The sequence below is a fragment of the Emys orbicularis genome, chromosome 6 (genome assembly GCF_028017835.1).
Source record: "Emys orbicularis isolate rEmyOrb1 chromosome 6, rEmyOrb1.hap1, whole genome shotgun sequence".
Classification (NCBI taxonomy): Eukaryota; Metazoa; Chordata; order Testudines; family Emydidae; genus Emys; species Emys orbicularis.
Window position 1 is genome coordinate 22,094,196 of NC_088688.1, and position 72,089 is coordinate 22,166,284.

General features: G+C 40.8%; 1 protein-coding gene and 1 non-coding gene across 2 annotated transcripts; one reads left to right on the forward strand and one right to left on the reverse strand.

The window, feature by feature from the left end:
* Positions 1–448: 448 nt before the first annotated feature.
* Positions 449–520, forward strand: TRNAE-UUC (transfer RNA glutamic acid (anticodon UUC)). Its single transcript has one exon. It is a non-coding gene; the product is annotated as a tRNA-Glu (tRNA).
* Positions 521–13,777: 13,257 nt separating this feature from the next.
* LMAN1 (lectin, mannose binding 1) lies at positions 13,778–48,888 on the reverse strand. Its single transcript, XM_065406273.1, has 13 exons — positions 48,663–48,888; positions 37,861–38,015; positions 37,666–37,773; positions 31,926–31,987; positions 30,860–30,959; positions 29,187–29,310; positions 27,740–27,798; positions 26,872–27,004; positions 25,090–25,283; positions 24,891–24,961; positions 16,103–16,256; positions 14,424–14,545; positions 13,778–13,814 (listed from the first exon to the last, which is right to left on the reverse strand). The coding sequence occupies exons 1-13, from the start codon at positions 48,886–48,888 to the stop codon at positions 13,778–13,780; spliced, it is 1,545 nt and encodes a 514-aa protein (XP_065262345.1).
* Between the last annotated feature and the right edge of the window lie 23,201 nt (positions 48,889–72,089).

Below are 72,089 nucleotides of genomic sequence, written 5' to 3' on the forward strand. Positions count from 1 at the left end.
CATACACAGTCCTCATCACACTGCATAGTTACCATCCACACTTTATAGGTGGGGAAACAGATAAGGGATGGGCAGGATAGAAAGTAACTCTCAATGTCATAGACATAGTTTTAAGTGGCTTTCCCCAGGCCATTCAGTGAGTTAGTGTCAGAGGCAGGATTAGAATTTAGAGTTCCTGCATCCCAGCTAAATCCAACAGGCCAGCAGTTGGATTGATGGACCACCACTTGTCCATAGACACTTCCTACTAGTCAGTACAATAAAGCATTTTGAGACTGTCAGCTCTTCAGGGCAGGGACAGTCTTCTAGTTCTATGTTCAGAACATAAGAATGACCATACTGGGTCAGACCAATGGTCCAGCCAGCCCAGTAGCCCGTCTTCAGACAGTGGCCAATGCCAGAAGCTTCAGAAGGAATGATCAGAGCAGAGTAATTATCAAGTGTTCTATCCCTGGTGGTCTAGTGGTTAGGATTTGGCACTTTCACTGCCACGGCCTGGGTTCGTTTTCCAGTCAGGGAAAAGTGATTTTGGGGGGAGGGATAGCTCAGTGGTTTGAGCATTGGTCTGCTAAACCCAAGGTTGTGAGTTCAATCCTTGAGGAGACGATTTAGGGCAAAAATCTGTCTGGGGATTAGTCCTGCTTTGAGCAGGAGGTTGGACTAGATGACCTCCTGAGGTCTCTTCCAACAGTGGTATTCTATGATTCTATCCCCTGTTGTCCAGTCCCAGCCTCTGGCAGTCAGAGGTTTAGGGACATCCGGAGCATGGGATTGCATCCCTGACCATCTTGGCCAATAGCTATTGATGCACCTACCTTCCATGAACGTATCTAATTCTTTTCTGAACCCAGTTATACTTTTGGCCTTCACAATATCTCCTGGCAATGAGTTCCACAGGTTGACTGTGCACTGTGTGAAGAAATATTTCCTTTTGTTTATTTTAAACCTGCTGTCTATTGATTTCATTGGGTGACCCCTGGTTCTTGTGTTATGTGTAGGGTTAAATAATACTTCCTTATTCACTTTCTCCACACCATTCATGGTTTTACAGACCTCTGTCATATTCCCCCCTCAATCATTTCTTTTCAAAGCTGACCAGTTCCAGTCTTTTTAATCTCCCCTCATATAGAAGCTATTCCATACCCTTAAAACATTTTTGTTTCCCTTTCCCATTTCTAACGTATCTTTTTTGAGATAGGGTGACCAGAATTGCATGCAGCATTCAAGATGTGGGCATAGCATGGATTTATATAGTGGCATTATATCTACTGTCTTATTATCTATCCCTTTTCTAATGATTCCTAAACTTTCTGGCCTGCTGCCGCACATGGAGCAGATATTTTCAGAGCTAGCTACAATGACGCCAAGATCTCTTTCTTGAGTGGTAACAGCTAATTTAGACCTCATCATTTTTTATGTATAGTTGGGATGTTTTTCAATGTGCATTACTTTGGATTTATCAACATTAAATTTCATCTGCCATTTTCTTGCTCAGTCACCCAGTTTCATGAGAAACTTTGTAACTCTTCGCAGTCAGTTTTGGACTTAACTATCTTGAGTAATTTTCTATCTTCTCCAAATTTTGCCAGGTCACCATTTACCCCTTTTTCCAGACTATTTATGAATATATTGAACAACACTGGCACCTGTACTAGATTCTTGGGGGACACCACTATTTACCTCTCTCCATTCTGAAAACTGACCATTTATTCCTACTATGTTTCCTTTTAACCAGTTACTGATCCGTGAAAGGACCTTCCCTCTTATCCCACGACTTCAGAGCCTTTGATTGAGGGACCTTGCCAAAGGCTTTCTGAAAGTCCAAGTACACTATGTTCATTGGATCATACTTGTCCGCACATTTGTCGACTGCTTCAAGGAATTCTAATAAATGGGTGAGGCATGATTTTCCTTTACAAAAGCTGTGTTGACTCTTCCTCAACAAATTGTGTTCATCTGTGTGTCTGATAATTCTGTTATTTACTATAGTTTCAACCAATTTGCCTGGTACTGGAGTTACACTTACTGGCCTGTAATTGCCAGGATCGCCTCTGGTGCCTTTTAAAAAAATTGGCATCACATTAGCTATCCCTCAGTCATCTGGACAGGAGCGGATGTACCACTCATACTTGATTTATCAATTTGCTCCAATACCTTCTCTTTTGACACCTCAATCTGGGACAGTTCCGCAGATTTGTCCCCTAAAAAGAATGGCTCAGGTGTGGGAATCTCCACACATCCTCTGCAGTGAATTCCGATGCAAAGAATTCATTCAGCTTCTCCACAATGGCCATGTCTTCCTTGAGTGCTCCTTTAGCACCTCAATCATCCAGGGGTTCCAATAATTGTTTGGCAGGCTTCCTGCTCCTAATATACTTAATTTTTTTCCTGTTAGTTTTGTCTCTTTTGCTAGTTGCTCTTCAAATTCTTTTTTTGGCCTGCCTAATTATACTTTTACACTTGACTTGCCAGAGTTTATGCTCCTTTCTATTTTCCTCAGTAAGATTTGACTTCCAATTTTTAAAGGATGTCTTTTGGTCTCTGCCTTTTTTACTCTGTTTAGCCATGGCTTAGCTGGTGACCACACTTGCAGCCATGTAGGAGATTCATAGATTTTTAAGGCCAGAAGTGACCATTATGATCATTTAGTCTGACCTCCTGCATAACACAGGCCACAGAATTTCACCCAGTATTCCCTGCATCAAGCCCATAATGTTTAATTGAGCTAGAGCATATCTTTTAGAAAGATATCCAGTTTTGATTTCAATCCACTACATCCCTAAGTTGTTCTAATGATCAATTACCCTGTTAGAATTTTGCACTTTATTTCAAGTCTGAATTTGTTTCGCTTCAGCTTCCAGTTCTTGATTTGAGCCTTCATTAGACAAGAAAAAGGCTGGGAGGTCTACAAGAATAATGTTCCTAGCCTAGCCAGGGAGGAGGGTTTCTGTTGTATAGCTTTTGATTACCACCATAGCAGAACAGAGGTGCTTCAAAACTTAGTGTCTTTTTGCCCTGTTAATGTCATGCTGTTTTGTAGTAGTGATGCAGCTGAAGCTCAGACATTAAGGGGTAACAATATATTAAACTGGGGAAGGGATGCCTGGAGTGAAAGACTACCTTGGATTTAAAAGAGAACAAGAAAGAGCCATACTGATCCATAAAGCAATTGTGACAGTGTACCCCATAAGGCTTTATGGGGGTGTGTGTGCTTATAAATGTATGTATGACATAACTGGAATATGTTTTGTGCTGCCTGTGCCATGTAACATATCTCCATAAAGGTTGTGGTCTACTATATCTATTCATCCTATTTGTACACATATATCATTTTCTACTTGAGGTTAAGAATATGGGCTGTATACTTGCTTGGTTTCTAAGTAAGCTTTGTGAGGCATTTGGTCAGTTTCTTTAGGAAGGAATTCGCAAGGTTAAGTACCTGATCAGGAAGCACTTGGGAACCAAGGCATCTTGGAATGCTCCAATCCACATAAGAAGTCTTCCTGGAGACATACAAGATACCATGTGGACAATGGCTTGGGCCTGTAAAGACTGAGTCATGCAGGGACATGTGACTTGCCCAGGTGACTCCAGAACTCCATCTTGGAGCCGGACTTTGCATAGGAGTGAGGAGGGTGGTCTCCACCCACAAGAGAAAGTCTATTTAAACCCGTGGGAGACCCCTCCATTTTGTCTTCAGCTGGCTAAAGAAGGAGCCTCTCCACCCCCCAGAACACTGGAAGGAAACTGGAACAAAGGACAGTAACTACAGGGGGTGTGAGTGATTGCTGAACCCAGGCTAAAAGGAGATTAGCCTCTAAAAGGAAGCATTCTGAAACTGGTGAGGATCTTATCTGTATTTAGTTTGATTAGACATAGATTTGCGCATTTTATTTTATTTTGCTTGGTGACTTACTTTGTTCTGTCTGTTGCTACTTGGGACCACTTAAATCCTACTTTCTGTATTTAATAAAATCACTTTCTACTTATTAATACATACTCTGAGTTTATTACTAACTGGGGGAGCAAACAACTGTGCATATCTCTCTATCAGTGTTATAGAGGGCGAACAATTTATGAGTTTACTCTGCATAAGCTTTATACAGGGTAAAACGGACTTATTTGGGTTTAGACCCCATTGAGAGTTGGGCATCTGAGTGCTATAGACAAGCACACTCCTGTGAGCTGTTTTCAAGTAAACCTGCAGCTTTGGGGCAAGTAATTCAGACCCTGGGTCTGTGTTGGAGCAGATGGGAGTGTCTGGCTCAGCAAGACAGGGTGCTGGAGTCCTGAGCTGGCAGGGAAAACAGGAACAGGGGTAGTCTTGGTACATTAGGTGGCAGCTCCCAAGGGGGGTTCTGTGATCCAACCCCTCACAGCAATAAAAGTAAATGTCAAAATATAGGAGAGACATGTAACACTAGCCAGCTCAGTGTAGAGGAGGAGCTTCCTGTGGGATACAAGAAGCCATTTAGTTTTATGCAGGCTGCCTGTCTAAGTCCTTGGAGTCTGTGCTGTAATAAACCAGTCAAAATGCATGAATGGGCACAATGCCATTTAGCAGATGGGCATGAGGAGGAGGGAAGTAAGAGACCATCTCTGATTGTGTTCATTCCTGACATTTTTCTACAGCTGAAAATTTCTGCCCAGCTATTCCTCTCCAGATTATACACATGCTGACCATCACCGCTGAAGCACCTGACAAGACTGGCTTTCAGAAACATAAAACATTGCTTCCGCAGCTGGGCTGTGGAGAACAGAAGTGCGTGCTGCATGGGGAGGAGTGAGGAATGGGAAATATAAGATTCTCTAGTCTCCTTCTTCAACACCCACCTGTGTGGTCTACAGTGTTGCTCCCCAACTGCCTTTTTGCTAAATACTGTGAAGTGCCATTTCCCCTTAGTTTCCACGTATAAAGGCAGCAAGCCACTTCTGAAGCCTGTTAGTAAGTTACCCCCTGATTCATTGGTATCTGATACCGGGAGGAAACACCAAACCAGAAGAGGTCTTTGGTTCAACAAAGTCCTACTCTAGCTCCCTCCAAACTCTGCTTCCTAGTTGCCTCTAACACCCATATCCCTCACACATCACCTTGTCAGGGATTTCTGCTAACAATGCCCCCAAGCCCTGCATAGAGCAAGCAGCAAAACAGAGGCAAAGGACAGCTATGCAAACAGAGGTTAAGACAGGGCATTTTGGCAATTTAATCACCATAGTCAGATGAGACCAAAGACTGGGAAGCAGGGGCTGGCACACAGAGTGATATCCTCATCCCCATTCCAGGCCCATAAAGGGGTCTCAGCACAAGAAATGAGGAAGATTGCTAGAAGGGTGACTTCCTGAGGACCCCTCCATAAGCCCTGGGATCTGGAGAGGCATGGCCTTTGCACGACTGGACAGACCATAAAAATGTTTTGGAGTAATTAATGCTCATAACTCAAAAACTGAAGAGCCCTTTAAAACTAGCAGTTATGCTCAAGCGATTCTAAAAATAAAGGGTGATCACCATGCCTGTTCATGGGTTAAGTCAGTGAGAAGTTAATGCTGTTTGCCCAAGTTTAGGTTCCACAGAAGCGGAGCAAACATATAGTGAAAATGATTCAAGGGACATATTCTTAACTTTAAATCTGGCAGTATATAAAACAGTTGGCAGGATAAGGAAACTTAAGGAACATAAATATGGAAGTTTACTTTACCCCCTAGTCTTCTCATACTAGTGTCACAATCCCTACTCCCTAATTTTAGTCTAAGCACTTGACAGACCTAGATTCAGGCATGAACAAACAGCCTATCTTGTCTTAAAGAAACCTTCATACTTAACTAGAACTGGAAAACACCATAGCTCTAATATACATCAGATGTGAAGAAATCCCCCTGTAGCTCTCTGTTGCCAAGAGGTGAGGAACAGGTGAAGAGTTAAATACTTAATTATACTTGAATTTTAGAAGAGTTAGATTCCTCATCACTCTCACAAGTGGAAACAGAACTCAGAGTAAACAGCAAATATATTCTAAAACAAAGTATAATACCAAGGAGTGAAACTTCTGAAATCTTCTCTTATAATTTTAAAGACTTACTTGTGTGTTAAAATGGGAGGTGTATTTGATCCAGATGTAGACTTCACCCACAGCAAGCTAACATAGCACTACATCCAGACACAGATGCTCCATTTAATGAGTGGAGATGAGTGTGAAACAGGAACAAAAAAACTAAGTGGTGCAGCAAGTAAACAAACTTAGATTCATAGAGTCCAAGGCCATAAGGGACCATTGTGATGCTCTAGTCTGACCTTCTGTATAACGCCTGCCAAAGAAGTTTCCCCCAAATAATTCTTACACCATAGCTTTAAGAAAAACATCCAATCTTGATTTAAAAATAGTCAGTGATGAAGAATCCACCATGACCATTAGTAAATTGTACTCATGGTCAATTATTTTCACCATTAAAAAGTTACCTTATTTCCAGTTTGTCTGTCTCAACTTCCAGCCATTGGATCGTGTTATACTTTCCTCTGCTACATTCAAGATCCTGTTATCAAATTTGTTCCCCATAGAGACGCTTACAGACTGTAATCAAGTCACCCCTTAAGTTCTTACATTCAACTGCCCACAGAACATCAATTCTATTGCAACATTTTAAATCTCTATAATCTTCATTCACAGACTTTAAAGGAATTAATATTTTTAGGGTAAGGGAAGAGAAATATTTTGGGACCTACTTGACATAAGTTAGCATTCACCCTTCTCAGAAACCCTGCCCTCCATTGGCCTTCCCAATTTTGTCCTCTGCTGGCTCTGCAATGTGGTCACTAGAGCACCGGAGAAGGATCTCTTGGTTTCTTCTATAGCTGTAATGCAAGATCTCCTTATGCTATAGCTTGTTCAAAGTCCTAGATGTTTTTCAACACCAGCACTTGAATATGCTCTACTGTAGTAAAAGCAACATACTCTGTCTAGGTTGTGGAAGAGCCACTTAGGTGTCAGGGCATCAACTGTGGGATGCAACCACTACCTGCTATTTGGGAAAGAGCATGGAGAATTGGCATCCTGAAGTTATGGACACTAGCCAATCAGGACAGCTGCCCTTGCTAACACTGCTAGATCTTTCAATGGTCTTCAGTATTACCAACTATGCGTGGCTGGTTGTTAAGGCCAGCAAGAGTTAGAATCGATGAAGAGAATCACTGTTTCTTATCATTCCAGTCAGATCCTAAAGAGAGGTAACAGGATACTGCCTTTCCTCTTCAAGGTCCTTGGCTGCGGAGTTGAACAGGGTGCAGTCTGTGTTTCATGTTTACACAAAGCAAGCTAACAATCATCAACTGCTGGAGGACAATCGTCTCAAGCCCTTTAAGACCCAGGTGGTGCCTTGCCTTACCTTACCAAACATCTAGCAGAGAGACAGCAAGCCTCAGGTTTGGTTTAAGAAAGCTCTGGATAAGAAGAATTATGCCAATTGTCAAAGGGAAGCATTTTCAGGAAGTGGTAATATGATTGTTTCCTCATTTGAAAGAACCTACCCACCTACTATCTAAAGTGGTTTACAATCTTGTGGTTTGCATATATATGTTTCCTCATCCATCCTTAAAAGCTTTGATGCACTGGAAGATTAAGTAGTATTAGCTCTCTAACATTTTTGCCTTCCAAAATCTGAGGGGATGACGCGTGGAGCATGCTTTCAGAAGTCTTAAAAGAGCAACACTCCAATGTGGAAACTACAGAACACGAACCACCAAAAAATAAAAAATCAACCTTCTGCGGGTGGCATCTGACTCAGACGATGAAAATAAACATGCGTCGGTCCGCACTGCTTTGGATCGTTATCGAGTAGAACCCGTCATCAGCATAGAAGCATGAAGGGACATATGAATCTTTAGTGCATCTGGCACAGAAATATCTTGCGACGCTGGCTACAAAAGTGCCATAACACCTGTTCTCACTTTCAGGTGACATTGTGAACAAGAAGCGGGCAGCATTATCGCCTGCCAATGTAAACAAACTTGTTTGTCTGAGCGAGTGGCAGAAACAAGAAATAGGACTGAGTGGACTTGTAAGCTATAAAGTTTTATATTGTTTTATTTTTGAATGCAGTTCATTTTTGTACATAATTCTACCTTTGTAAGTTCAACTTTCATGATAAGGAGATTGCACTACAGTACTTGTATTAGGTGAAAACTATTTCTCTTGTTTATGACAGTGCAAACATTTGTAATAAAAAATATCAAGTGAGCTCTGTACACTTTATATTCTGTGTTATAACTGAAATAAATATATTTGAAAATGTAGAAAACTACCATTTATTTAAATATTTTGGATTTCTATTATTGTTCAACAATTTTTTTAATCACTTGACAGCCCTGTTGCTAAACAATGTAAACTTTGGAGCAGTCTATACTTGAAGTGGTACTAATATAACTAACTATATCTGTTAGGGATTGGATTTTTTTTTTTAAACCATTAGTCATACCAGTCTAAGTACAAGATTGGACACTGCTATACCAGTGTGTGTGTGTGTGTGTGTGTGTGTGTATATATATATATATATATATATATATATATAAAAAAACCTCCTACTGGTAGTTATCTCTCTTCCCATACAGGAATAGCTATATTGGTATAAAGCACATTTATACCAATATAACTACATCCACACTAGGGAGGTTTGTACCATTTTATCCATAGCCATAACACGATACATGTATAGAGGAAGTAGTACAACGTTCTAGTGTAGAGGAGGTCTGTCTTTGACAGAATGAAACAGCAGAGAGATGTTTGTTATGAAGCTCAATGAAAACGCGTCTAGGGCCAAAATTGTCAACTTAGATGCACAACTGTGTGTGAATTAAACATAGTCGTTAATCTTATATAACAGGCAGTAATACCATGCTGCACCTAACACCACCATCATTCTTCTTACCACATATCTTAAATGAGACAGACAAGTAACGCCTATCTCACTTATATTGTCATGGCAGCGGAGTTACACTGGTTTAAATGAACGTAAAAATCAGGAACTAACTAAATGTTTAGCTGATACAGAAAGGCCATATTCAAGCCTAAATTTTTGTGTAACCCTACTACTGTAATCAATGGCACATCTGAAGTAGATTGAGAGTAGTCAAACGCTAAGATTTGTAGCTATAGCTAACAGAACATGATAAAAAGGATATTAGTTCCTTTCCACAAAATGAATTGATACTAGAGTTAGTGTAGTTAATCCTCATTGTAAGCATTTTGTATTATTAAACCAAGAGACAAATCGGTGGAATCCCAGTCCCCAGGCCAATGGGCACTAAGGGCTCGATACACTCATGATCAGCATTTCACTGTAAATTAAAGACACTGAGCCCCTAATCCCAGAAAGCATCCAATCTCTGCCAAGCAGCAACAGCAGTTAGAGAATTTTTACAGTTTGCCTGCCCAGGAAATTTTCTAAAGTTATGCAACATGACACCATGTGGAATAGATTGAAGATTTTTTTTGAAGTGACTTCACTTACTGCTAAGTAACTCCTCACTTAATGTCATCCCATTGTTACATCTCTAATTGATTAGCGAACATGCTTGTTTAAAGTTGCGCAATGCTCCCTTAAAATGTTATTTGGCAGCCGCCTGCTTTGTCCACTGCTTGCAGGAAGAGCAGCCCATTGGAGCTAGGTGGGGGGCTTGGAACCAGGGTGGGCCGGCAGCCCCCATAAGTTCCTGTGCCACAGCCACCCAGCAGGCTATCAATTGCCTGGCCATTCAGGTGTCCCACCCCCCACAGCCGTGTGCTGCTCCTGTCCTCCTGCTTGTTGTGCAGGGGGTAGGGGGAAGAGGGGTGCTGATGTCAGGGTGTCCCTGTCCCCCTGCTCCTGTACCCCATCTCCACAAAGCAGGGTGGGGATGGGACAGGACAGGGCTCAGGATGGAGGGAGCTTGCTGGCAGCACCTGCTGTCTCAACTTGTTGTTCTACTTAAGAAGGCAGTGTACTTAAGAGTGGGGTCAGCCTACTTAAAGGGGCAATGCTTGTCTCTCTCTCTCACACACAGAGGCCTGGTCTACACTGGGGCGGGGGGGGGGGGGGAGAGGCAGGAGCTAAGTCGGTCTAAGTTACACAACTTCAACTACGAAAATAGCGTAGCTGAAGTTGACGTACTTGGATCTACTTACCACGGTGTCTTCACTGCGATAGGTCAACTGCTGCCGGTCCCGTCGACTCCACCTACGCTTCTCGCTCTGGTGGAGTACCGGAGTCAACGGGAGAGGGCTCAGCAGTTGATTTATCGTGTCTTCACTAGACGTGATAATCGACCCCGCTGGATCGATTGCTCCAGAGGTAAGTGTAGGCATCCCCCCCACACACACACACACGCACCCTCCCAGCTCCGGCACTTTGGAAAGTAGAGGGAGTGGTGTGCTCCAGCGGGATAGCATGGGTTCATCTGCGTGGGTTCAGTTTCCGCAGGGAATGTTTGCAGCCACTGCCATGCCTCTATTGGGTCTCCTTCCTCCATTCCTGCTGCCTTGTAGAGTGTGAGGCTACATTAACAACGTGTTAACCCTTGAGAGCTCAGCTGAGTGCTAGTTCATCATTTAGCAGCAAGGCATTCCCTGGAAAATACCCCACCCTCTAACTCCACCACCTCAATCAAGCTGCACAATCATCATTACTGTGTACAGTATTAAATTGTTTAAAACATATAGTGTGTGTGTGTGTGTGTGTGTATATATATTAATATATATATTAATATATATATTAGTCTTTTGTCTGGTGAAAAATTTTTTTCCCTGGAACCTAACCTCTCCCCCCCAGTTTACATTAATTCTTATGGGGAAATTGGATTCACTTAACATAGTTTTGCTTAAAGTAGCATTTTTCAGGAACATAACTACAACGTTAAGTGAGGAGTTACTGTACCAAATTCAGAGGGGAAACATTTACTAAAATATGTATCTTTATTCAAATAAGGTTACGTTCTTTACTTCCAAAACAACAGATGGACAACCTTTTCAGTGTTACATTAATTGATACATCAATACAAGTCAAAGTCTCTCAAACAGGAAACAGTCAATTTAAATAACAGTGATTTTGCATTTTGCTTAAAGGGCTCAGATGACTTGTGTTGAGATTCTCTCTCCATTTCCATGTGCCATTTATCATGCTACGCTCAATTTTAAGACTCAGACCAGGCTAATTTGCCCCTCAAACTGTTAAAATTAGATTCCAAGTTTTTTCATCTCTCTAAAACTCAATTTCTGTTTGAAAAAAGCAAGTGTGTTTGCACACAACATTGCAACAATTAGTGGCACTAATGAAACAGTATTTTAGCTAACAAGATAGTCTGACGAAAAAGCCACAGTTTAAAGTCATGGTAGGAACGAGAGTAAAGTCAAGTAATTACCAAGATGTTTTATACTTTCCACCCCTCCAGCAAATAGCAAGGATAACCCATGAATTATTGTTTCATTGTAGAATTAGATGCGATCAGCTTTTGAAAGTTACACATTTTGGGCCTTCTGTTTCCACAGAAGTCAATGGCAAACTGCTACTGTTTCCCATGGGATCAGGTCCATCCGCAGCATAAATGCATTTTAATTTAACATGATAGTGTACATACAATTTTAGATAGTGAGCTAATTCAGACACTGCACAAGTTGCCCCCAGTGTTTTCCTCTTCCCAACACAAGATACAATACCACTGGTTGCTTCAACATTTTAATTTTCAAATTGAATAAGTCATAGTTGGAGAGATTCACAAAATGGAGAAACAAGAATGTATTAATTGGAAGATATCTTTAAGAACTGTACATCACTTTACCAAATGTATTCTGGAAAGTAGGACCATATGAGATCTATTCTTTCAGCAGAACATACGAACTATTTATCTATCATGAAAGTGGGGGTTTTGTTTGTTTGACCATGTTCCAGCGCCAGAGGTGAAAGAAATAATACTGTGCATTGTTAGAAAGATAATTAACTACAATACAACAATCTGATAAAACACTGGCATTTTCTTCATTAATTTAGTTTAGTCCAAGGCATCTGTAAATACTTACTGGTGTGAGAGAAGAGAGCAGATTAATTGCTGCCTTGTGTTACTCTAGGCTATAGCAAGGGTTCTGCCATTGACTTGTCTTTATCTATGTAGATCAGTTTGGGGCAGTAGTTTCTCCTATCGGTACAGTAAACAAAGCCTTCCCATAATTTAAGTAAATTTATTAAACTATACCATTTATAGTGTATCACATACTTTAGCTATACAAATAGGTGTGGAATGGATCTAATCACACTTTATTGGTATAGCATAGACATCCACATTTATATGATAGTTTAATTTTTAAAGTAACAAAAATATATTGCATAGATTTATTATTTCTCCAAATTCTCAGGCACAATACTAACAAATAGTTTTTCATGACACTGAACTTGACAGCATGTGTTGCCTCCTCCAAAGGAGTCAAAGTTACATACATTAAGTTCTAGACAATTTCTGCAGGTATTGAGACAAACACATTCTGTAATTAAAAATGAACAGTCCCAATGTCCAGTTTTCATCATGTGCCTTGCAGAAACTTAGAAATACTCTGTAGGAGAGCTACTCAAGAACAGATTACTATGGATATGTAAACAAAGTAGAGTGAATCCTTTTCTTATTACTAATTTGAACATCTGTTCCATTTTGTCCCTGAAGCAAATGTTCACATGATAAGCAATGTTAAACAATCTTCAAATCCATCAGACTGAACACTTAGTTAACTTACACAATACTGGTTCAGTAAGAATTGCTGGACTAACAGCAAAACACGTCTGAGGCAAGGCTTGTGAGGAAGTACGAAACGTGTACACAGAACTTCTAGTTTTCAACACTTACTATGTAAAATATTAACCAGAGTCTCCACTGTGATATTTCTATTAGATTCATGAAACAGCTTATAAAAATAAAAGCATTTGTCAATCTAAATATGCTCTTATTTCAACTGGAGTTTTAGAAATATCAGCAATATTATCTCTTTGTCAGAGAGGTTCCATTAATTACTTTACAAAATTACGGTCAGTCATGAAACTACTATAACCCTAACAATCCCCACACAACTGCTTAAAGGACCTCTACTCTATTAGAATGTATTGTTTTCTCCCATTGTCTCATAAGAGACAAGCCTTTGTTTGCTTGTTCTGCATAGAGAGCCTTTGTTCTGCACTCCAGCAGCTACTAGTCAGACTGTTATTAAAGGCCTTTGTCTTTCAGGGTCCACAAATTACCAAGTTATTTCTACAAACTCTTGTGAAATTTAGATCTACAAGCCACTAAATCATTGCCAAACTGAAATCCAAATGACAAATAAAATATTTATAATGATGCTTTTTTCCCCAAATTAGAGGAATGCAATTTTATTTAAAAGAAATCTCATATGTCAGGATGCTTAAATATATTTTTCTGCACAAATCATTGGACATGAAATACTCAGCAATAGTGACTGGACCTCTATGCCCCAATTCTCCTACCTTGGAAACTTATTGATAAAATAGGAATACCATGGTCAAGTCCCAGTATGTACCAGAAATGTTTAAAAGTAAAAAAGATCCACAGATTTCCTTTGTACATGCTCCATTGCTCTAAGGGCTGTTTTTAAACCACAGTATTAATGTTTTAAACAAGAACTTATTTTGTTTAGCAAAAATTCAATAATTTACAATATTGAAGCATTTTAAACACTAGAATTTCCCTCATTTACAGACTTGTGTAATATTCTGTGCATACATACTGCAGGCATATACACACAAAAGGCACAGATCATCAAAAGAACTTTTTAGCTGCTGCTTCTTGCTGACTCCTAAAAACGAAAAAAAAAAAAAAAAAAAGCAGGAGATAATGCACAAAGAACTTAGTACATTTCATTACGTGAGAAGGCTACTCATATAAGCAATATTTTTTTTCCAATAAAGCTTCAATTACATTGCAAGCATGGCACGATCAGGGACATTAATCAGAATGGCTAACAGAACATTCAACCCAAAATTTAGGTTTTATAAAAAAAATAAATAAAAACCCCCCAACTCCCCCCGCCAAAAACAAAACAAAAAAAAACATTTTAGAAAACCAAGCCCAATACATAAAAAAAAAGTGTGAATTAGCGTATTTTGAGAAAGTTTAACTGAAATAGTTAAAAAGATTCCTCTGCCATGTTTGAGTTTAACAATGTAGCACTGTGCTAAGGGATATATACATCAAAGAGGAAAGCTGACTGTGCTATTTTAATTTGTCAGCCTGGGCAAATCAAGTGTATGTGCAAATATATAATAAAAAAATATTTTAAAAATCTAACTTAATAATACAAGTTTGTTTTGAAAACAATGATTAATATGATCATGTCACTTTAACTGTACTTAAAATTAGAACTCCTAAATAAAGATATCTATCAATCTTTCAAAGAGTAACTTACCTATACATGATATAACCGATGAATAACACTGTTTGAACTGCTACAAAAATGAAGAAGTGAGTTGTAGATAGGCATGATGGAAACGGTGGTAATTCTGGACACTTTGGTTTCTCATTTGATGGCTAGAAAGCAAAAATTTGTTAAGATAATGCAGAAAGATGCCAATTGAATTTTTAAGACTGCTATTTTAAAAAACAACATTTTCAAAAGAAAGTTGCACATACATGTTTACAGAAAGAACAGGGGAAAGTGAAGGAGTGTGTGGGTAGGAGACTCAAGATGTTTTAATTTTTATTTTTGTGTACGAGAGCTGAACAGATTGAAGTTACTTGGAGGCTGGGAGTGCGAGGATACATGTTTAGTTAAGCACCCCAGACATAATAATTAAAAATAATTTCTTGCAGGACTCATAAGCCATTTGAGCGCAGCGGCGGTGAAGGGGCCTTGAATTATCTAATCTGGATTGTAGTTGGGAAGTTCCGAATGCCTGAGCTATATGCAAAATAGACACTCTCCATGTTAAAGCACATCAGCATGCTTGGACTTTCCTTGCAGCAATAGGGGCAGCTGGGAGGTCTGCAGATGATGTTATTACTGAAGCACATGCTGAAGCCAGTTACTTATGGTCTTAGAAACTGGTGAAAAGAAAAATAATGTGCCATTGTTAGGGGAACACATCAGATTGTGGGACAAAAGGTGCCAACCTTTTCTTTCAGTTTTCCGGAAATTCCAAGTGTTTTTGCTTTGTAAATACAGAAGTTAAAAATATGGGATGGCCAAAAAATATCTGAGATGTATTCATACTTCGAATGCATCTCAGGCCTGTTACTAAAGACAGAACAGGCCTATTATGGATGGAGCTCTGCTAAATACATTAGATGGACAAATAGGAAGTCATTTGAATCAATGTTCCCAGCTTACAAAGAAAACATTGCATCATTCCAAAAAACAAACAAACAAACAAACAAAAAAAACACACACCACCAAGATTAAGTGATTCCACAGGTTACAAGTTTCAGGCTACTGTATAGGTAAATATTCAAACAACCATATTAAAGCAACTAATATGCAGTATTTGACAGCAATTCCCACACAGTTTTTTACAGCTGGGTTTTTTAAACGATTGCAGCTCTTGCTTTGCAAGTATGATAAAAGTAGTGTATGTGCCCCCCATGCACATACAGGTACCTTTATAATAAAAAGCGTTCTAATTATTAAGTATTAGCTATGACAATTGCTGTAGGTCCTCGTCATGCAATTTGAAAAAAAAAATTCTAGTGTAGTCTGAGGAATTATCTTCTAAGTGGTCACACATTTATTTTTGATCAGATTCTGAACAATGTTTGTGTTTGAGTGTGCAATTACTACAACAGCAAACATTGAGAACTGTGCATGCTCAAATGGGCAGTTGTGCATTTAACTGGCTATTTACATTAATACAAGATTTGCATGCACATTATAAATGTGATTTCAAGTTAAGGCAGTTAAAAATATCATGCTTTTTATGCCTATCTTATCAAAACACTGATCATGCAGTTAAGGCAAAACAGTTTCAGCAGAGCAGCTTAATGAAAGATTAATTGTTCAGTAAATTACATGCTGGCTTTTCCCAACATTTCACTAACAGCCATGTGCTGAATTTCCGCAGCCATTCTTTACACTAGTAGTACACAAATTACCATATTTCGCTGTACTAAATGCTCGATGTCCCTCTTTACTATATGAAGATGCTCTTTGATGTCATTGAAGTGCTGAGTTGTTTCATAGAGTCCTCCTGCAGAGCCAGGGTGCTGAACTCCACTGACCAACCTCAGAGTGTCACCCATGGAATTTCTGAAAACAAAAAGATGACTTGTTTCAGCATGGGGGCAGTTCCTGAAAAATTCCCTCTTGCATACATGCTACATTTATAACCTATTAAGATTAGTTTCAATTTAACATCTTACAAACAAAGGTAGGACACTTTTTTTTATAGCTTCCATGAATATCTGTGAAGAAGCACTTAGTTTTTCAAAATACCTACTTTTAAACCTGCATTGAGCAGAAGAATCTCAATTTTGTAGAGTGCAACATGTCCCAAAGCTATAGTAAAAGCAAAATCAGCTCTATGGTGAATATTCTTTTGCTAAGCATCTGCTTTGGCTTATTTTTTGATGAAGTCTCAAACAAATGTTTTGAATCTGTAGATCTGACCAAGGCTTTAGGATAAACATGGTATAATGCTATCTTTTAAGGAAACTAAAAGCTGTTCCAAAAAAAAATAATGCAGCCATGTAAGAAATAAAGAAGAGGCTTTAGGGATAAGAAAAGATTTAGGGCCATTCATGTTCCATGATTACCTTTTACATGAGAAACTCATTTCCCCATATACACTGCTGTAATACTTAATACTGTGTTCACATGAATTCATTTTGTTGTTACAACAAATCAAATTAAATCCACAAAAAGTTGAAACTCCATAACTAATATAAACTAATCAATGAAGAAAACATACATGCTCCTCTATCAATATGTTCATATAATTTTTCCCTATTGTGATGCTTCTTTTCAGTTGCAAAGAGGATTAAAGTCTACAGCTAAAACATTTATCATGTGAATGTTAATCCCTTCATTATTAACAGAATAATCAAAATTTATATCTTGGATTTAATTTACTTTAAACTTTACATTTTGTTCAGACAAGACAGCTTGACAACTATCTGTATGTAAAGCCCTAACTCTTCATCCAACGGTCTGTGACTCAACTTCCATCTAAAAACTCAAGTCATTTGGCTTGAATGTTTACCATTGTTGTACTGCAGTTACCAATGCGTATAATTCCACGCACTAGAAAGACTGTTAAACCATTTTTATACATTCTTTAAAATTCAAAATAGGATTATGTTTATTGTAAGAGCTAGAGGTGAAAGCAAAGATCAAGTTTTGCTGCTAGTATCTGATCATCTATAAACGTAATGGTTAATTTAATTATAATTAATAGTTATAATACAAATTAAATCTTTAAACACCCCCTAACTTTTGCATTAATTACCAGTCACATCATTAAACTAAGCATTTGAATTTCAAGATCAGTCTCTTTATTTTTGGAATTCTGTAAGGGGAAAATGTAAAAAGTATAAGTATCCAAAAGATAGCAGGACAATGCACCATACATATCTACAAGCACTATCCCACAAATATACTATTTATGACTGCAGATTCTGTGAGTGGTTTTGATTGTAGTAGTATATGTATTGTTAAACCACAGCTCACTAGAGGTTTCTCCCTCCATTGTGATTGCAGTGAAGTGTATTTAGATCATTTGATGGGGAGGATTCTTAACTTGATCAGTACTGTATATCCTGGGCTAACACTCATCTCAGTTTTACCCCAGACATAACCAGTACTGAGTTAATAAGAAGCACTCAAGTTATTTAATTACTAACCATACTGGTATAATATTTAGATATGACTAGCCTAAAAATCTATTTGTTTCTTTCAGTTATTAATATGGAAATATTCTTGTTTTCATGAGCTGACAATTAGTTATTGCATCGGTTTCTTGAATTTGGTTACTATCCTTAGTTTCTTTATGAGGCTCAGGGAAAAATCAACCAATACAACATGCTAAACTTTCATTCATTATTAGGTATATTTCTCCTTGGTACAGCTTTTCAAGAATTCTACTTTTCTTCTCTACCAGTCTTCTTAAATGACAAAACCCAGGAATCCCCTTTTCATTTCAGGTTTCTCACAAAAAGACAAAAAAAAAATAACTTAACATAAGAAGTATCCCGCTCCATATTACTCTGTTTAAAAGCTATTAAAGAAAAAAATGAGTTTTAAGAACATAGTTACAGTCTGCTCTTCCTGGTTAAATTTCAAATTTAGAATGGATAATTCCAGGAGATTTACTTCACAATAAGCAAAATATTGTCAGCCGTAAGTTACTGCATGACTTTTGGTATTTGCCAAAAATAAGTTCCCATTCTGAACACAATTCAATATGTACTATGAGAAAGAGGAGTTTACCTTTTCCTTCTGCCAGCCACTGCTAACAACACTAGCCAAAGTGGCCCTACAAACAGCTCTCAACCTTTCTGTATTTTTCCTCTTCAACGGTCAAATATAACTAGGCTTGGCAGAATTCGATTTTTTTTTTTTTTAACAATTTTGAGAGATAATATCAGTGTTTATTTTTAAGCATTTTTAATTTTAAATCTATTTAAGTTTTCACAGTTGAGGGAAATTATGATCAGGCAAAAGGGGTGACAATTATTTAATGACAGCAGATATTGAAATTCAAACAGTTAAAGCTTTATAGCTATTAAAACACAAATTGTCATCATCACATGTCAAAATATACAAATATGCTTAAATCAAACTGTAGTAAGTTCTCAAGCAGCATTTCTCACTTAGCCTATATGTAAATTTTGATCATCATTGATGGAAATATGTGTGTGTGTGTGTGTGTGTGTGTGTGTGTGTGTGTGTGTGAGAAAATTGTCGTTTACAGACATTTACATATAAAAAAAATCTAATCCTTCCAAGCCTAAATAAAACTCTGAATGTGACACAAACTGTATACATGCTAAGTAAGATTAGTGAACTTTTCATCCAATGTTTCCCCCCCCCCCAGTTTTCTTTTTATCATCACTGTATCAAAAGTCAATTTGTGAAACCAGGCTTTTGTTTGAATTACTTTTACAAGTCTTTTTTCTGGAACAGACTGCATATATTTGAGAAATAATTTTGCTTGTAATCTAAGCCATGCAAGCTATATAGTGATCTCCACCTAATAAATGCTTGTTATAATGAAATCTGTACAAATACAGTAAATTGATTTTTGTAATAATTTCTGTCCATTATATATGGGATGGCTTTACAGGAGCAGGTGTTCTAAGTCTCTGAATCAACCATTGACTTCTAGCACTAAGAATACATGATGGGGTAAGATTAAAAAAAGACAAAATTAACTATGATCCATTTTTGTTATTAAAAGAAAATATTAAGTTCTCTAAATAAATGTGGGCCATGTCAAATTTAAATTATGTTGCTCCTACAAAGACAACATGCTGTTTGTTGCTATTGTCTACACTGGCAAGGATTCTTCTGTAATCAGATGATTAAGAAATCTACAAATCTTGACATGAAAATTACTTTGACAATAAGTCCTTTTCCTCCAGGGATGACCAATAAAGCAGCAGTGGGCTGTTCATTTTTGTTATTTCCTTATCTATAACATAAGACATTTCTTTAATCTAAGCAGAAAATATTAAGATGTTACGCAAATGCATACCTAATAAGTAGTCACTGAAAGGGCAGACTACCAATGTTAACAAGAAAATCTAATTTACTTGCTTGGCATAAGGATTGGTCAAGAATATTAAAATAAAAGCTTTCCTGGAAGAACAAGAGTGAAAATGGAAGTACTCTAATCTTTGTTCTACAAAAAACCTGACCTACTTAGATGAATTACAAGATGTTTCCCTTGAACTATTAATACTGGTAAAATACAATTGTTTATAATTATAGCATAAAGTTGTCTGCAAAATTTTTACAAAAGATAATGAATGTTTTAACTTTTGTGAATACAAAGTTAAAGGAATTAAATTATACAACTGTGAACAATTTTGAATACAATGTACAAACATGCCTTTCAGAAAATTCCCAATATTAAAATCCATTAGTTTTATTAATACTTACGCTACAAGCCACTACCAAAGAACAAAGTGATAATTTATTTTTACAAAAGGTTCAAATAAGAGTAGCTGTGTGCCAATATACAACTGTGAGCAGAGATTTTTAAACATGCATTATTTGGGTCTCTCTCAATCTCGCCTGTTGAAGTGTTCCACTCTATAAATAGTCATTGGAGTAGGGATTTGAACCTGGGTCCCTCATTCCTAGGTAAGTGCCCTAACAGGCTACAGGAGTAATTCTCACTCTCTTTTCCTGGCCCAGAGACAGGAAACAAGTGGCCCAGAGACAACTGTAATTCACGGTAGCAATTCACTGTCATTCATGACATTGCCAGGGCTTTGGAGCTGTGCGCCAGCTCCGCTCCAGCTCCAGGCAAAAACCTGCAGCGCCACTGCTCTGGAGCTGCTCCGCGCTCCAGCTCTGGGTTCCGCTCCAAAGCCCTGCATTGAACAGTCACTGGACCAGAGAAAGACAGAATGACTATAGCGCAGGAGTTAGGGCACTCACCTAGGATGTGGGATACTTAAGTTCAAGTCCCTACCCCAATGAGCGTTTTTTAAAAAAAGTAGAACATCTTCAACAGAACAAACAGAGAGATCCATATCAGAATATCCCATGGCCCAATGGCTAGGATGACCACCCCGCTCACCACTCACCCTATGAGGGAGACCAAGTTTTAAATCCCTTCTCCATATCAGGCAGAGGGGCAGAAATAGAACCTCGGCCTCCCAAATCCCAGGTGAGCACCTTACCAACTAGGATAAAGGTTATAAAGAAAGCGGTTGTCCTCCTCTGCCATTTTCTGGATCTAGTCCTCCTTTGCTTTTGACATTTTGTTTTGAAATTTTTGTGTTTTGATTTTTTTGGTTCAGTCCAAACAATTAGTCAAACTCAACACAAATAGTTTTGAGTTGACCAAAACTGTATTTTTCAGCAAATAAACTATTTGCAGAAATATTTTTGCCTTGCTGTACCTCTCTCTCATAGAACTGGAAGGGACCCTGAAAGGTCATTGAGTCCAGCCCCCTCCCTGCCTTCTCTAGCAGGACCAAGTACTGATTTTGCCCCAGATCCCTATGTAGCCCCCTCAAGGATTGAACTCACAACCCTGGGTTTACCAGGCCAATGCTCAAACCACTGAGCTATCCCTCCCCCCGAGGAGAGGCTAACCTCTAATGTCATTAATTGTGCTACACAAAAGACACTTTGGTGTATTAATTGATAGATCCATTTTTTTACAATGACTTGCCACATTCATTTCTAAAATGATAAGTATCTGAACAAGTTAAATGAATACAAACAAACACACATGCTGAGATGCACAATGTATCTATTTTGAAGTGCAGTTACTGAAAGGCAAATGTTTTTCTGACTGCGAGATTGTTAAATGTTTCTTCCGCCAAAATCCAGGAGATTGTATTAACATGTTTCTTACAACAACATGACACATGAAGAACTCAGGAAATCTGAAGTTACAGTTAACATTTCTGTATTTAATGTGCAGCTTGGCATCAGATATTGTATGAGAACACTATGATTAGAGGTAATTATGCTTGATATTTTCCTAACTTTTTGTATTATAAACACAGTACACCGTTTATTTTTCTTGTATAGGATTTCTTTGTAGTTTAGGCCAGAATTTTCAGAAGGCCCCAGTGCATAGAACTGGAGCCAGGTTTTCAAGAGTTAAGATTTTTCAACACCCAGAAGCTCTGACTGACAAGAGGCACTGGACTACTTTGAAAATCCAGCCCCAGTTGAGAGCGCTCAGTCTGTGTTCCCTCTAATGTGCATGCCTGCGCAGCCGCACAGGAGCCCATCAAGGACTGCGCACCTGATGAGGAGAGCCATGTAGCCACAGGGGCCTGCAAAGGCGAGAGATGTGTGTGTGGGGGAGAATAGGGGGAGTTTGGGGCGCCTCTCCCGTGGCCCTGGTCCGGGGACTGCTGCAGCAGGGAGAGGGCTGGGGGGAGTCCTCTCTCCCTGCCGCAGCCCCGGGGCCCATACCTCAAACCCCTCATCCCCAGCCCCACCCTAGAGCCCGCACCTCCAGCCAGAGCCCTCACCCCACCCCATACCCCAACCGTTTGCCCCAGCCCTAAGCCCCCTCCCACACGCCAAACCTCTCGCCCCACCCCTGCCACACATCACCTCCATATTGGTGCATATAACAAAATTCATTCTGCACATGGATGGAAAAAATTAGAGGGAACATTGCACTCAGTACTTTTTCAAGTCTGGTCCTTGAACTCTCATTCCACTGAAGTCAATGGGAAACTGACTTCAGCAGGAGCAGGATTGGGCCCTCACTAGGATACTAAATATTTGTTTTTAAATACAGAGGTTTGGGGAGTGTCCAAACAACAAAGGACAACGATACACGACTTACAGAGATTTGAGTAGTCTATGTGACTAAAAATGCAAACAACTGTAAAAAATATTTCTGTGGGATGCAAACTAAAAGACAGGCTACAGATCAAGGTGGAGCCATTTAGACATCATAGTGACTAGGAAAGGGATCATCTCAACTACCATTGTGGTAAGGAGCTACGCTTCTTCACTTCATCTAAAATGTGTTTCACACACACACACACACACACACACACACACACACACACACACACACACACACACACACACACACACACACACACACACACACACACACACACAAAGTAATTCAAGCAGAGCTGCTTCACTCAAAACAAGTGATCAAATGAAGTTAGATGGCAAAAAAGAGCATGAAGTTAGAATCATAGAATATCAGGGTTGGAAAGGATCTCAGGAGGTCATCTAGTCCAACCCCCTGTTCAAAGCAGGACCAATCCCCAACTAATAAAGTTTGTAGGTATAACATACAACTAGATATCTTTAAGCAAGAGGAATGGAAAAGCAGAGCAATAAAGATTAGATACACTTAGAGGGACAAGTCCAACTGATCTAATCATAATAATTTTTGATGTACATACTGAAGAAAACACACTTATCTGAATGGTAACTTCTGAACATACAAAAAATATTAAAATTTATGAACTTTTGAACAGTGCTAGTCGATGTCCCTGGAAAGCTAACTTCCTTAACATAACTTGTTTGACACTAACACATATACTGGAAATATTTAATTTCACGTGTTTGCTCCTGGCATGAAAAACACCTATGGCTAGCAGAAAACGCTTTTTTCAGAAGCCAGAATTCACTAATGCAGTGGTTTTCAACCTTTTTTCATTTGTGGGCCCTTAACAAATTTCAAATACAGGTGTGGACCCCTTTGGAAATCTTAAACAGTCTGCATACCCCTAGGGGTCCGCAGACCATAGGTTGAAAGTCACTGCACTAATGTTACGGTCTTCTGAGATAGTTACATTGCTAACAATATCATCTTCTCATGATGAGGTACAAACCCGAGTTCAAAAAAGGATTAGATAAGCTCGGAAGGATAAATCCATCAATGGCAATTAGCCATGATAGAGCACGTGTGTCCCCGACTGTTTGTCCCTAAGATCTGGTCGACACTATACACCTCTACGTTGCTCAGGAAAAATCCACATCCATGAGCGATGTAGTTATACCAGTGGTCCCCAACCTTTTTTGTCTATGGAGGACCGTGGTGGCGGACGAGCATCCGCCGAAATGCCACCAAAATGCCGCTGACAAGTGGCAACGTCAATAGGCGTCGCCACAGACAAGCAGCGTCATCCAGAGGCGTCGCCGCCGAAAATTGGCAGCATTTCGCCGGCAACGCCTCTGGATGACTGCTTCTTGGCGGCATTTCGGTGGATGCTCGTCCGCTGGCCAGTACGCGGGTGCACTTAAGACGCCCTGGCGGGCGCCATGGTTCCCACAGGCACTGCGTTGGGGACCCCTGAGTTATATCAACCTAATCCCCCATATACATAGTGTTATGTCATGGGGAGAGCAGTAATCAAAAGTGATACAATGTTAATAGTATGAACAAAAAAATTCTATTTTTACAATGTTCAGAGCCAAATTCAAGAGGCTATAAGATTGAGAAATATCAGCCAAATTAAAAAGTTGCCTACTTTTCAATAAACAAAATTAGTCTGGATTTTAAGCTATGGTACAAACAGTCATTTTAGGTGGTGACAAAAAGATTAGAGAAAAGATAATGTCTTTCAGTTTGTTTACTGTGTGCATTTTATATGCAGGGAAGAAGAGCTTGGTATAATCAAGGAAATGAGACGATTCCATAGGTCCACAAAGGATCTTGCTATGGCCAAGATAATTTGCCTGGGAAGCACAAATGCTATGAAAATATTTTCTATAACACTCCTCAAAAGTCACTTTCACTGTTTCCCCTCCACAGTCAGTTTCCCAGTTTGTGTGGCTCCTTTTCCACAATGAAACAGGGAAGAAGTTTTCTCTTTTAAGAACAAAAAACCCAGGAAAATAAGATTGTAAAAACAGAAAAATTGACACCTGGACTCAGAGGCAAGCGCAGTAACCTGAAACCTCTTTTAAAAAATTGACTAGCCTGCCAGCTGATGATGTCCCTTTATCTCATATTGTCAGAGTAACATCTGAAATCTTAATCCTTCATTTACCTATGTAAGAGAAATGTAAAGAGGCTCACTTAACTACTGTCTGTACATGAAGTTCCCTCTACACTCATGTACACATTTTTCAGATTTCAATTTGACCTGACCTACACTGGTTTAAATCAGGAAGAATTACAATGAAGTACAAAATGGAGTTAGACCTTTGTAAAACCAGTGTAAGAGAAATTTGAATCAGGTCTTCAACAAGACACTAAGGACACACACTTACCTCATTTCATTCACTTGTCTGAGGACCTCCTCTTGAGTTTTCACAATAGTGTCAAGCTCTTGTTGGGAGACCTGAAAAAACAAACCCCCCAAAATGGTCAATGCCAGAGTACAGAGCTATGCATGTAGAAAAGAAGTAAACTGATTACATGTTTCAATTCATGTCAACATATTAACAATGATACACATTTTGAGTTCACCTGTCCTTGTTGGCCTGGAATACCAGCTCCTCTTTTGGTAATCTCTTCTGTTACTGCAGAGACGTACCTCCTCTGCTCATCGAGAATCATGTCCAACTGCCTATTAAGCTGCTTGATTTCAAGATGAATTCGATTCTGCCCTTCAAAGATTTGTCTCAATTCACGATCACTTACAGTTTCATAGAAATCATCCGCTAACAAAAAATAAATGACTTATTATAGTTCCCCATTTTCAGATAGTCAAATATGTGCATGCATATTCATATGCCATAGAGTTTTATTTCACCTCAGCCCCCAAAAACACCCAGAGGTTATGAGCACACTCATTTTTGTATTTATATTAATACCTGCAGCACCTCAAAACCCCAGCCTAGGATTAGAGCCCCTTTTGTATTAGTCACAGTTAAAAAAAAAACAAAAAAAAAAACCACACACACCAAAAAAACCCCAACCAAAGACAGTCCCTGCTTCAGAAAGCTCAAGCTGCGATTCAGACAATGTGCAAGACAGACAAGGTAATAATATGGACAGACAAGTTTGCGTAAATTAGTAGTCATAGTGGTCTCAGTAGTCACCAGCCTAACCATTGTCAATCAGGAGCAATTTGAAGGAATAATCGTAAAAGTACATTTTAAGGAGAATTTTGAGATAAAGAGGTCTCTTTCCAAATTTTGACAGGAGTTCTTCTCAAGCAATGTGGGAATGGGAGAAAAGCAGTCAATCAAAACCAGCATTCAGTAGCAAAGTAAAAGCTGAAGTCAACTGTGCAATAAAAAAAAATCTGATTTGAAAGCCAAGGTGGGGCTAAAATGGTAGAGGGTTATAAAGTGAAGACAAGAAGCTTAAGCTTGATACAGTGGGCAAGGGGGAGTCAGTGGAGGAATGCAAAGTGGGGGGCAGGGTGGTCATATGACTGGACAGAACAGATGATCCTAGCAGCAGACCTGGCATAGCTAAAATTTTCTAAACTGGGACCCTAAATCCATATTTAGGTATCTAAATATAAATGACCTGAATTTAAGATCAGCTCACTCACAAATCTCATTTAAGTCACTGGGAGCTATAGGTGTAAGATCCTAAATATGGGTTTAGGAGCCTACTTTTAGGTACTTATATTTTAAATACCATGACGTTAATAATTTGGTAGTCCTATTTGTTAGAGGTATGGTATACAATAGACTTAGGCCATAACTTTCAAATCTAACCCTGAGTTAACATGAGTTACTGGTATTTTTAATATTTCAATGCTAGTTATTTCTGCAGAGTTGAAATTAATGGGACTCAAATATCTGCTTGAAGTTAAACATATGCTCAAAGGCTTTAGTGAATAGGGATGGACTGTTGAATTAGGGCCTTAACAACCAACACATCACAGACAGAAAGAAGATCCACAGAAAACATTTGCCTGGCTCCTTACTTTCAGATCAGCAGAAGAGATTAGTTTTCTCAATACATTTTCAAGAAACTGTCAAACTTTTCCCCCGGCCCATTAAAAAACCACTTGTCCACCCATCACCCCACAGGCACACAGACTTCTATTCGCTCCTTCAGTTACATACATGTCTGTTAATATTTCAGCAATCCCTTGGCATAGAGAAGTCCAAAGAACTTCTGGATAAAATAAGTGACATAAGGGAGTTGGGGGAGCTCAGGATTTATGGGACTGGGCCGCAGTTCTAAATACACTGGCACAGCTAATGTAATCGTGAGCATGGATATCATCATCTTCAGGTTTAATAATGTGTTTTCCCTGACAATTAATAATTTGTTTATTTAACTTGCCTGGCTGCCCTTGCATGTCAGGATGATCCTTCTGAAATTCTTCCTTCTTTTTATCCAATTCTTGTTGAAAATGCTCAAACTCCTCTTGATATTTCTCTTTATCCTTCTCGGGAATTTCTGCATCTGGAATAGGCTTTAAAGCAATTTTTAAAAACGAGGTATTACTAGAAATCCTCAACATTTTCAGTCCTCTTTCCAACAAATCTTATCTCCCAGGGGCTCTCTTGTCAAGATTTGTTCACATTCTGAGGCAAACAAAGATGCTTCAACACTCATGCTACTTGCTATAAGTTCTACACTTATGGAAACACATACTTCAGAGTGTAAAGTTGATATTATAAGACACTATACATCCCTATTGTGATTCCTACCATTTTAATTTTTCCTACTGTGTTTGTGGGAATTGTTTTGCAGTTAGAAACATCAGAACTTTCTACTGTGAGAGACAGACAGACATTGTGAACAAATACTACAGTACTAAACAAGAGCCATGCGAAGTAGAAAGTGAAACTGGCCAAGCATTTTCCAGGAAAGAGAAATAGTGAAAAGTAATTTTTTTAAAATTTCACTATTAATATAAATATGACAAAACAAGTATATTTTGTTTTTAAAACTATTCAATTTAATTCAGTGCCCTTTCAAAGTGTCTAGTTTAAGATTTTTCCACATTTTACTATTCAGACATTTTATTGTATTAGTCTCATTTTCCCAAGATAGTAGACTGTATACCCACATCAACATTTTGAAACAGAAAAGAAAAACATGAAATAAGGTGCTTCAATGCTGACATTTTAATGGACTCCCAGCCACATGCTGAACATATGCACATCTGTAAAATTAATATATTCTAATGCATAAAGATGCTTACTGCTTCTTTCCCAGGCTCAGTCAACTGGAAAGTTAGGAAAGACAGTACATCGTGGTCATCTGGATAAAAAGCAAATACATCAAATTAGTCTGAATATACTAGTATTTAAATTACCACTATTAGTTATGAAATATTTTTTCTAACACATTATAATTTATTATGGAAGTTTCTGATTTACTACAATACAATTCTAGCCTTCTTTTGACTGTTGGGGTTTTGTGGTATGCTCTCTCAGTTTTCATTAGTTGGTCACTTGGATTTGTAGCCCAGATGAATGGCATACCAAAGACAGAAGAAGTGAGAAAAGTCTTTTATACAGTACTTTAAAAAGTTACAAGGACATACTAACTAGTGTATTAGATAATTTCCCTTCCACCCGTCTGTTCCCTGCCTGCCCACCCCAACCCCACAAAAACAAAAACAAAAATTTTATATTATATATACACATACACACACACACACACACACACAAAGAAAGAAGTTGGGAAGTACAGTCAGTCTGGCTTTAAAATGTTCTAATACTCCTTTGTTTTATTTGGGATGAAACTGCCAAGTTGCAAATCTCAAACCTAAACAAATAGATGGTGTTTGTTTTTAAAAAGTTTATCTTTTCAACAATTCCTTTCATATATCCCCTCAAGATTCCCCCCCTCCGCCCCCGTGAGCTTAGTACTCATGAATGGTGTTCAGTTAATACTGTTGGAGACTGAAGTCCTCTAAAATTCACCCAGATGCAGAGAGTGGGCAGTGGGACTGCACAGGGAGCAAGGAGTGGAGGTGGCACAGGCAGAGCAGGTGCACAGGGTGGTGTCCTTCTCCATACAGTTAAAGGAGTCTCTGCTCTAGCCACAAATAGGCCAAAGCATAAAAGGTGGTTTGGGGGGAGGTCATGACCACTGTATCTATATTATGGGGCCAGTAAAGGAAGACTGAAATAGTAACTGTGCTGTCCACTGGTTGACAACATTCATTCCATTACTCACACAAACCCAGAACTGATCCTTACACAAGGACCAATTATTCAGGCATTGCGCAGTGTTGGCTTCTTGATTTCACATCCATAAAACAGGTGCAGCACAGACAGCAGTTGCGCATGCTTTTTTAGACTATCCTGCTAATATGCAGTCCTTATCTGTAGGGACAGTGGATCACCAACAAGGGTTCCAAGTACTGCTAATTGCAGCTTGGCTAGTTGTTTAATAGACACTAGAGAGTGATCAGCAAGTCATTTCACACAGGCCAAACAGCTATCATGGCCAGCACAGCCTAGACTCTTACTATCAGCTAGTCACCATCATTCCATACCAACCCCCTTTGGCATCCCGTTATTTACAATTAGCCTCATTCTATCTTAAAATGTCAGTTGCCAAGTAATGATTTACTGAAGCCCTATACATCACAGCTCATCAACATGGACCTCAAACTTAAATACAGTGAAAAATATTACCTGCAAGTCCCCCTGTTGCTGCAGATATTCCAAAGTACCCTTGCGATGGTAGTACCATATTTTCTACTTTACCACAAAATTCATAGTCTTCTTTATCTGGAGTAAAGCCATTGTTAATCATTACCTAGAAAGAAAGACACCTAGATTACACCTACAAATTTGAATTTGATGCTCAAAACATGCCAGTTTAATTAGTACAGAACTTGCATAAAGCAAAGTAAAAAGTGCATTAGGTAAGTTAGAAAGAGGCTCTAGAAATAAGGAGTTAGTAAAACCCCTCATAATTTTAGCTATTAAAGTTCTAGTTAGGGAGTATGCAGCAAATGCATTATTTCTTTATTTTATAAATCTATAAGATTATACATTAGACATACAGGGTATGAAATACAGATCTTTTATACCCCAAAGGACACCAACAGTGAAAGAAAGCAGTTAGAACTTAATTTTCCAAAGTGTAGCAATGGAAGAAAAAAAAACCTAAAATTCTAATTCAAAGGTAGCTCCCCAGTTCAGTGATATTCAGAGGTCAGTGGTTCAGGAGCCAAATTAGCGATCAACGTTACCCTAAAGAGCCACAATGGGGAGAATTCATGGCTTCATTTACCATAGTACTATATATTCATATTTAAAAACAGTATGACAGGGGAAATTATATATGTTAATTTATATGTTATTCTCACAGCAAAATGACTGACCAAGTATTATTATTTTATCAACTACAATTGGGTAATAGCATAGTAAAAGCATCCTGATTATTAACTATTCTAAATTATTAACCAAATCACAGAGTGTTTTAATATCATGCTGCAAAGAGCCACGAGACACATTAAAGAGCCACTTGCAGCTCCTGAGCCTCGGTCTAAGCATCACTGGGGTAATACAAGTAGTTCTATCCAGCATGCAAGAGTATTACACAAGTTCTGACAAATGTAATAATTTCCTGTATGCTTTTTGGTGCCACTCAAAGGGTTGGCTTCAATGGACAGCCAAGGATTTGGATGTTAGCTTAGAGACGGCCTCCTTCACCACAAAATGCACGGAGTTGCTTGGGCTAACAGCACTGAGATCTAAAGTACTGGCAAGAGCGTCAGGGCCCACTCAGTTAAGGGCTCCAGGAAAGATGCATCTTTTCTAAGGCTTCCTGGTGTTTGCTTTTTGGAGGACATCTTTTACTACTTTTATCCCAAAGCAAAAGAGTTGAACATATTAATTAGCTCATGTAACTACTCTGGAACTTGGTAATTGGGCACATTTTATGGAAGCCCAGAATTAAGGTTAAAAATAGAACAACATTTATTTCAAAGCTGCCTCATCCTAGTGCCATTTCTCCATCTGGAGTGGGTTCATTCCACCACAAACTTAAAAAAATTTCTTGGACATTTCCTTACATCATAAAAACACCACAAAACTGGACATACCTGCCAAAAACAGCCTTGGAATGTAGAAGCAAGAATGTTGCAGGTGCATAGCAGAGTTAGGGAAGCTTGCAAAGTGGCTGTCGACACTATACTTTTATCTGATTTCTATCAGTCCCTCATTTTCATAAGTTTTAGTTCACTTGGCTTTCTTTTTTTTTTTTTTTTTTAAAATAAGAGTTCAAGAAAATTTCATACTTAAAAGCTCCAGAAGTTGGATAATGTACTGTGTTATCTCAAGACTACCAGAGTACTTACAGTTAGTGTTTTTTGGTAATATGTAATCTTTGCTCGGACAGGATAGGGCTTGTTACGAAAATCTCTCTGACAAGATGCCAATGCTTGTGTGGAACCATCACTATGAAAGAAGAGAATCTGCTTACAGAACTACATCTTTACTATGTACTAGCTAGAAAAAAAGGCATGAAAATTTCATTATTTTAGTGGATTACAAATGTCAAGCAAGAACAAAAGCCCTCTGGACAGTTAAATTAAGTTTTGCATTTCCAAAAGGTTTAGGATTGACAGCACTGGAAGTGAAGTGAAGTCCTTTAGCACAGGACACAAGCATGGGCAGAGGCAGTACAAGCTTCCCAATGCTACCTTTCCAACGTGCTTCAGTACTGACCCAGAGGGACCACCTCCTGGAGACTCTCTATGCAGACAGCTAACAAGGGTGTCAAATGTGATGTAGACATTTGTCGATCAGGAATATGAATGAGACCAGCAATTCATTTCACAGAGGTATGTCAGTTGTCAACTGGTAGCTACTTGTGAACACTGAGAATTTGTGGCATAACTGAATGAGTGATCTACAGGTGAAAAATTCTGTACCTCACCAGTTTATCTGAGCCACCTTGTCCCGGTACACTTGGTATTATATTATCACAACATTCACCATGCTATTTTAAAAAAATAAATTGGCACTCCTGTGCAGCGTCTGCTAAATTCACAACAGTTAAAAAATAAATAAATAAATAAAAAAAATTCAAAGCTATTAAATTATACTGGTTCTCCAACAAAAAAAGCATTTTATAGTTCTACTCAAATTCAAACCTCCATGGAAGAAGACAATCTGTAGGAAAAGTGTATGCTTCTAGGTGATTTCAATCAATGCAGTTATATTATAACACACACACACACACACACACACACACACACACTCTCTGTCTGGCATGTGCACCTACATGGAACACAACAAAACTATTTGACATTCTCTTACCAATAAAAATTAAGTGTCTTCAACCTTATTTAAAAAGCCTCCAAACATTTCAGCAATCAATACCACAGGTCTATCACATCCAAATAAAATTAATAGACTTACTTCTGATGGTCATAAAGGAGTTTTCCATTGTTGCCTACAACAATTATTGATGGATTGTTTTTCTGAAAGACAAACCATATGAACAAACAGGGTTTAAAAATTTAAAATAAAGTAATTTTACAAATTAGAAACAGATTCAATATACAATATCATTAACAGCCTTCCCAACAGCATGGTAGTAGGCTATAGAGACAGCCAAAGTCTTAACTCTGATGCAGCTTTGGTGGGAGGGGAGTAGGAAAACTAAATAGTTTGATGAAATAGCACTGTGTCAATCAACACAAAGAACAGCAACCTGCTTTTGTTCTATAAAAGATCTGTGGGTAGAAAAAAAGTATGGGAGTTCAGTTATGGACATGCTATTTTCATATTTACTATTTATTCTTGTAATTTGATCATTTAAAAATAAAAACTGAAGGTATTAGTTGAAAGATGATCAAATCCAATAAAGATGCAGCATTTCACGCCTAAACACTATAACAGGAGTAGTAGGTGAAGGACTGACCTTGTATTCTACTAGTATCTTTGGAGGATGTTAAACAAAAGCTCCTAAGTTAGACATTTTTAAAGTAGCAGGTTCAGATGACAAGCATCCAAGAGCTTTAAAAGAGCTGGCTGAGGAGCTCACTGGATCATTAATGTTGATTTGCAATATGTCTTGGAGCACGGGAGAAATTCCAGAAGACTGGAAGAAAGCTAATGATCTGCCAATTTTTTAAAAGGTAATGGGATGACCTGAGTAATTATAGGCCTCTCAGCCTGACATCAATCCTGGGCAACATAATGAAGTGGCTGATAAAAGACTTGATTAATAAAGAATTAAATTAGGGTAATGTAATTAATGCCAATCAACATGGGTTTATGGAAAATAGGTTCTGTTAAACTAACTCATCTTTTTCGATGAGAGCATAAGTTTGGTTGATACGGTCATAGTGTTGACATAATATACTCAGATTTCTGTAAGGCATTTGACTTGGTACAGCATGACATTTTGATTAAAAAACTAGAATATAAAACGAACATGGTACACATTAAATGGATTAAAACTGTGTAGAACTGATGAATGAAATTGTTTTTAATTGTTCAGTTTATTAATGTAACTTCATAAGTTTTATGAATGAAATAACATTCATTCATAAAATTGGTTACCCCAATAACTGGCTAATTGACAATTAAGATGCTTGTTAAGAGCCATAGCCTTCAGCCAGCTGCCCTTGTAAGTTTCACTTTCAATCCAATTGCTGCTTAAATCACAGAAACTTGCACTGTTTCACCATTGTAACTTCTGCTCACTGTTTGCCATTCATTATACTTGTCTACATTGTAGCTTCTGTTCTCTTTGTCATTCCTTACACTTGTCCATACTGTAACTCAAACTCCATTTTAAAACGCTCACTCCATTTCGTAAAAGCCTGCTGCAACCTTCATTTTTGCAAAACCCTGATGTAATCTTATTAGTTTACATGTGTGAATGAGGTATGTATGGATGATGAAATCAAACTCCAGCACCAGCCTGTCCTGATGAAATAGAGTTCAAACACCAAAGGCTGAAGATGCAGACAACAGCCCTAACAAAGTAAGAAGAGTCCACCCTAAAAAGAAAATAACAAAGGTACAATAGAAGGAAGATCAAAGCCCGGTCCGAGGCTGAAAGTCACGTCTGCAATTGACGGTTGATCAATCACACCGAACCCAGAGGCAGCGTGACACAGCAAGACCTATAGACTCTGGATTCAAACTAAAGCCTACAAAAAGGATGGGTGAGATGGAAGACTTTGGAGGGTAATGTTCTGCTGCCAACATGGGAGGGCAGACCCAGCCCTTCCTTGTGCCCGGCTTTCCTGGCCAGTTAGCCGCCACAAGCTACGATCCCAAGCCACGAACTCAAGCTATGTTCAGGACTGGTAACTATATAGCAGCTGCATTACATTGTGTGTAGGTATTAGTCATAAATCAAATTGTGTTATCATAATAAATGTGGCATCTTTGTCTTGCCCCCTAAAACGATCCTGTGTAGTTTTGTCTGCATAACAACTGGCTAACTGATAGATCTCAAAATGAATGGGCCTGTTTCCAGCTCTTGGCCCCATGCTATTTAAAATGTTAATCAATGACATGGAAGAAAACAAAATCATCACTAATAAAGTTTGCAAAGGACACAAAAAATTGGGGGAATGGTAAATAATGACAAGGAAAGGTCACTGATATAGAGCGATCTGGATCACTTGGTAAACTGAGCACAAGCAAACAATGTGTGTTTTAACATGGCTAAATGGGATGCATAAAGAGGGGAATCTCGAGAAGGAGTAGAGAGGTTATTTTACCTCTGAATTTGGCACTGGTGTGACCACTGCTGGAATACTGTACCCAGTTCTGGTGTCCACAATTCAAGAAGGATGTTGATAAATTGGATAGGGTTCAGAGAAGAGCCATGGAAATGGTTAAAGGATTAGAAAACATGCCTTATAATGATAAGACTCCAGGAGCTCAATCTATTTAGTTTAACACAGAGAATTTTAAGGGGTGACTTGATTACAATCCGTAATTATCTACATGGAGGACAAATATTTAATAATGGACTCTTCAATCTAGCAGAGAAAGGCATAATTCAATCCAATGTCTGGAGGTTGAGGCTAGACAAATTCAGACCGGAAATAAGACAAATTTTTAACCGTGAGAACAATTAACTATTGGAACAATTTACCAAAGGTAGTGGGGGATTCTCTATCACTGACAATTTTTAAATTAAGATGGGATGTTTTTCTAAAAGATGTGCTGTAGAAATTATTTTGGGGAAGTTCTATGGCCTGTGTTATACAGGAGGTCGGACTAGATTATCATAATGGTCCCTTCTGGTCTTGGAATCTATCAATCTATGTTGACTTCATTACATTCATAAGAAAAAACACTTACAAATAATTTCTAATAGACTACACATATAAGAGACGGGTATATTTGAAAGTGTTGGTTTAAGTTGTTAGAAGCTTGGAAGAAACTAAAGATATAAGAAGAGCAGATTTACAACACCATACTAACTGATAGCCTCCAAGGGTTGAGAAGATGAATTAGTTATGCAGAAAACATGGAGTTTGGGAGACCCCTAAAAGGTGAAAAAAAATCTTTCCCTTTCCTCAAAGTACATATTATTCCACTAGAATTCTATATAATTCTTTGCATTCTCTAAGGAAAAATCCTTAGAAAGAGGGAAAGAAATCTAAAATAGAAATATAAATTTGGAGTTCACTTTCCCATTGTTCTTGAATTGTATTTGGGAATTCCTCCATATTAAAGCCTCCAGCGTTTTTGTTTTTTAAGCAATCTTTTAAAATAAATTCTGACTATAGACCCTAAACTATTTGACTGTGTCCCTGCAGCATGACAATACAAAAAAATACCTAGTGTGAGAGGACTATAGGGAATTATACTAACCCCCCCCCAAAAAAAAACAAACAAACAAAAAAATATTTCTGCTTTTCTATGGCTAGAGTTAATCTTGTAGGTTAATTATACAACCACATTCAATTATGTCAGTGTTTATCTGAAGTTAGGCCATGTCTACACTGCACTTTTGTCATTAAAACTTTTGTTGCTCAGGTGTGTGAAAGAAAACATACCCCTGAACAACAAAAGTTTTAATGAGGAAAGCCACTGGTGTGGACAGCACTTCGTGGTCGTAAGCCGCTCTCCCATCGACTAAGCTACTGCCCCTCGTTCAGGGTGGTTTTATTTTGTCACTGGGAGAGCTCTCTCCCAGCGAGAGAGAGCAGCTACAGTGCACACCTTACAACGGCATGGCTGCAGCGGCGCAGCTGGGCTGTTGTAAGGTGTGCAGTGTAGTCAAGTTAAAGTACTTTATTAGCACCATATAACTGTTCATTTAAGTTTAAAAGTGGCACTATTCAACTGAAACTAATGAGTTTTTTAAATATTTGCACATAGTTCAGATTACGTTTACAAATTATTTGCATTTCAAAGGCCAATGCACAGTCAATTAAGATTTTAAGTATTTTAGAAGAGATTACACGAGCTCCTAACTTGAAGCATTCTGCGTTAATTGTTAACTAGCAAGCTGATTTCTGTAAAAGGTCATGTCTGAAAATAAGACGTGAACAAATAGTGAAAGGAGATATAACGCCTTGAAAAGAGCTAAAGAAATCAAAATCAAAGAGTAAAAAAAAGACAGTTTTTGCTCCTTAAAAAGATCTTAACATCAGATGATGGGGTATCAATATTATCTCACAATATTATCACAAGTCTTGTGATATTTGGTGTTTTTTCCAAAAACTCCAGCTCCTGAAATCATGAGTATCTTAGTTGTCATTTAAAAAAAAAAGAAAAGAAAAAAAAAAGGTTCTTGCCATGGTTGCAGAGAAAATATGGAAAACAGACACAAGTGAAACTTAAGGCTCAAAAAGCAGAAGACCGAGACAGAGAATTTTAAAAAACCTTGTGATTTTTAAATCAATTTCATGATTTTGAGGGCATGATTCATGAGACTTTGGGTTGGTTCGATTCTTACCTCAGCTCCACTCCACATATGCAGAGTTAAGGGGCCAAAGCTATGTAAAGACAATCAAATAGACTTCGATCCAGCCAGAGAGAGGACTCCTCTGGCACAGGAACTGAGAAAGACAGCCACAGGTTGTCTTTTGAGGACCCTCTCAAAAACCTCAGTGTAGAATACATTCCGAGACATAATGCTCTGGCGATTCTGAGCAGCACTGCTGCCTATAAGCAGTGACAGGATGCCACAACTCAGTCCTCCAGGATTATCCAATTAGATGCCAGGGTCCACTCTGGTTCCTAGACCTTCCCAAAACTGGGGGAACATAATGGTGACTTAAAGGCACCCTTACCCCTTGTCCCCGGGCTGTGAGTTCTGTGCTATACCCTTTAGAGGTACAACATAAAATCTCACCTATGTCTTTAGACTTCTGTGGTTTGTATTAATAGCTATGGTTAACATATGTAAAGATAGTTCTGACAGTATTTCAAAATTGAAGAATTTATTCTAGTCTGTCTACTGTGTAGTTTGACTATCAGAATCCATAAGAATGACCTTCTTATTAGAATTACCAAAAAAAAAATGAATTAAGTTCACATAGTTTGACATTATTACAAAACATCTTCAACAAATGATACAAAAGTTTGGATCCCTAAAGTAACTCTGTCACACTGCAAATTCTGTATATTTTAGGATGTCAAAAATGCCTTAATATTTAGATAAGAAAAAACACAGGGATGCACATGCAAAGTTAACATCGCTGTTGGAACATTAATTACTGTATTCCATTACTCATTTTAACTATTCAACCTTAATGAGGCCCTTGCCCCAATATAATTTTTATACGCATAAACATTTAGACCTAATAAAGTACAAGGGGTTTCAACATGTATAACTATCAAAACCATTTTCCCTTCAAATCTAGCAAAGGAACTGGTCCTCACTGATCCTCAACTACAGCAAGGTTAATCTTTCAAGCTTCAGCTTTTTGTTTGTTTGTTTGTTTTTTTAAATAAACATAGCCTGGTCATAAAGGAGTCTTTTAGGAAACTGCGTAACAGAAAAGTTGTAAGCTTCATTTTCTCTTTTTAAAAAAACCTGCATCTAGCTGAAAGCCAAAAACCCCTGATATAAAACAGCTAATTTTTCACAAAAAGTATAAGCATGTGTGAACACAAAATGGTAAAAGTGAAACCATTCTGGAACCTTTATTATAAGAGTTTGCTTCCAACTAACCTTTCCATCATTGTCAAAAGAGTCAAAGAAAATGCCAACACCATTCCAAGTATCAGCTGCCCCAAAAACCGGACCTTCTAAGCCTTGACCTTCAGTAAACCAGATTGCCTGTGCACAGAAATTTAAAAAAGTCATAAATTAAGATCTACATTTATAAAATAAATTTGTTTTCAAAATTAAATCAAGTTCATTTACTAGTCCATCAGCTCCAATCCGGCCTCTCCCTGTCACTCGAAATGTCACCTCAACCTCCCAGTATTCAAATATAGACTTGGTTTTTGTCCACACTGATCCTCTCTGGCTTTTTAAAGATGGAGTTATTCGAATCTGATCTGCACTAGGTATGGCATCTGAAAAAGAAAAAAAGAAAAAAAAAAAAAACCAACAGTGAACATATGAGAGAACATGAAGAGCACATCCTGCAATTATAAGGCAAATACTGGATTTGCTAAGCACACTTTACCTTATAATTTTGCAGATAGATGGTCCCTCTAATGGAAGACCCAACTGTTTTCGGATTGTAGTTTTAAGAACCTAACATTTGAACAGTTAAGGGGCAATTAAAGTAGTAACATGTTTAAATTTAACATTTCATTCTTTATTATCTCATAATTCAAAATGTTGTAATTAAAGGGAACTCCATGTTTTACAGTGCCTTATTCAAAGTTCATCTGGGATAGCAGATGCTAATGGTTGGAGCAGCACTCTGCCTCCTGGAAGTACAGTCAAGTCTTTAAACCATCACTGAAAATCATGTAGAAATTAACTAAACAGTGTACAATAAATCTACTTTTCACGTCAAAATTTCTATCTACTTAGTTAAAGTATAGTTTCTACATGTCACTAAACAATTTGATTTCCAACTGGAAGAGATGCAGAGATAAAATCTGCAGACACATTAAATGACTGCTTCTTGGAGCAGTTTGTCCTGGAACTCACAAGGGGAAAAGGCAATTCTTGATTAAGGCCATGTCTACATTTGCAAGCTTACAGTGGCACAAGTGTACTGATACAGCCGTGCCACTGTAAGGGCACTCATGTAGCCACGTTATGCTGAGAGGAGAGAGCTCTCCCCTCGACGTAATACACCCATCTCAATGAGCGGCAGTATCTATATTGGCGGGAAAGCATCTCCTGCTGACAAAGCGCTGTGCACACAAGTGCTTATGCTAGCAAAACGTATGTCAATTGGGGGTGTGTTTTTTTTCATACCCTTCAGTGACAAAAGTTTTGCGACATAAGTGCTAGTGTAGACATGGCCTTAGTCCCAAGTGGAACAAAGGATCTGGTCCAGGAGGTGAATATAGCGGAACTGCTCAGTAGTAGTGACCATAAAATAATTAAATTTAATATCCTTGCAGGGAGAAAAGTGCCATAATAGAACTGAACTTCAAAAAGGGGAGCTACACAAAAATGAGGAAGCAGAAATTGAACAGAAATTAAAAGGAACACTCACAAGGGTGAAATGCCTGCAAACTGCATGGAGACTGTTTAAAAACACCAGAATAGAGGCTCAAACTAAATGTATACAGTAAAACTTCATTCATCTGACACTCCATTATCCGGCTCTCCATATTAACCAAACAACTAGCACATGCAGGTCCAGAAGAAGGCGATCACTCCTGTGGTAGCTAGATTGCGGGTGCAGCCTCAGACTTTCCCCATTCTCCAGATTATCCGATCTCGCCCCGGTCCCAATTAGGTTGGAGGGTCCTACTGTACAACCAACCAACCTGTAAGAGGACCATAAAGATGCCACTGTGGCTAGACAGCAGAGTAAAAAGTGGTTAGAGACCAAAAGACATCCTTTAAAAATTGGAAGTCAAGACCTACTGAGAAAAATACAAAGAAGCCTAAACTCTGGCAAGTCAAGCATTATAAGGCAAGCCAAGAAAGAATTTGAAGAGCAACTAGCTAAGGACACAAAAACTAATAGCAAAAAACCCTATAAGTACCCCAGAAGCAGGAAGGCTGCCAAACAGTCAGTGGGGCCACTAGATAATTGAGGTGCTAAAGGAGCACTCTGGGAAGACAAAGCTACATTAATTCTTTGATGGGTGAGATCCCCATACCCGAACCATTCTTTTTACATGACAACTCTGAGGAACTGTTCAAGATTGAGGTCTCAATAGAGGAGGTTTTCAAACAAATTGATAAAATTATACAGTAATAACTCACCAGGATCAGATGGTATTCACCCAAGAGTTCTGAACCAAGGGTATGTCTACACTACAGGATTAATTCGAATTTATATAATTCGAATTTAGGAAACCGATTTTATAAATTCGAATGTATTCGGCCACACTAGGCACCATTAATTCGGTGGTTTGCGTCCAAGCTACCATAGTAGCATCGATTTCCAGAGCGTTGCATTGTGGGTAGCTTTTACATAGCTATCCCATAGTTCCCGCAGTCTCCACCCCCCTTGGAATTCTGGGTTGAGACCCCAGTGCATGATGGGGCAAAAAACATTGTCGCAGGTAGTTCTGGGTACAGCCTCCCCCTCCCTCCCTGAAAGCAACGGCAGACAACCATTTCGCGCCTTTTTTCCTGAGTGAACTCTGCAGACTCCATTCTGCATCAAGCATGGATCCCGTTGTGCTCCAGAACGCAGTCTTGAACATTATAAACACCTCGCGCTTTCTCGTGGAGTTTATGCTTACACAGGACCAGAAAAAAGAGGCAAGGAGGAGGAGGCGGCGATTGCAGCGCAGCGACCAGCGTGATGAGGACATGGACACGGACACAGAATTCTCTGAGACCGCGGGCCCCGGTGCTTTGGAGATTATGATGTTAATGGGCCAGGTTATAGGCTTGGAACGCCGATTCTGGGCCCGGGAAACAAGCACAGACTGGTGGGACCGCATAGTGTTGCAGGTGTGGGACGATTCCCAGTGGCTGAGAAACTTTCGCATGCGTAAGGGCACTTTCATGGAACTTTGTGACTTGCTTTCCCCTGCCCTGAAGCGCCAGAATACCAAGATGACAGCAGCCCTCACAGTTGAGAAGCGAGTGGCGATAGCCCTGTGGAAGCTTGCAACGCCAGACAGCTACCGGTCAGTCGGGAATCAATTTGGAGTGGGCAAATCTACTGTGGGGGCTGCTGTGATGCAAGTAGCCAAAGCAATCACGGAGGTGCTGCTACGAAAGGTAGTGACTCTGGGAAATGTGCAGGTCATAGTGGATGGCTTTGCTGCAATGGGATTCCCTAACTGTGGTGGGGCAATAGATGGAACCCATATTCCTATCTTGGCACCGGAGCACCAGGGTACCCAGTACATAAACCGCAAGGGGTACTTCTCAATGGTGCTGCAAGCACTTGTGGATCACAAGGGACGTTTCACCAACATCCATGTGGGCTGGCCGGGAAGGGTTCATGACGCTCGCGTCTTCAGGAACACCAATCTGTTTAAACGGCTGCAGCAAGGGACTTACTTTCCGGACCAGAAAATAACCGTGGGGGATGTTGAAATGCCAATTGTTATTCTTGGGGACCCAGCCTACCCCTTAATGCCATGGCTCATGAAGCCATACACAGGCAGCCTGGACAGGAGTCAGGAGTTGTTCAACTACAGGCTGAGCAAGTGCAGAATGGTGGTAGAATGTGCATTTGGCCGTTTAAAAGGTCGCTGGCGATCCTTATTGACTCGCTCAGACCTCAGCCAAACCAATATCCCCATTGTTATTACTGCTTGCTGTGTGCTTCACAATCTCTGTGAGAGCAAGGGGGAGACCTTTATGGCAGGGTGGGAGGCTGAGGCAAATCGCCTGGCTGCTGATTACTCGCAGCCAGACACCAGGGCGATTAGAAGAGCACACGATGAAGCGCTGCGCATTAGGGAAGCTTTGAAAACCAGTTTCATGACTGGCCAGGCTACAGTGTGAAATTTATGTTTGTTTATCCTTCCTGAAAACCCGCCCCCTTTATTGACTCATTCTCTGTAAGGAACCCACCCTCCCCCTTCCCCCAGCTTGCTTTCAAAGGAAATAAAGTCACCATTGTTTAAAAATCATTTATTCTTTATTAATTGATTATAAAAAGAGGGAGAGAACCTGAGTGGGGTTTGGGAGGAGGATCAGCGGGAAGGAAAAGCCCAGTAAAAAAAGGTTAAAAAAATGGCAGCCTTTTGCTTGGGCTGTCCACTGGGGTGGAATGGGAGGGTGTACGGAGCCTCCCCCCCGTGTTCTTACACATCTGGGTGTGGAGGCTATGGAACATGGTGAGGAGGTAGGGGGGTTATACAGGGGCTGTAGCGGCACAGAACCTGAGTGGGGTTTGGGAGGAGGATCTGCGGGAAGGAAAAGCCCAGTAAAAAAAGGTTAAAAAAATGGCAGCCTTTTGCTTGGGCTGTCCACTGGGGTGGAATGGGAGGGTGTAGGGAGCCTCCCCCCCCGTGTTCTTACACGTCTGGGTGTGGAGGCTATGGGACATGGTGAGGAGGTAGGGGGGTTATACAGGGGCTGTAGCGGCACTCTGTTCTCCAGCAGCCGTTCCTGAAGCTCCACCAGACGCCGGAGCATGTCTGTTTGCTCACGCAGCAGCCCCAGCGTTGCTTCCCGACTCCTCTGATCTTCCTGCCGCCACCTCTCATCTCGAGCGTCTCTCCTCTCCTCACGTTGGTCCCTTCTGTCCTCACGTTGGTCCCTCATGTCCTCACGTCGGTCCCTCCTGTCCTCACGGTCACTGGCTTCTTTCCTATACTTGCAAACCGTCTCCTTCCACTCATTCAGATGAGCTCTTTCATTCCTGGTGGATTGCATGATTTCGGAAAACATCTCTTCTCTCGTCTTTTTTTTACGACGCCTTATCTGGGATAGCCTTCGGGAAGGAGGAGGGAGGCTTGAAACATTTGCACCTGCTGGAGGGAGTGAAAAAAGGAGAGAATTTTTTTAAAAGATACATTTTTCAGAACAATGCTTATACTCTTTCACGGTGTATACTATTCACATTACATAGCACATGTGATTTCTGTGCAAGGTCGCATTTTGCCTCTTAATATTGAGTGCCTGTGGCTTTGCTGCTAGAGATCACAGACGCAGGTCGGGGCAACAGAATTCACCTTGCATGCTGCCATGGTAAGCCACTGTCTTTAGGCTTCTGCGCCCTGCTTTCCCACATACCAAGCAAAGCCCGTTGTGCTGCAGTTTTCCTGTTAGCTTGTTTTCTGCTGCTGAAGGTTAACACCCCCCCCCCCATCCAATTCTCTGGGATGAGTGCTTTCTCCCTCCCCCCACCGCGTGGCTGGTATCAGGGAAGATCCCTGCAGGAACCAAACTAACACCCCCCCCCCCACCCGCCATGAATTCTCTGGGATGAGTGCTTTCTCCCTCCCCCCACCGCCTGGCTGGTATCAGGGAAGATCCCTGCAGGAACCAAACTAACAACACCCCCCCCAAACCCGCCATGAATTCTCTGGGATGAGTGCTTTCTCCCTCCCCCCACCGCCTGGCTGGTATCAGGGAAGATCCCTGCAGGAACCAAACTAACAACCCCCCCCCCCCCCACCCGCCATGAATTCTCTGGGATGAGTGCTTTCTCCCTCCCCCCACCGCGTGGCTGGTATCAGGGAAGATCCCTGCAGGAACCAAACTAACACCCCCCCCCCCCACCCGCCATGAATTCTCTGGGATGAGTGCTTTCTCCCTCCCCCCACCGCGTGGCTGGTATCAGGGAAGATCCCTGCAGGAACCAAACTAACACCCCCCCCCCCCCCCCACCCGCCATGAATTCTCTGGGATGAGTGCTTTCTCCCTCCCCCCACCGCCTGGCTGGTATCAGGGAAGATCCCTGCTAGCAAAACGCGAAAAGCTCTGGGCCAATCCTCCCCCCCCCCCTTTGCACTTGGCTAAATGCAGGGAAGGATTTCTTTTCAGCCACAGGCAAACAGCCCAGTAGGAACGGCCACCTCAGTCCCCTTAATTAAATTCCCTTATTTCAACCAGGTTACCCTAAGCGATATCACTCTCCTGAGGATTACACAGCAAGATAAAGAACGGATGTTGCTTGAATGCCAGCAAACACCGGGACCATACGCTGCCAGGCTCTGTCAGGCAATGATACCAGATTACTTGCTACTAGCATGGCGTGGTCAAGTGTCCTACCATGGAGGACGGAATAAGGCTGCACTGCCCAGAAACCTTGTGGCAAGGCTTTTGGAGTACCTCCAGGAGAGCTTCATGGAGATGTCCCTGGAGGATTTCCGCTCCATCCCCAGACATGTTAACAGACTTTTCCAGTAGCTGTACTGGCTGCGAATGCATCCCAAGTGCTCAGGGCAAATTAATCATTAAAAATGCTTGCTTTTAAACCATGTTTTCTATTTTAAAAGGTAAACTCACCTGAGGTCCCTTCCATGGGGTCATGGTCTTGGGTGCTGGCTTGGGAGGCTTGGGAGGGTACTTCAGTCAGGGTGAGAAACAGTTCCTGGCTGTTGGGGAGAACGGAGAGCTGGGTGCTCTCTGCCAGCTCGTCCTCCTCCTCCTCCTCTTCCCCTTCCACGGAATCATCAGGTGTACCTGATGAGATTATCCCCAGCTCGGAATCCACAGTCAGAGGTGGGGTAGTGGTGGCGGCCCCCCCTAGAAATGCATTTAGCTCAGCGTAGAAGCGGCATGTCCGCGGCTCTGACCCGGAGCGACCGTTTGCCTCCTTTGCTTTTTGATAGGCTTGTCTGAGCTCCTTGACTTTCACGCGGCACTGATCTGTGTCCCTATTGTGGCCTCTCTCCATCATGCCCTTGGAAATTTTTTCATAAGTTTTGGCATTTCGTCTTTTCGAACGCAGTTCAGCTAGCACTGAATCCTCTCCCCATATAGAGATCAAATCCAGTACCTCCTGTACGGTCCATGCTGGTGCTCTTTTTCGATTATCAGCCTGCATGGTTACCTGTGCTGATGAGCTCTCTGTGGTCACCTGTGCTCTCCACGCTGTGCAAACAGGAAATGAAATTCAAATGTTCCCGGGGCTTTTCCTGTCCACCTGGCCAGTGCATGCGAGTTCAGATTGCTGGCCAGAGCGGTCACAATGGTGCACTGTGGGATAGCTCCTGGAGGCCAATAACATCGAATTGCGGCCACACTAACGCTAATTCGAATTGACAAATTCGATTTTGGCGCTACTCCGCTCGTCGGGGTGGAGTACAGAAATCGAATTAAAGGGCCCTTTAATTCGAATTAAATGGCTTCGTTGTGTGGACGGGTCAAGCGTTAATTCGAATTAAGGCAGCTAAATCCGAATTAAAGTCGTAGTGTAGACCAGGCCATACTCAAATATGAAATTGCAGAACTACTAACTGTGGTATGTAATCTAATGCTTAAATCAGCCATTGTACCAGATGACTACTGGATAGCTAATTAACAGCTGTTTTTAAAAAAAGGCTCCAGAGGCAATCCTGGCAATTACAGGCCAGTAAACCTAACCTCTGTACCAGGCAAACTGGTTGAAACTACTGTATAGTAAACCACAGAATTATCAGGCGCATAGATGAACACAATTTGTTGGGGGAAAGAGTCAACATGATTTTGGAAAGGGAAATTATGCCAATCTATTATAATTATTTGACAGTGGCAATAAGCACATGGACAAGGGTGATACAGTGTATATAGTGTACCTGGACTTTCAGGATGCCTTTGACAAGGTCTCACACCAAAGTAAAGTATACAATCATGAGATAAGAGGGAAGGTCCTCTCATTGATCAGTAACTGGTTAAAAGACAAGAAACAAAGGGTAGAAATGAATGGTCAATTTTCAGAATGGAGAGAGGTCAATATCAGGATCCCCCAAGGATCAATATATTCATAAATGATCTGGAAAAAGGCACGAACAGTAAGGAAGCAAAGTTTGGAGAAGATACAAAATTCCTCAAAAAGAACAGGAGTACTTGTGGCACCTTAGAGACTGATAAATTTATTAAGCTTTCGTGGGCTACAGCCCACTTCATCAGATGCATAGAATGGAACATATAAGCTGACTACGAGGAGTTACAAAGGGATCTCACGAAACTGGGAGACTGGGCAACAAAACAGCAGATGAAGTTCAATGTTGCTAAATGCAAAATAATATACATTGGAACATATAATCCCAACTATACACATGAAATGATGGGTCTAAATTAGCTGTTACCACTCAAGAGAGATCTTGGGAGTCACCATGGATAGTGCAATGAAAACATCTGCTCAATATGCAGCAGCAGTCAAAAAAGCTAACAGAATGTTAGGAGCCATTAGGAAAGGGATAGATAATAAAACAGGAAATATCATAATGCCTCTATATAAATCCAGGGTAACCCACATCTTGAATACTGCATGCTGTTCTGGTTGCTTCTTTTCAAAAAAAGATATATTAGAATTGGAAAGATGCAGAAAAGGACAACGAAAATGACTGGGGATGGAACAGCTTCCACAGCATGAGAGATTAAAAGACTGTTCAATTTGGAAAAGAGACTACTCAGGGGACAATAGAGATCTAAAAAAATCATGAATGATATGGAGAAAATGAATAAGGAAGTGTTATTTACTCCTTCACATAACACAAGAACTAGGTGTCATCTGATTAAATTAATAGGCAGCAGGTTTAAAACAAACAAAAGGAAGGCCATCACACAAGCATAGACAACTTGTGGAACTTGTTGCCACAGGATGTCGTGAAGGCCAAAAGTAGAACTGAGTTCAAAAAAAGAATTAGATAAGCTCAAGGAGGATAGCTGCATGAATGGCTATTATCCAAGAAGGTCAGGGATGCAATCCCATGCTCTGGGTGCCCCTAAACCTCCAACTACCAGAAACTGGGACTGGAGAACAGGGGATGGATCACTGGAAAATGCCCCGTTCCATTCATTCCTTCCGAAGCATCTGGTACCGGCTATTGTCAGAGACAGGATACTGGGCCACATGGATCACTGGTCTGACCCAGTATGGGTCTTTTGTAAAGTAACCGCAATTTGTTTCAAGTGCTTCTGTATCAGTGACAGAACAGTCAGTACAAAAGAACACTTTCCTGATATCATTAAGCTAGAAAGGGCTTCATGTTACATAGTAAGTAAACCTGTTTTGACAATTAAGTAATTTTACTAATAAAAACAAAATAAAAATCGCAGACTGAAGCATAATATTTGAAAGGAGGGACATGGATTTTAAATGAAATTATTGTGTATTATATTATCTTGTTTAAACCATAATGAAGATATGGTTTTCATATTTCAACATGGCACTTTATATTCATATACTTGCCATTCAAAAATCTCAGAGTGCTTTATGAATATTAACAAGGCCTCTTAACATCCCCCTCAGATTCATATTGTCCTAATTTTACAGCTAAGGCACGGAGAGGTTAAGTGATTTGTTCAAATCCATACAAGAGGCCAAAAACAACCTGAAACTCCCAATCCTGCTTTGTAGCCAAAGAGCTAACATATACATACATTTGCTGTAGAAGATAAACAGCAAATGGGAGCGTTATCAAGTGGTTATTTACACTTGGCTTTATTATCAGGCTTGCTACTGACTGCCTGCATGACCTTGAGCAAGTCAATTCAAAATAATTGGCTGAGGAACCTGAACTAGTAGCTTCATTTTCAGCACACCTTTTAAGAGTCAAACCACTTATTTAGGTATCTAATTACAGATAGATAGGTAAAGGCCAAAACTATCTATACCACAATTGTGATGCAAGATTCTACTTGCCTGTCTAAAAGGTGCATTGTGAGGCTTAATTCATTAACAATAATACAGTGCTTGGAGATCATGGAAAGATAATCCATCAGCACCAAGTTTCTTTTATGCAATAAATGTGATGAAAGCATATGCCAAGGAATTGACCAAAGTTGCCAGCTACCCTAATTTGTTTATAGCTATACAGACCAGATGCCATATTGTCACTGGCCTAGTTCCAAGAATTTGACTACATGTGCATCTGTTTTTCTCCCACAAAATTGTTTTAGAGTGACTTGACATTTGCCCTACCACAAATGACACCATATTTACCAGAGCGACAAGGCGGGTGAGGTAATATCTTTTATTGGCCCAACTTCTGTTGGTGAGAGAGACAAGCTTCTGAGCCACCAGAGCTCGTCTTCAGATCAGGGAAATATATTCCAAGCATCATAGTACAGTTATGAATTTAAGCTCCCTCAAAATGTGTGTTAATTACATATGCTACACAATCTGTTCCACCTTGCATTTAGCTGAGATGCTCAGAGTACCTTAGTCTTAAAGGTGCCACAGGACCCTCTGTTGCTTTTTTCAAAGATCTGAAGATCTCTGTGTGGCTTGAAAGCTTCTCTCTCACACCAACAGAAGTTGGGCTAATAAAAGATATTACCTCACCCACCTTGTCTCGCTAATATCCTAGGACCAACAGGGCTACAACTACACTACATACCTGGCTGTAATGACATAGAGCTGCATCCTTTGTACAGCAATGAGAAACTTTTTTTTTTTAACTAGTCAACCTGAATTCCACATCTACTTTTACTGTGATCCCCAGAGTCTGCTATGCTACCAGACACAATACAGGGGGGATGATTTCGGGGGATTATGATTATAGAAACACCCCCTCCCCCACGCTCTGCACCAGGGTCTCTGTTGGTGGGAGCGAGGAGCTTAGGTACTGTGGATAACTCTGACTATAGAGCCTCAAGCTGCATGTACGTTTGTGTGCGGTATCCCCACACTCACGGGGCCAGTAGTCCGGGAATCATGCCCATAGAGCCAGGCGCCCCCCAGGGCCCCGCCAAGGGAGCCAGGCGTCTCCCAGGGCCATAGGGCACCAGTACTAGCGGGGGCATGCCCACGGAGCCAGGCGCCCCCCGGGACCGGAGGGGGCCGTACTGGGGGGCGAGGTAGGCCAGGCGTCCCCTCAGCCGGAGGGAGCCAGTACTGCGGGGGGCGGGGCCAAGGAGGCAGGCGGCCCCCCAACTGGAGGGAGTCGCTACCGGGGTTGCGGGGGTCATAGGTCACTGCTCGCCCCAGGGCGGGCCGCGGAGCGGCGGGTACTTACTGCCCGTGTGGACCCAGAACGGCACCGACCCGTCCCCCTGCACCAGGTGCGGCCCCTTGAAGCTGTACTTGTACTCGAAGCGGCGGTGCGGCTGGGCAGCGGCCCCTCCCGCGACCCCCAGGCTGCTGGCCCCGGCGGGGAGGAGCAGGCGGCAGCCCAGGCAAAGCAACGCGGCCCAAAGTACGTTCCCCCCAACCAGGCAGCCCCGCTGCATGGAGACCGCCATCTTGGACTCTGCCACGGGGAGCCAGGCACGGCCAACAGGGCGCTGCCTGATTGGCTGCGGGGACAGGGGGCGGGGACTGCCGGCCAAAGGGCAAAGTCGAGCGCGTGGCTACATGTCAGCGCCGCTCGGGGGCGGGGCCTCTCCGTCCCTGTCCCCGCCCCCCAGGACTCCCCGCCCCCTTCTTTCCCCCGCCACTCCCCGGCCAGGAGTGGGCGGCAGAGAGCAGGGGGTGCCACAAAGGGAGGGAAAGGGATCCTATGGAGGGGGCGGAGTCAGGTGGGAGGTGGAGTCCCATGGAGGGGCCCCATGGAGAGGAGGTCCTGTTCTATTAGTTTAGATGGAGTACGTGGGTTGTCCAGCATCAAACAGCGTTCAACAAGGTGCGGGGGTTTGCCAGCTCAGTTCCATGGCAAACACCCCCGGAAAAATCCTTTCAACTTTACATTAAAGATGCAGAAAAGAAGGAAAAACAGTTAAAGGCTTTGAACAGCATTAAATGAGGCTTAAATTTTAACAATATCCCTTATGCCCTTTCCCTGTAAAGAAGCTTTAGAAGGAACCTCCGTGCCCCCCCGTTTGACGGTCTGTTAGGTGGTATTAAAGATGGTAATAACTGTCCTTTTTGGGGAAAAGGGAAAAAGTTAGTTGAGATGGGCAGCTGCTATTTTGTTAAAGGCAACCTAAAAGCCATAACAAGACAAAACGCATACAAAAGAAAGGAGAAAGAAAAGAACAGCAAAGATAGAAAATGCAGCTTCCATCTCTGGTGTTGACTCTCACTTGCAACCTCACTGCTGGACGAACACAGGCCCAGCACACAGTGTGAGCTGTTTAGGGAATTTCTTTTAGTTGCCTCTTTTGTGTCACAGCCTTACAGCAGTGTTGCAAAATATACAGTCTTGGCTGGCTAAGGCACACTCTTATTAGACAGAAGGAAAAAAGAGAGAGAAGAAGTAAGGTAGAGAAAGAAAAGGACATATGGGGTTGGGGGAAGAGATAAAGTCTCACATGGTGTTCAGAAGAAGTAAGGTAGAGAAAGAAAAGGACATATGGGTTGGGGGAAGAGATAAAGTCTCACATGGTGTTCAGAAGTCAGCTGCAATGGATGAAAGTGGTGATATCATCTGGCTCTCTCTGGCCTGTTCTGCTCAGGACATCAGTCAGAATTAGGATGTAGAAGGTCCAAGGTCCCAGGAAATGGTGGGGTAGCAATCATGATGATGAAACTCGTGCCAGTAGTCAATTTTTACCCCAAAGTCTCTTTCTTTAAGGACCCGCAAAAAAGAGTGCTCGTTAGAATAGCCTGTCCTCTCATTATTTTGTCCACCAATTAGGCCTAGTTTCTGACACACCAATTTTAGTTCACTGATTTTTGGTTCCCTCCTTTTCTTGTTCACCAAGCATGATCTTAACACAGTCCTTGAGTTATGTCAGGAGGTCTTTTGGTTTGGACTAATTCAGGCTTTCTGACTCCCTTTTGTACCGTTTCCCATCAACATTTGTTATTATATGCTATTGTGACCTTTTATATACTGTCACTTACTTTTTACAGTTGAGCTCACAATTAAGGGAAATTTGTAGGCCCAGTATCACAACAGTCAGAGGGGAGACAGAAGGGGACGTCATAGATAGGTGGGGTGGAGAAGGTCCATAGGGAGGGGAAAGAGCTTCCTATGGAGAGAGGAGTGTCTTGCGGGGGAGGGGAGTCCCCCACGGGGAGAAGGAAGGGACAGTAGATTGCGGCCAGTGTCACTCCTTCCCCTCTGTCTAAATGCACAAGAGTGCATGGTGCTGCAAGCTGCCATGCCCCACAGTACAGGTGCACCCTCTTGCTGGAAGCACCCCTTAGCTTTAATGTAGACGCCAGGGCCTACAGCATGCACTGTTCCATTTTGAAATGACGGGCAACATTTTTACCTAGCTGGAAGAGGAATATCCCTGTTTTCAGAAAGTGTCTTTCTTGGTGTTAGCTTTCAAATATTGGCTGGTTATTATGGGGAATATGGAGGGGGGGAGGAGGAGGAGAGCAGCAAATTGAGATTAGAGTCCTACCCAAACTTTGCCCAAAGTTTGATTCTGTATTAGCACAGTGCCAGGAGACCATATCTGATTTGCATGAAATAAAGCAAACTATGTTCCCCTCCACCAGTCACTCCAATTAGGATAGCATGTCACCTGCTAAGATCTTTCCTTACATAAGCCCCAATCCTGCAATGAGCTGTGCCAGGGCAACCCTTAACTCTGCTCCAGTAGTACCACCTTGAGAACAAGGAAAAATTCTGAGACAATCCTGTGCATCCACTATGGAGGATTATTCATATTATGAATAAGGTATTAGAGTGTGTGACATTACACCCCATATTCTTCACAAAAATATGGTTATGATATGAATATGGCATAACTAAGATATACTGTATGCAAGATGGCTCATGTAAGGTATCATTGGAAAGGTTATGATTTACTGAATGTGATTATGCAATTTGTATGCATGTATCATTTCTGTATCTGCAGTTAGGAATATTGACTATGTAACAGTTACAACTGTGTGTGTCCTTGGGAAAATGCCCACCAGACAGTAAGCAATCAGCCTGAATGAGCCATTTAAGAAGGACAATAGAACTCTGAAGATACTAATCTCTCACCTTCCTGAGGAGTTTCCTGGGATGCTACATTGACACTACAAGATCAGGTGATAATGTCACCTAATGCAAAATATCACCTTGGACACTGCTGGTACTTTTCCTCTGTAGGGGGATGGGGATCAAACATATATTTATACTTATATTATCAAACATATACTTCCCGCCTTACATGGATCCTTTTTAAGACTGGGGAGAGGGTTGGTCTTGACTCTCCTCCATTGCCTACCCAAGAAGAAAGACTGCTGAAAGTACCTGAGGGGAAAGGCAGGTGTGAGTCCAGACTGAGACAGGGGTCCAGTCTGTAAGAAGAGATAACTGGAACTCTAATCTACACAAACTCTGCATCCTGCCTAATTCAGCATCTAGGGTGAACAATTACATTTTGTGACCTGTTTCTTTGGTGAATCAAGCTTAGTTTGCATGTTTTGTTTTATTTGCTTAGTAATCTGCTTTGTTCTGTTTGCTATCCCTTATAACCACTTAAAATCTGTGTTGTAGTAACCCAGTTTGTGCAATCCATATCTGGGCGGGCAAGAAGCTGTGCATGTCTCTCTTCACATTGAAGGAGAGGTCGAATTTTTATGAGCTTGCACTGTGCAGATTTTTGTATACAGAACAAGACAATACACCTTTGGGTCTGCATTCCAAAGGCAGGGCCGCCTGGTATTCCAGAGATCCGGTGCTTAATTTACACCTCTAGAGTAGCGGTGCTCAAACTGTGGGTCGCGACCCCATTTTAATGGGGTCAGCAGGGCTGGCATTAGACCTGCTGGAGGCTGGGGCAGAAGCCAAAGCCCGAGCCCTGCTGCCCAGGATCGAAGCCAAAGCCCGAGGGCTTCAGCCCTAGGCAGCGGTGCTCAGGCTTCAGCCTTGGGCAGTGGAGCTCAGGTTACAGGTCCCACACCTGGCGCTGAAGCCCTTGGGCTTTGCCCCTCTGCCTCAGGCAGCAGGGCTTGGGCTTCAGTCCTCACTCCTGGGGTCATGTAGTAATTTTTGTTGTCAGAAGGGGGTTGCGGTGCAATGAAGTTTGAGAATCCCTACTCTAGAGAACACAAACCCATCGACTAGTGTTGCCATTTGTACTACTATATATAAAGGCCTGTTAGCTTTTATATTATAATTTTTTCCCCAGAGTCTTGTAACTTGACTATATAAAATCACTCCAGCTGAAATTTAGAATACAAGATCTCATTGCTATGTATTATGTTAAGATTTAATTCAATCAAAATATTTTATGATTAGTATGCAAAAAAAATAAAATAAAATAAAAATAAAGTAGTTCCAGGCACTTTAGTCGTACTGTGAGTTGTAATGCTTTATTTAAACAATTCAATGTATGTTGTTTGAGAACTGGTTCAACTGATTCCAAACCATTATTAATATTTAGCTATTTACCAAATGAGCCTCAATGACTCTTGAAATGCCACAAGTTCTGCTGGATAAATAGCGCCAGTTTCATATAGTCCACAGATCCAAATGTATTTGAAAATGTCGTAGTGGCAGATTACATGACATGATCAAATTGAGGATGCAAATGTCCTCATTCATGTCGGAATGCAAGGCCCCTACTGGAATGATTATGCTCCGTCACGGCTTGGGTGTTCTGAAAGAAGATAGTCCTTCCCCCACAGTGCCACACAGGAGACAATAATGTTGTTCCCAAGTCTCCTGTGCACAGAAGAGAAGGGCTACTGCTGATGCTCAAGTGCTGAAAGGTCCCGAGGGGGCACGTGTGGGATTGTCCATGGCCCTGTGGCTTCTACACAGCAGACAGCACCTGGAGGTCTGCATCATATTAACAGATATATCAGATGCCTCTGGGGACCATGCTTTCCCCCAGTGACTGTGGAGGCATTATGCCTTCCCTTGGCCTCTATACTTCTGTTCAGAGAGGGTAGCTCCTCCCTGCCTAATGTAATCTCCATCTATAGGGGCCTACACTGGCCCATTGTATACTTAAAATGGTCTAACATCCTGCATGCTTTCATAACAGAAAAATTCCCTTTCTTGCAACAAACTTGGCCAAATTCATTCTTTATGTAACACCATAGAAGTCAATAGAGTTTCACTAGAGATGAATTTGGTTGTGTGTTAGTTCATGTTTATGGACTGATGGTGAAAGATACTGAGTGCTAGAGTCAATAGGAGATAAGACCCATGAGCATCTAGAAGGATCAGGCCCATAAAGACAAAAACATGCGTGTGGGGGGGAGGGACTGAATGTGGGGTATGCAGAAAGCGAAGCTTTTCGCTATGGTGTGTGGTGTTCTGATTGCCTACCTTCATTCTTCCCATGTGCTTGTGTCTTTTTTTTGCAGTCCACCTGTGTAGGTTGTTTTGTCTTTGTCTCATTATGGTGACTTCCAGGTGCAGTCAATTTTACCAGAAAATGTCAGTTTGTTTATTTGTTTGTTTTAAACGTGTGACTGAACCAACATACAACTTCACTCACAGAAACACGTCTCTCCCTTTTAAACTATTGTGTGTTGCTCTGTATTACAGCCTAATTTCAGCTATAATACAATTCCAGGGTTGTCACTCTGTGGGTACGTCTACACTTACCGGAGGGTCCGGCGGCAGGCAATCGATGTTCTGGGATCGATTTATCGCGTCTGGTTTAGACGCGATAAATTGATCCCGGATCGATCCCGGAAGTGCTCGCTGTCGACGCCGGTACTCCAGCTCGGCGAGAGGAGTACGCGGCATCGACGGGGGAGCCTGCCTGCAGCGTCTGGACCCGCGGTAAGTTCGGATTAAGGTACTTCGAATTCAGCTACGTTATTAACGTAGCTGAATTTGCGTACCTTAGTCCGAAGTGGGGGCTTAGTGAGGACCAGGCCTGGGTATGTCTACACTTCAGTAAATCACCTGTGACTGGCCCATGTCAGCTGACTTGGGCTCATGGGGCTTGGGCTGCAAGGCTATAAAATTTCAATGTAGACATTTGGGCTCTGGGACACTGGGAGGCCAGAATACCTGTCATATTTGTGTTTACACTGTTTGACTCTCAGCCCCTCCATTGCCATGCAGTTTTGGAGTGCAGTGTAAACACAACTGTCTTATATTTATTCTGGGAAGAGGAGCCCTGTGTGATGTTAAGCACATGAATAGTCCTTGTTAACGTGCTTAAGTGCTCTGCTGGATTGGGGCCCTTTAGGGAGAACAAGGGGCTGGAGAAGGGAATTAAGCATAAGAAAGAATAAATGATATGACATGGAAGAGAAGTGGCCAAAAGGGCTTTTTAACTTATGTAAAAAAAGTTGTACCTTTCAGCTGTTTGTCAGCACATTTTATTTGTTGTAGGGTTTTCCCCCATTCTCTTTCATTTTAAATTGGAATATTTATTTTAAAATGTCAATATAATAATTATAACTCCTGTCAATTTGGCAATAACTATATCCTGAGCTAAAAAACCCCTCCAAGGTCAGTTTGTTATAAACACCTCAGAGTTCACTGAGCCAAGTATCTGCTTTTACCTCATAAACAGAAATGTTGAACCCTGTACCCAGTCAAAAAAATCTCTCATCAGTCTAATTTCAAGATTAATAACAATACTTAGCACTTTACACTTTCAAAACACTCTATAAACATTAGCTGGTTAATCATCATAACACCTCTGTGAGGAAAGTAAGTATTATTATCCAGAGAGTGAAACTAAAGGAGAGGTTACAGGACCACTGAATGAGTTGGGGACTGTTCCACCATTCCTTGTCTTGGCACAGCTAGATCATTTTGCCTCTCTGTATAAATTCGCAGATTGCCAGTAGAGCTGGGCAAATACTGCAAAAATTCTCTCTATTTGCTTAAATGTAAAAATGAATTTGCTCTAGCCCTTATCTCGCCTTTTTTGTATTCACTTTCAAGCAGCCAAGAACATTCAAGTAGCCAACTTTTACTCACATGACAGCTTGCAGGAAGTGGATTTTAATTTGTAAGTGCAAATATCTGCAGACTTTGCAGACAGAACACGCACACACATTGCTGTTACTTTGTATTAAGGGCTGTGGGGATGACAAAAAATTACAGAGCTATGTCTTTGGTATGTTTTATGTGAAGTGGGACACTGCTTCATAAGCAGAAGAATAGGGTTCCCAAAATCATGTACCAGACACCTGGGAAACGGGCAATTAAATGAACTAGATAGAGATCTGATTGCATCCTTTGTGTAAATTTTACAGCAGAAAATTAAATTTAAACTCTGACCCTAGTCAAAAAGTATAAAATTTTCAAAAGTGTCTAAATCATGTAGTACCCCAAATCCCACTGAAAGTCAACAGGTACTTAGGATACTAAGTGATTTATGTGCTTTTGAAAATGGAACTTTGTGTGCCTTCAAAAAATTACCCAAAGTCTTACAATAGCCTAATTGGTCTAGGAATTATGCCTCAGACAAGACCTGTGTTGTCTGGAAAGGAAAAAGGTTTAAATTTTTCTAATATTTCCTAAACTCACATATACTCTGCTACATTTCCTAAACTGCTTCCTCTTGGAGTGCTTCAAAGCCCTCCTCCTAATGTTAAATGTACACACATCCAGTCAGGGAATAGAAACAATACCATGTGGGCGTATGTGACCAATCACATCTCACCAATTTAACTCATATTTGGAATTTTTGGAATATTCAGTATCAAGAAATCACAATTTTTTTTTCAAGACTGACCTAAAGAGGAAAAAAATATTTCTTCTGTTTTTCCCCCATCATCATATGGTGCTTAGGAGAAGGAGGAAGATTTGTTTGTTAGGACTTTTCCGAGAATGAGCCTGGGGAAAACCTTTACTCCACTTGCTGTGCCTAACACTAGGCAAACTAGTAATCAGAGCACTAGTTAATCAGACTAGAAGAGTACCAGTCAATGCATGTAGTCCCACAACTGACTTTACATTTGCAAACTGGGGCATCTCAAGAATTGGGAACCTCTTTCTGTATCCAAAAGTTACCTCAGATTGCTGAGTGAGATACCAGCAAATAAATCATAGACTTTCCTTCAGGCATTGTTTAATCCTGATCAAGTAGGTTTAATGAAGGGCTGTCTGCTGACAGGCAACAGAAAGTAGCCTAAAATACAATTTGTGAGGCCCTTTGCAGCTCTTTGACAATTCCACTAAGAAAGCTTCCCATACTATTTCATGGGAAAACTTGTATGCAGTTCTACAGAAATTTGGAACTGGAAAGGATTTATGAAATGGGTGAAAATGTGTTATAATAGACAGTCAGCCTCAGCTATCCTGAGCAGCTACTTGTCATCACCATATCACCTGGGGAGGGATAACCTGCCAATGGTACACTCCACTCTTCACTGTAGGCCTGACTTCATGAGATGCTGAATTGTCCCTATAAGGTGGTGAGTGGCCTACAGGACTAGGCACTGAGCGCCTGAGTCAAAGCCCATAGAAGTCAGTGGAATGACTCCCCATAACTTAGGTCTTATATGAGTAGTAGAGTGCTTAGCTCAGTTTTCCTAAGGGGATGGAAGGTATAAAAGCATGACAGCCCATTTAGAAGAAGCTTATGTCTTGTAGTCCCCTTGTCTTAATTCACCATGCTTCAGGTATTATCTAAGAGTCTGGGAGGTGGTGAGGATTCAGAGTTAATGTAGAAAAATCTGAAGGGTGAATGCTGACTGCATTTCATTCTAGAGATAAGACAAGTAGCCCCAGATGTCAGTAGGTGAAGCATTCACTCGGACATTATTTTTTTAATTCACATAGCTTGTTAAATATTATTACTCCAAACACCATCCATCAGCTATGGGTATCTAACATTTCCAAAGAGAACCAAACTATACAAACACTCTGGCCTGCACAGGAAATCTAAGACTATGTCTACTCTGCACTTTTGTCGGTCAGAGGTGTTAAAAAACACCCCCCTGACTGACAAAAGTTTTACCGATGAAAACCGGAGGTGTAGACAGTGCTTTGTCATCAGGAGATGCTATCCCACTGACAAACCTACCGCCATTCATTGAGGGTGGTTTTATTTTGCCGGCAGGAGAGCTCTGTCCTGCTGGCAAAGAACAGCTACACAGGAGACCTCACAGTGACACAGCCACTGTAAGGTACGCAGTGTAGACATAACTTAAGTAAGAGTTGAGCCACTTCTCTGCTCTCCTGTCCATCAAACTGTTAATCAAAAGTAACAATCAATTAAGGATGGAAGGGAACCCAGACAGAAAGAAGTGATGGGCAGCCCACAACCAAGCACCGGGGGAAAGTAGCACAAGCAGGCTGGCATGTGCTAGCAGAAAGGGGCAAGTGGGTTGATACAAGAAAAAGGTAAGTGGCCAAGGAGTTAAGGAATGCCGTGCACAGCATTTCTGGCATAGTGCTAATGTTGGGAAGTGGGACTGGTGCAGAGACAGACTGCTCTGTGCTGACTGAAAAAGAGAAGGGTGTTTGGGCCATATTCTGATCTCAGTCACACCAGTGTAATGCTGGAGTGATTTAATGAATTGGCACCAGAGTAACTGAGATTGGAAGCTGGTCCTGTATGAACAGTCCTGTTACCATTACTCCATGTGCTCATTGTACCTTTCTCATATAATTCTGCAGGTCACTCTTATTGTATAGCAAAATTTTTGTTTAATTGAATGTTGATTATTTACATGCCCTCTTCCTAGATTTGATAGTGCAATGCAGTTACAACTACTTGTTGCAGATCCTTTCACTGCAATTGTTAGATCATTAGCAGGCACCTTAAAATTCAAAGGAAAAATAGCTCTTGTGATTAAAAGCTGGCAAACCTTAACTCTTAACATAAATTGCAGGATTAACCTACTTACTTTTGGATGGAAAGCTCCTAATAACTTTCCAACAATAATATTTAGCAGCAGCAGCATAAAAAATTACAGTGGGACTGATCATGGTTCCAATGAAGTCAATGGGAATTGTGCCATTGATTTAAATGGAAGCAGTCAAGGCATTACCATGGGCCAGTACCCATACTAGTATATTTCCCTTAAAGTCACGTGGATACCCAAAGCACAGGATGAAACCACAACAAAAAGAGATGCCATGCCAGATCAGAACATTAGTCCATCTAGTCCAGGATTCTGCAGTAGCCAATAACCTGATGCTTCAGAAGAAGAGAAGCACACACACAACATGCAACTAGATAGCTAAGCAATGCTTTACGTGGGGTAATTGTTCTCAGTGGCCCTGTACATGATACAGTTATGCCCTGAAATATAGCCAAATATAGTCTAGAGGCTCTATGCTGGTAGATGGTCTGACTATTTGTGCTCATTAAAGATCCATGGCACTTTTTGTAAGAGTCATGTTGCTAACCATGCTGTCCTAGCCAAATTCCAACTAAGGTTATTACACACTGCCTACCCCTCTGGTTTCAATTTACTGTGTTATTCTTCATTTCTTGTCCTAAATTATTTTGTTTAGTGTTGCTATAAGCTATTAAAAAGCTTTCATCTTGCTACCCAGAGACAGCTACACAACTGTGGTGGAATAAGTGATTCCTATGTATCCATTACTTATCTCACTGACTAGCAGTGAAGTTAATTTATTTGCAGAGTATATTGAGATCCTAGGATGAAAAATACAGTAGACGTGCAAAGCATTATTGTACAAAGTATTGTTATTCTTGTACTATGGGACAAGGACATGGCAAAAGGAGGGAACAATGCATTTGTTTAAAATTGAATTCGTGTAGCATTTTGGGGCTCATAGGTGAGGTGAGCGAATTCTTGATTGTACCTTATTCAATATTCAAAATACAAAATTAAAGTGTTTGGGGGTATTTTGGATTTGTTTTCAAATTGATGCTCAGAATTCCAATGTCAATTTAAAAAAGAAGCAAAGGCAACATGTTACAGAACCATTCACTAATTCTTGGTGCTCCAGTTTTTGTGGTTCCAAAATAGGTCTCCCTGGGGTCTGACTTTCAGAAATGCTGAGGACCTTCAACTTGAAGTTGCTACAACCTGGGAGCCCAGCAGTTTTTTTTAATGACCATAAAATTCTCTTTCTTCTCTCCCCTATACAAAGGGACATGCTTCTGTTAGAAGAGGAGATGAATTTTTAATGACATACCTATCCCAATTCACCAAGTCAAGACTTCCCCTCCCTTACAACTGATGTCTCCTAGGGAGCCCTTCTGAGGTGGCAGAAGAGAAGCACACACACAACATGCAACTAGATAGCATTGAGAGGGACTGGCAAAGAGTTCTATTGGCACTCAACCAAAGGGAGACTTTTCTGAGAACAAAAGGCCTTCCCATGCCTCACCTGCCAGCAGCCTCTGAGCAAGGCTTGAATAAGGGTGACCCCTGAGCCAGAATAGGACTTGCGCCTCAAGGGTTTTTTTCCCCAGCCCCATAACACTTAAAGAGACAGTACGGCTGTATCAGGAGTTTTGTTTCCTTGTTCTTCCTTCAATTAAATGTGGTGTAAAATCGTAGAAATATAGGGCTGGAAGGGACCTTGAGAGGTCCTTAGGTCCAGCCCCCTGCACTGAGGCAGGATCAAGTAAACCTAGACCAACTCTGACAGGTGTTTGTCCAACCTCTTCTTAAAACTTCTAATGATGAGGATTCCACAATCTCCCTTGGAGACCTACTCCAGAGCTTAACTACCCCTTGACCTGTGACGGCAGCAAGTTTTCTCCCTGAAACAACAAATATAGGAGAGGGGACAGCCTGCTACCCCTTTAGAAAAAGGGGAGAGTGTAGGCGGCTGGGCCCCCCAAAACACATTAACAGTAAGAGAAGGAAGATCAGGGAGGTGGAGGAACAAGAGGCAGGATTTGAGCAATTTCACTCCCCCGCCCTGAAATCTTTCCACCCCACAGGGATCTCTGTTTCCTTATTGGGCCAAAGGTAGGGGTTGAAATCCACTCCAGTCTCCATCTGTTTCTAAAAAGTGATGCAAACCCTTGTGAGACCCAGAATTTGTGAAAGAGAGTTCAAGAGGCTTGAAAAGACCTAAATTCCAGGTAGCTCACCCATTCCTAGAAATAAGAGAGTACTTTAACCCCTCCAAATGTGCTAAAACATATAAAATGTATAAAGCATTCTGAGAGACTGTGTGTTTCTAGGTGGTTTTCAAGAACCCAATTGTCATCCAAAGATATTACTATGGCCATTAAGCAGCTACCCCATTAACTATCGTGCACAAGGATTTTTTTAAAAACTAATTTTAAAAATGGGAATTCACACCTTTAAACCCCCACCTTCCAAACATAGAAAAATACTGGAAGCTGCCACAGTATTTAAAACTAAGCTCGTTGTTAGGAATGTTTGCCATTTCCCAGTCAGTCACGAGCTGCTTTTTGAATTTTTCAGAGACATGCACAAGTTTGAAAAAATGCCCTCTCCCCCCGCAAAAAATTAGTCCATCCTGAAATGAAGACCACCACCCATCCAATCCCCAATTATGCAAATTAGCACCAAGAAATGGAAACATCCCTTAAAGCTGTTATGCATAAGTGAGTGTCTTCATTATAGTACATAATAATGTTGCTCATTTGTAAGAACTCTTTCACTTTGTCCAGATAATTAAATTTGTTTCCAAATATATTTAAGGGGAAGAGGACAGAATGGTTGATGGTAAGGGTTGCAGAACTGGTTCACTGGTCTGCATTCAGCTGGGGTCAGTAGGGACTGACAATTGTTGCCATCCAAGAAAAGAGCTGGCTTTATCAGTCCAGTTCCTGGAGAAGAGATGTGCACTCAGAAAACACCATCATATGTTCTGGATGTCTCAGCAGAGTGGCCAAGGACCAAATAAACATAAGTACTAACATAGCCTCTCACCTATTGGGGCTGAGGCTCATTGGCAGGGTGGTGTGGTACAAGCTTGTATAACCCCAACAATCGCAGGGACCTAATTATTGCAGAGTCAGCTGACCAACAGAAGGCCAAATTTCTTCTGACAGTGTGTTCAGAAATAATGAATTAATAATTTAAATAAAGGATGATCAATATTCCTTGCAAAAATATTCATATAAACAATAATCTTCAAAGTCCTTATGTTAGTGCTAAAAAGAATGTCGTACAATAAATAGTTATAATTAGAACTAATCAAAAATCCCATTGAAACAGCTTTTTGAACAGAAAATGACTTAAAAAAAAATTCTCAGGAAATTTTGTTTTGTTAAAGAGATTTTGTTTATTTTTAACATAAAACTATTCCCCCCCCCCAGAGTTTTCTGTGAAAAATGTTATTTTCTCACCTGCTCTAGCTAACTGTACATTATAAAACCATGGCACAACTGAACCAGAGTATTTTAACACTGAGCTCTAGCTGACATGATGGCGCTGAGAATGTTCCTGGAATTGTGGACCTGAAGTTGTGCTTCTGTGTTGGCCATCATTTGGATGATACACTGAATACTGAACCATGGGCTGCTACTTCATGAAGATTCCCTAGCTGGGGCACTAAGAGACTCGTCCTCTGTGGAACAGGCACAAGGAGGAACCTGCAATACCCACTCACCAGTGGGTTACACTTCTTCAGCTAATTATCTATATACTCCCCTAACATCACCATGGTATCTGAGTGTCTTATTTAAATCCAGGAGAGCAATCCACAAATAGATCTGAGTTTTCTTGCCCTCTTATCAGGAGCAAGTAGGATTTTTAGGAAATTCTCTCTATTCTTATTCTTCTCTCCCTCATTCTGACAGCTGTCTGGTTGTGGAAATTTATTCTCATTTATTCTCAATTAATTTGCTCTGAAAAGCGGGGGGAGGTTGAACACTGACTGGTAGTTGGACGGGTTGGTGGCATTGGGTTTTGATTTCTTGAGTCCCAGCCATATAGTTGTGAAGTTCTTTCTATGTTGACAACTTCTTATTAATTATTATTATTATTATATTATTTGCATTACGGTAGTGCCTAGTATTCTCAGTCATAGCCCAGGACCTCATTGTGCTAGGTGCTGTACAAACACAGAAAAAAAAGAGAGGCCTTGCCCCTAAGAGCTTACAATCTTGTCTATATTAGTAGAGGGTCACAATGTTCACTGTCCTTCAACAGCCAGAAGGGGCCTTGGCAAGAATCTCAGGTGGTGGCTCAAACATCCTTTAGCACATCCAGCATTTTCTGTTGTATGAAAAGGCCAAAGCCTGTAATGAAGTTTTGAGCGTTGTCTAGTCCATGGGTTACTATCCGATTCGGGATTCCATGCAGATCATTTTGAGAAGGTTGATCATTTTTCACAGCAGTCTGTGCTGACTCTTGAAGCTGACTGGTCATCCAGCCTAGTTTTGCCACCTAAGACTTTCCAGGACTTATGGCTGTCGAGAAGAAGGGTCTCTCCATTTCCATGGTCTTGGTAAAGGTCTGAAGGAATTCCTTAGCTCATAGCCTCTATGTCATGAAGTGTTTTTTTGCTCACAGTGTTAGAGTCAACTACCTTTGTGTTTCCTCTGTCACAAATTGTCAGAGAACCCTAAAGTATTCTGTGGGTCATGCTGGCTGGGAAGGGTGATTTAGATGCTAACATGTTGATTGCAATGAATAGTATGTGATTGTAACATCTTTCTGGGTACGTAGCAATTTTCCTAAGGAAGTTCTGGGAACTTTCTGGATCCAGAGGTTTTCTGGGGTGGACAACTGTGATGTAGCCTTCTATTGCAATAGTGTCTTGTTATGCCTTCTTATCAGGTAGACCTGTGACATCAGCAAGGAGAATGTGGTGGTCCATGTATGATGGGATAGGCTTCATGTGTTATCTACATCCACATTCAGACAGAAGATAAGGTCTAGTGAATGGCACACTGTGTGGATCGAGCCTGTGACTGCCTAAGAGAACCCTATGGTTGTTAATCTAGACACGAGGACTCTGACCAGGGCATTGGAGCAATGCCATCATGGGTGCAGAAGTCTCCCAAAACAATGAGTCTAGAGGTGTCTGACATCATCTCTGTTAGCTCTGCGGGGAAGCCTGAACTTTTTGAAAACCTATACACTAAAAGATGCTAAATGTTGGCTTTGTTTTTGGCATTCGGACTTTGACTATTGGCTAGAGTAGGCTGATCACTTAAAAATTAGGGTAGTCCTGATGGAACCTTTTCTGGCTTGATGTAGCCTTCGACAGAATGTCAGCTTTGCCTCTGGCCTTCTCCATTGCTCTGATATAATGATGTATGGAGTAGCCTCAGGGGATGACGTAGCACTGTACCTGTGTTGTTGTTGAATCAGATCTCAGGAATGCAGCTCAGAGGTTTCCTTGAAGTTTCTTACCAAGCCCCAGGAATTTGACTAGGTTGCAACGAGAAACTATAGGTGTTTTGGGGTCCTAGGTAGTGCACTGCTGCAGTAGAGGCAGTGGTACATGTAAATATTATGTTATGGCAGGCATCACCAAGTGGTGCTTAGTCTATTCATAGTCTTCCAAGTTCAAGCAAATGTTCAGTCTTGGGGAGACATGCTGTATTGTTAGTTTTTGTAATGCAAAGTTCTGCATAGAGACAGTGGTCCTCAGGGAGGAAACTGAGCAATCAGATGGTGAATATAGTCTCTGGTTGGAGTAAATTCTTAAAGCAGAGTTGCTCATTGGGAATTGGGCACTGGTGTTGGTCTGAGTTTTCTGAAAGAAGAGATAGTGTTGTATGCAGTTTGACTATCACTGTTCCATGATTAATGTATATGTGTAAATACAAGAAGTTACAGAATAGACCCAGACTCCACCTATGTCACTGATTTCAACTCCACTGGGAAGCAGACCTGCAAAAACCTGGACATCTGCTATCACTCGTAAGAGGACTGAAGTTGGTGTCCCAATGGGATGCGTGTTAGAAGGAGGAGCAACAATTAACCAGTTCATTACAATGAGCTAGATCATCCCTATTTAATCTAGTCTAGTCTATCTAGAAGTATTCAAATAGTTTTTAATGGCCATAGATGGTATACCCCGGAGATCTACATGAGCAAGGAATATAAACTGCCAGCTGCATGGCACTATTCCCCAGCCGCAGACCCAAGGAGAGCCCTTTGAGGAATCCACACCTGGGGAGAGGGTGGGAACATAACATGATTTATTTCTGGGAACATTATGTTGTTCATGTTCAAGATAGTAGAGAAGATAAGGGGTAATAAATAGAACACCAACTGGAAATGTACTTAAAAGTGAAATGACCAACAACAAAAAAAGGCACGAGAAGAAAAACAGATAGGAGTAACTTAAATGGTGAACATTAGCTGTGAGTACTCAGTGATGATCCCTAGCCCATCTAGGCTCATATATGTCCCTCTATCCCCCATCTGTATAATCACTGAGAACCTCACAACCATGAGTGCGTTTATTTGGGGGCATGTCTACACAAATAATGTTTGCGGCCTAGCCTGCTGCCCACTAAGCGTCCATGTGGACCCTGCTGCCACACACTAAAATTTCCCAAGTGCTTTTTCATGTACCCCACTTTGAAACAGGAATAGATTAAAGCACAATAGCAAACTTTTAGTGTGTGGCAACAGGGTCCACACTGAAACCTAGTGCACAGCAGGCTAGTGTGAGGTAGATTTACACCCCCGCTTGCTGTGAATTATGTGTTTGGATAAATAAACCCTTTGCAACTACTCCCTGAGATAGGAAAGCAGCATCACCGCATGTGACACATAGAGAACTGAGGCAAAGAGATTAAGTGATTTGCCCAGGTCACCCAGACAGTCTGTGGTAGAACTAAGTCTGTGGTGAGACCTAAGCCAGGGTGTTCTCCACAAGCCTATCCTTTCTCCCTGTTGCGATCCTGGTTCTAGCACAGGTTCCCTGACTGGTATGTACAATGATTTATTTATTTTTTCATGAGAACCATGTAGTCCAACCCATGCCCCCTTGACTCTCCTCCTAGGTAATCTATAGCACAGTTTGATAACACAGTTCTCATACAAACAAAAAGCTCTATCCATGTCAGTGAAAGAAACCATGCTAGAATGCCATACTAACAAGCATGCTTAGACACACACACCTGTAGCTAAGATGCTTCTGAATCATAAATGAACTGATTCTTATTAATCTTATTTAGCATATAGGCATAGGTACTGGAACTAGGAGTGCTGGGATTGCTGCCGTGAAGTGGTTTCCAGCATATACAGGGTTTACAGTTTGGTTCAATGGCTCCCAACACCCCCACTATTCCAGCACCCCTGCATATGGGTGGAAGGAAGGTGTTTGTCAGATGTTCAGAAGTCCTAAGCAACACCCTTCTACAACCCACTCCACGCCCCAATAGGTGATGTCCAGCAATAACTTAATGTTAGGATTTTCCCCCTGTAGCTGCGGCCCAAGAGGATCTCAAAATCCACTAAAATTTTAGACAGGAAAAGAACATTTCACAACTTTTCTTAATTTCCAGGCAGTGGTCCTTGCTGGTCCTACTCAGTTGCTCTTTCTAGCGTAGAAATCAATAAATGAAGTATATTGCTTAATTTCAATTACAATGTTAATTATAGAAGACAAATGGATACTGGATCTCACACCGTAATTAATCTACCCGATATTTACTTAGTAAATTGCTCAGACCAGATTAAGCTGTAGCTAGGGAAGCAGGACAAGGAAAGTGAGTGACAGAAGCATTATCATGGCACACTGCCTCCCATTGGGAGAGTTCTTCTTTCTTCTGAAAGAGACGCCTTCAGGGATCATGTAATTTGAATTCCCTGTGAATTTAGTGTCATCTTAGCTTGACCAGCTCTGGAAGAACATATTAACCTCCTCTTGTGATTTTCAAAAAACCATTCTAATTTAGCAAGTAATTAAGGGTCACATGTAGGATAAAGAGCTAGATAATCTTGGATTACGCACAGGAAGCTTTGTTTCCAAGGCAACCCCAGTGGAGGGGGTGTTAATGCCGAGGTCAGTCAGTTAATGAACTGGGAATGGTTACTGGCTGCAAAACATGCTAGGGCCAGGGAAATGGAAATAACAATTATATTACCATTTAATGATTCAGTAATAGAAAACAAATGCTTACAAAGCTGGTTAACACAGAAAATAGTGGAGACAAAGGTTGCAGTCAATGGGAACGTTCTGCTGGGTAAGGTCAGGCGAAATCAAAAACAGTGACGCTTGACAAGCCTCATATTTTTGAGTTCAAATCACTTCAGTTGTCATTCATGGATTTCATTGCAGTCTCAGTATGAAACGGTCAGTGTTTGCGTAAGCTGACGTTGTTTTCATTGGCACTAAATGCTGGACATTCATTTCTTCCTAGGTTAGTCCTGACGGCGGTTACTACCTGTGGGACTTTGTTGGAGGGATATCAGCCTGATGGATTTAAGACATTGGGAGCAGGACACACAGCTTCTATGTATTAAGGAGGTAGCATTATCTGACAGAGTTCCAGGCCTCCAGGACTAATCTTACAAAAAATCTCACGAGGCAAGAATGCAGTTAAACATTATGGACAAGGCTGATGTGTACAAGAAGCTCAAGAGGCACATGGTAAAGGTTAACTAAAATTAAATCAATACATTAAAACAATGATAACATTTTAAAAAATGGAATCTAATGCAGGAGAGACTACTCATAAGAGATTGTAATTTGAATTATATTACCAGGTGGACACTTATGACCATTCTCAATGCTTGCTTCCAATCCAATTATTCTTTTATAATCAGGCTACCTTGGTGAACAGAAGACTATGTTCACATGGTTCAGTGGGAACATCTTCACAGCATCCCATATTTCTGCTTCTATTTAAACCCTTTCATACTACCTCTCTCACAAGGTGGACAGATCCACATCAAGAGCCAAATTCAGTGCTAACAAACGGAGGCGTCACTCCCATTGACTTAGATAGAAGTCATGTCTGCTTATTCCAGGGGCTGGATGTAACCCTGAGATGCCAATGAGCGGGTGCATTTTGCAGAGCTGATGGTAAGAATTCCTTCATTATTCAACGTTTGGGGCCAACTTGTTAAAATCTGGACACAAAATCCTGTGTTTTCATGCACAAACCGGATAGCAGCACAGAAATATTGTATGCAGTGTTATTGTAGCCATGTTGGTCCCAGAATGTTAGAGAGGCAAGGTGGGTGCGGTAATATCTTTTATTGGACCAACTTCTGTTGGTGAGAGAGACCAGCTTTCAAGAAGAAATATTATTTATTAATTTGTGTTGAGTTTTTCAGACTTAGTGGGCACTTGTTGTTCCACCATGGAATTGCCTCTGCAGATCCCTGCTTATGGAGTCATGTGCCATGCCTCACGAGTACCTCTGAATATTCCAAGCATGCCTGTAATGCCCCATGTGCGAAGGGTAACCTTCAACGTTGTACTTTACATGTAAATAGGCTACTGAGACATGGCTAGCGTACCAATCACACATCATCCTGATTCTAATTATATAGACACTATCAGATAAAAATCTCACCCCCAAAATGTAGATTTTGCAAAAACAAGCTTTTATAAAACCTTGGTGCAATGAACCGTGGCCAATACGTGCCACTCTTTGTCTGTAACATAGTCTTCATTTAGTTTTATTCTTCACATTTCACAATGCACAGGATAAAAATGTCATTGTAAGTAACTAATTTTGCTTCATGCTTAAGTAGATTTCATAATAAGCTACAGGATGTACAAAAGGTTACAAGCAACTGGTCAGTTCAGAAGTTCCCCAATGCCGCACAGATTTATAGGCAAGAAGAAATCTTAACTCTAGCATTCTGATTGCAAAAGGATCAAAAGTACATTTAAAAGACATAAGTGAATCAATATAGAAGCTTGGAAAACCAGGAATCATTGTACAATGGTTTCAAGTAGCTCATCAAAATTGGACTAATGCCAAGTTTCTCAAAATAATGCATTCTGGTTCAGAAAGTACAATGAAATTATTTTGTTGTCAAAAAATGGTGCTGTGACACATCCGTGCAGTGTGAATTGTTTGGGTTGAGTATTAGTCTGCCACAGACATCCACTAAGCAAATCTAGAAATTGTGCCAAATTGTTTTGAGGTTCTGTAAGACGAATTTATCTAGAGGTTGAACAAATATAATCAAACTGTTGACTGCTTAATTGTTAGACGCCAGGCTGCAAAGTAATTACTCACTAGGTTTATTTGTCTATTTATACAATTTCAAAACCCCAATACTGCCTGAACAGTCAATGGAGGCATTTAACTTATTGTGATTCCTGGTAAGTCTTAATTCAACATTTGATTTGGGAGGTGTATCCGCCAAAATTTTACCAAGGATAACAATTTAACAATGGGATTAATCAGAGTACTTCAAGGATTAAGCAGTGGCAAACTAGCAAACATCATTATGGATATGCTTTGTAGCTTTCACACAAGTACTGTACAGTCAGTAATATTCAGTAAACAAACACTTGACTTCCCAATTGACTTCAGTCTTTTTCTTCTCAACATTTTCCTTAAGGAAACTCTACCAATGCCTGATGTTTCCATAGAAAAGGAAGCAAAAGCCCTTCACTGTGCAAAAATCTTTATGGAGAGGAAGATAAACTTATGTGCTTTCCTTTTTTACACGCCTTCCTATAACAGCTGGCTACAGTTAACAAACCAGCCTGACTGTGAAATGAAGGCAAGATGTAGCCTTTTCAGCTATCAATGCAGGAGTGATATAATACCTAATTTTGATGGGGAACACAACATACTAATTATTACTCACAAAGCAGGGACAAAGTCATAGAGATTGCCAAGCACACCAGATCATCTATACTCTTTCTAAAATAATAGGTCAACAAATCTAGTCATTTTGTTCAACATCTAAAATACTCTTTTTAAAATGTGAGCAGAGCAGACACTGCATCTTATTGGGACCTGTAGGTCACAGTGATACTCACCATTAATTACATTTCCTTGTTTCTTTCTCTCCTTTTTTCTTTTTTGGCTGATTATAATACATTTCGATCTAAAGGACTGCTATTTTGTAAGAGATTTCACTATTTTGCAACTTTGGACAACCATGTTCAAGTCGAATTTTATTAAAATGAACAACTGACCTGTTCATGTTTACTTCAAGCAGGGATGAGCTGAACTGATTTGAAAACATCTGAAACCCTTTGAATGTTAGAGGTTGGAGAGTTTAGACTCGTTTAAAGTAAATGACCTGGAAGTGAACCATGAAAAACATGGAAGCATCCTAGGCTTTGAACTTTGACTTCTAGAATGCACCCATGAGAAGCATGAGTTACTCCTTGGAGGAACTCATGTGATCCACACCACTCCCTCACTTGACCCACCAGATTTTCTTCTCTCTCATTGCTACAGTCTCTTTCCTTTTCAGTTACCAAGGATTCCTTCTCATTCTCAGTTGCCAGACCTGTACCCTGATCTACCTAACAGCTTTTCTTCTCTCTTCTTTGCCTCTCACAACTGCTACACCTCTTTTGTCTTGCTTGCAAACCCTTCCCCCACATCCATCCCAAGCTTTCTTTCACTTTCTTTCCATTCTCTCAATGACATTCATTTTTTTCCTTTTGCCAAGTCCTGTCTCAGCTGCCACACACTCTCTTTCAGATGCTTTATCTCTTCCATGGTACAGCACAACTGCCAGCATCACAACACCGGATAATGGAAGGAGCAGTGCAGAAATCCATAGTGCAGATTTCCTGTGATTCACTGTAGGAGCTCCCCTCTCTAATGGGATCTGCTATATGGGATCAGGCCATTAGTCTATATTTTCCCAGGAAATGGCCAGTGACTAATGCTCAGAGGAAGATGAAAATACTAACGATGCAATGCTGCTGCTTTCCAATGGTCTTGCTTTGAACAACACAGTGATCTTCTTCAACATGGATTGTGATTAAAGTGAACCTGGAAGTACTAATGAATGAAACCAGGAAGTAAAAGTTCCAAAACAATAAGAAATCCTTCTACTCTGGGGGAAGTTGGAGATACATAATAGCACTACATACTAGGCATTCAGGATATTTATCAAGCCCTCATATATAATTCCTCCAAACTTCCAGGGCTTTGGGCCATAGGTGTGGCAGCCACAGGCACTGCAGCCATCAAGGTGGCACTGAATAGACTACAGGAGGAATAGGGAAAGGGGCCACATCCAGTCAAGCTGCAAAGAACACAGTTCTTGAGCCCTGTCATTCTGCAAATTCACTTCCAGTTGGAGTAACATCAATTATTTTGCTATTTTTTTCTTGAATGCAGAGAGAAACCCGTGGGGCCGAGGGGGTGGGAGAGGGAATGATCTGCCAAGAGGGAAATCTCAGGATTTCCAATTTCCTACTGTAGGTCTACAAGTAGAACTAGACACACACTGGACAACAGAGCATTCGTTGACAGGTTAGTCTTTCTTCTGGGCTGTGGGGTTGGGTTACTTCCTTGCAGGCTCATGGCTGGCCAGACAGCTGGCTCCTATCCACTTCAGGTGTTCATCTGTGGACAAGAGAACCCCCTTTAGATTCCAGCAGGAATTTGACCCCTCCACTCCTTGGCTCTATCTTGCTGCTGGTGAAAGTCACTGAATCTGCACTCTCCACCTCCTGCTGCAGTGACTTCTCCTCTCCCAAACTGAGAATGGCCTGTTGGGGACTTCCTAGCCAAGAAGGAGGTGGGGAGAATGCCAAACAGGTGGACAGCTCAGTATAACTGAAGTCATTCAAGCGTACATTCCTTCCAGGTTAGCTTTTTGTGACTTTCCTCAGTCTTAGTCAACCTTGCTGTAATGTTACTTTAATTTATGGATGAGGAATATGGGAGTAGGTGTGGGTGTAGCGAGATTATTGTACCAGATTACAAAGCAATAGCTGTCTTTTTGCACAGACTAATTTTTTTAGCTGTGAGAATTCATCGCTCCATGACACACCTACAAACATAGCAGGGAAAACAGTGTGTTTGAAGAATTAAAGAAAGACAATCCTTCTTTTCACCTTAGAGCAGAGTCAATGGTTGTGTGTCCTGCTGACATTGTTATTCAATCTGCATTTAGCGATAAGCTGTGGCTGTTGCTTTATGCAAAGACTAACTGTACTTCAATTATTTCAAAAACTGACCCTAGAGCCAAGATTTAATTGACACAAATAAAAGAGGTTCATTTGTAACTAGTGAAAAGAACTGAGAGATTTGGATTTTGTAGCTAAGACAGGAGGAATATCCTTTTCAGAGTAATTGTCATCTCCCCTGCAGTACAGATAACCTGTGAGGAGTATGCTTTTTAACTTGACAAACCATCACAATGAGAAACCATTCTGCTTTGAACAGAAAACTTCCTGTAGCTTAACTTATAACCATTTTAAATGACCAGAGGTGTAGCCAGTGAAGTCTGACTGACCCTCTATTATGGCTTGTTCCCGACTATTATAAACGGTGCTGACTTTTGCATATCATGAAACATGCCTTTGCTAATGTGGGAGTTTGAGAAAAAAGAAACATATTTATAATTATTAAGTTCCATGGTTTTTTCCATTTTCAAATCACATTACAAATATTAACCTTCAAAATAACTCTGTAAAATAGGTATAATTTTGGAGCCAGATCTTCAGCTGGTGTCAATTGTTTTAGCTCCATGGACTTCAGTTGAGCGACAATAATTTACACAAATTGAGGATCTGGCCCTCGCATTTTACAAGGCCAAATACTAGTAAGTTAGTTTCACCCAGCTTCCATTCACTGAGGTCAGACACAGA

Bases quoted from the DNA above. Each gene is read 5' to 3' on its own strand.
- LMAN1 (XM_065406273.1), bottom strand. From the start codon at position 48,888: ATGGCGGTCTCCATGCAGCGGGGCTGCCTGGTTGGGGGGAACGTACTT. The intron at 27,799-29,186 runs GTAATATTTTTC...CTTTTTATCCAG, and splicing joins AGCAACAGGGGGACTTGCAG to ATGACCACGATGTACTGTCT. The intron at 24,962-25,089 runs GTGAACTCAAAA...TTGTTTTTTCAG, and splicing joins TTCCAGGCCAACAAGGACAG to GTCTCCCAACAAGAGCTTGA.